The sequence below is a fragment of a genome, unplaced genomic scaffold, assembly GCF_019419815.1.
Source record: "Pyrus x bretschneideri cultivar Hongxiangsu unplaced genomic scaffold, Pyrus_bretschneideri_v1 Contig6, whole genome shotgun sequence".
NCBI lineage: Eukaryota > Viridiplantae > Streptophyta > Magnoliopsida > Rosales > Rosaceae > Pyrus > Pyrus x bretschneideri.
Genome location: NW_025999798.1, coordinates 9,584,701 through 9,643,239, shown reverse-complemented (window position 1 = coordinate 9,643,239; position 58,539 = coordinate 9,584,701). Strand labels below are relative to the sequence as shown.

The window sequence follows — 58,539 nt, the reverse complement described above, 5'->3', positions numbered from 1 at the left end:
TAAATCTATGTCTACAAGTTTTTTAATCTGTTGATGAGTTTGAACAAAAAATGTATTATTCTTAGTATATTTTGTATGCTATAGTTGTATCACCTGTTAATAGAAGTGAGATTTATTGTATTAGTAGGTTGTATTGTAAGTAGAAGTAATACAAATGCGATATACAAATGACAATAATTGTACTATTTACTCCACCAAAATACAAGACAAGCTAGCGACTATATGACCTGGTTTGGTACTGAGGTGATTCTGAAAAAAATTGGTATAAAAAAAAATTGGGAGCTGTTTTTGTGTTTGGTAAACATTCAGCTTCAGTTTTTTTTTTTCACAGTTTTAGGTGAAAAAAAAAGCCAAAAACAAGAAGCTGCAATACCCAGCTTTGAAAAATCGGTTTTTTTTCACATTTGTTTTACATAAAAGTTTACCAAACACTATAATATTGGTTTTTTTTTTTTTTTTTTTTCAAAAGCACTTTTACAAAAAAGTTTACCAAACACTCTGTTACTTTATTTCACATCTGCTTATTCTCACAGCACAGCAGAAATAACTTTTTTTTAAAGCATAGCATAGCAATACCAAACCAGTCCTATAACAAGTTTGTAGAGGTGTGGGCAGGTCATTTTAAATGAATATATGGGTGGCATGGTGGTGGCTAAAACTAGAAGACTTTGACTGGGCACGCACGTGGTAAATTGGGAGATGCAATGAACCCACGTTAGCTCTTCTAAGTCAACGTGGCAAAATGGGAGATGATATGAACCCACGTTAATCCGGATGAGGATTCCAAAAATCTGTAAATCGTCGTACATTATGCAGTAAAAAAATTATTTTAAATATTTTTATTTAAAATTAAATACAAATAGTACCTAAGAAAAACTAAACGCACGATATACAATAAACAAACATAATTCATAAATTCCTGAAATCCTCACTAAATGAATCCGAAAAAGATCATGTTGGAACCTGTTACGTCTTTTAAGTCAAATTAATTATATTTTTAATAAATGATAGTATTTATATTAAGGGCCTAAGAGATTAGACTATGTCTTACAAATTTTTTTTTAAGGTAATACGCTATCTTTATTGAAAAAAACCGTCAAGGGGCTAAATCATGGATGAGTACAACCCAAAAAAATTATAGGGTTCCTGGAACTATACTTTTGAGTCATCACTATTTAAACTGGACTTAGTTAAACAATAAGCTACTCTATTACAATTACGAAGGATATACGAAATCGTACACCCTTGAAACTGAGAAATCAAATCCTGAATATCCTTAGCTATAAATTCAAGACTCGAGAGATCCCCAATACTATCCTTGCAACCTGCCACCGCTTCCATAGTCCTACTCCATCGCTATATGCGTGACCCCAATGGATTTCTCCAACTGCAACCCAACCAAGATGGCAAGAAGCTCCACATGTTTGACCGAAGCAGTCCCTTGAAACCTCCTCACCACCGCCGCCCTGAACAAACCACCAACCCCCTGAACCACTCCTCCAGCACCTCCCTCCCCCACCCCGTCCATAATAATGTGATTCAACTTTGTTTTGGCGAGAATCAAATCTAAGATATTTTACTTACAATTAAAAATGAATATCACTGGACCATAGTATTAAATGGCCAAATTAATTATAAGCTCATTTGGATATGCTTTTAAAATGACCAAAAGTGTTTTTGGTGAAAATGTTTTTAAAACCAATTTTTAGTAAACATGAAAGTAAATTCTGGAAAAGTACTTAAATTGCTTTCTACAGGAAGCACCATGCTTTCAGTCATTTTAAAAGTACATTCAAATAAGCTCTATATTAAAAGGCTTGGAGTGTGCTCCGAAACGTAAATGGTTGATGAACATTCAAAGTTCTAAAATAGCAATGAAGAGAAGATTAATTATGTTAGTGCATATTTATTGGAATGAGTAAACTATTAATTTATCCCCTGAACTTTCACTTAACTTTTGATTTCCCCTCTGAACTTTGCTATTGGAAAATTAAGGACTCAAACTAATTTTTTTAGCCGATTTGCCCCCTACCATTAGTTTTTCATATATTCCATATATATTTTTGTTAAGTGAGAGCATGTGCACAACATGTGAGGGTGGTTAAGTTATTTCATTCTTAAAAATGATTAAAAACTGAAAATAAATAAATAAACAAAATTTTTCCTCTATTTTTTCCCGCTAATTCTTATCCTCAATTTTATTTTTCCCTCTTATTTCTATGCATGAGAAATGACATATGGTGTTATTGTCTTCATAAGTAGCCAAGTTAGTCTTTTTCTTGAAGCATGTACTACCATTTTTATTTTCTCTAACAAATTAATAATTTGACAAATGTTTATGGTTTTATTGTCTCCAAAGCAATGCATTAATATAAGAAACATGTTCATCATACTCATAAAAAAAATGCTCAAGATAATTACATACTTTTCATAATATCATAATAATCCCAATACAATTCCACAAAATGATCCTTAAGAAGTTGGAAAACATAACACCTTCAACCTTACTCAACCATCATAAATGAAAATAGGTTTAGGTACAAGATTCCAACCAAACGTGGAATGCCATGGAAAGTGTAGTTGATCTCCACGTGTCATGTGCGTTTCAAGCAGAATGTTTGTGCTCTTGTTTTGATAACTTAAACCTTATTTTGCTTGTGTTTGGTTAAGTGGAATGCCCATATTTTGTAATCGAGATTCTATGGGTTATATACCTTATGCATGGTAAAATCTCTTATGTTTTACAACTTCTTAAGGATCATTTTGTGGAATTGTATTGAGATTTTTATGACATTATGAAAGGTATGTAATTATCTTGAGCATTTTTTATGAGTATTATGAACATGTTTCTTATATTAATGCACTGCTTTGGAGACAATAACACCATGAGCATTTGTCAAATTATTAATTTGTTAGAGAAAATAAAAATGCTAGTACATGCTTCACGAAAAAGATTAACTTAGCTACTTATGAAGACAATAACATCCTATGTCATTTCTCATGCATAGGAATGAGAGGGAAAAATAAAATTGAGGATAGGAATTAGCGAGAAAAAATAGAGGGAAAGTTTTGTTTTTTTATTTATATTCAGTTTTTTAATCATTTTTAAGAATGAAATGACTTAACTACCCTCACATGTTGTGCACATGCTCTCACTTAACAGAAATATGGATGAAATATATGAAAAACTAATGGTAGGAGGCAAATTGGCTAAAAAAATTAGTTTGAATCCTTAATTTTCCAATAGAAAAGTTCAGGGGGGAAATCGAAAATTAGGTGAAAATTCAGGGGGTAAATCGACAGTTTACTCGTATTGTAATTGGCATTTTTCTAGCTTAAATTTAGTGTGTAAGTTGAGTTTTATATGTTAGGATTGGTTTTACTGAAGGTATTTGTAGACACCGAAATTTCAGTGAATAAATGTTAATCAACACATTAAAATTACTACATTTATTCATTTCACCTACATCACACACTCATTTCACCTACAACTTCCATTTACTTCATCGACCTCACACACTTATTTCACCTACATCACACACTCATTTCACCAACAACTTCCACTTACTTCACCAACCTCACACACTTACTTCACCTACCAACTCCATTTATTTCACCTACAACATCCACTCACTTCACCAAAAAAATGGATGGTGGTGATTCACTCTCAAAGCCTATAAATAGGCTTCTCCATCAAGAGAAAAAGGGAGAGGAATTTATATCACACCAAAAGCTTGAAGCCTTGAAACTCTAAAGCTCTCAAGAAAATCCCGAATGATCAAGAAAGCACTCTTCGTTCTTCATCAAATCCTCCTTCAAGATCAAGCCCCAACGGTCCTTGAAAAACTTTCACCAACTCAAGATCAAGCCCCGACGACCCTTGAAGAAAGTGTTCATCATTCATCATCCGTTCATCCTAAGATTAAGCTCCAACGGCCATTTGGATCAACAACCTCAACAAATCCACACGTCCAATCGTTCTTCAAGATTAAGCCCAAAAGCCCTTGAAGAAATCCACACAACCATTACTCAAGATCAAGCTCAAAAGCCCCCTTGAAGAACTTCCACCAACTCAAGATCAAGCCTCGACGACCCTTGAAGAAAGTGTTCATCGTTCATCATCCGTTCATCCTAAGATCAAGCCCCAACGGCCCTTTGGATCAACAACCTCAACAAATCCACACATCCAATCGTTCTTCAAGATTAAGCCCAAAAACCCTTGAAGATCCGCTCATCCATCAACCTTCAAGATCAAGCCCAAAATCCCTTTGAAGAAATCCGCACAACCATTATTCAAGATCAAACCCATAAGCCCCCTTGAAGACCCGTTCATCAACCTTCAAAGATCAAGCCCTGAAGGCCCCTTGAAGAAACTTCCCTCAACCTTCAAGATCAAGCCCCAACGGCCATTGAAGAAACTTCAAACTGTTCATCCAAGATCAAGCCTCGACGGCCCTTGGATCAATCACACATCCACAAATCAACACCTTACAGAGATCGAATCAGAGGATCAAATTACAAAGAGATTGTAACCCCAAAATCATTAATCAATACAAAAAATATATTTTGTATTTCATGTTTACAGTATCAAACATCAAGCCTAACTGATGTTCGTTGTTTTACAGTAACTAAGTCACAATCTTAAGTTTAAGACAATAAATGAGACTTAAAAACCTACGTGCATTCTTAGGTGGAACATAAAAATATTTTTGAGGAAAAGGTATTATTTTGCGTGCAAGATGGAAGTGTCATTTCAATCCTATAGAAACTAATTGGGTTTGAGGGTCATTTTTCTAGGAATTCCGTGATCGTGACCGTTCATCGTACATTATGCGGTTAGAAATTATTTTAAAATTTAAAATTAAATATAAATAGTACCTAACGAAAACTGACCTCACGATGAATAGTCACAATCACACCGGATCCTTTTCCTTTAAAGCTAATCAATATAATTAACTTTTCGTTTGTGGCTACAATTTAGGCGTGGGTATTAAGTAGGCATGGCAAACGGATCGTGTCTGTCGTTTTCGTGTAACACCTGTTATCTTAACGGGTCGTGTCGGGTCATGCCCATTATCTTAACGGGTCCTTAATAGGTAAAGTGACCTGACCCGTTATGATCCATTAAGAAAAATATATTTTTTTTCTTAAATTTGCACATACCACACATTACCGCATAAATATTACTTCAAAACATTAAAACACATTTGTCGTTTAAGTACTACATCTACACTCGAAAATAAGAGCTTAATAAAATAATATCCATACACTACTAATATATTACAAAATATTAAATGTGCAAGGATATGCAAAATGAAGGAGTTTTTGTTTTCAAGGTTGTGAAGCATTTCTCAAAAGTTTAAGTACTGGTTTGGTATTTGGTAAACACTTAAAAACAATTTATTTTCACAGTTTTGGGTGAAAAAAAGCTGAAAACGTGAAGCAACAAAAATGACTTATTCTCACAGCACAGCAGAAGCAGTTTTTTTTTTTTCAAAGCACAGCAATACCAAATCAGCCCTAAACCTTGCCAATGGAACTCAAAGCTTGCATGTTATTCCTTTTACAAAATCCTCAATTTTCATCGAATCATCATGAGCAAATTGTATTGAAATTTTGGCTTGATCTATTGCCTTCAAGAGTTATGTTGATGATGTTTTCAGTAAGGTTTTTCACGTCAGAACTCTCTTCGGTATAAACTAAGTATAGAAAAACCAAACATTAAAAACCATTCAAATTATGAGAAGTTTACCAAAATAATTATGAAAATAAATATATAAAACAATAGTAATAAGCCATATAAAAATATATTAGCCTTCAACCTAATGCACAATGGACAGCTGAGATTAAATCCAATGGTCACCAATTTTTTAAATTAAATTTAATATATATATATATATATAATTATTATAGTTTTTAGGGGTTTAAAATTGTTAAATTAATATATATAATTATTATAGTATTTTTTTAGGGTTATAAAATTATTAAATTAATATTTTGCTTATCATGTATCGTGTTACCCAAGTGTATACCCGAACCAACCCGTTATCTTAACAGGTGCTTATCGGGTTACCTGATAACGACCCGATTCGGTATCGTGTCGACCCGAATACCTGTTAATTTTGTGTCGTGTCATGTCGGGTTATCGGATCGTGTTAGGAATTGTCAAGCCTAGTATTATGAAGTGAATGGTCAAAGGCTTTGGAAATAAAGCCCATGAAATTTGAAGTGTTGGTGTTAGGGTTTACAATTAAAATATATATGAATGATGCTAGGGATATCAAATTGTTAAACAAATAATGTGCCATTAATAGGAAATAAATTAATCAACACTTATTCATAATCCAATCATCAACATCCACATCATTTGGTTTAAAATTTTAATCTCCATAGCATTGTGTTGCATTAGAACATACGCACAGATACACAAAGAGCAGAGATCTGAAATATTGAGAGAACTCACACATGTTTTAAAGAGAAAAAACTTTGTGTGTGTGTTAAACAATAATTTTTAATTGAGTTCATGTGCATATCATGTTCCTCGAAAATTTGTTCCGTGTTTGAGATTGTGTGTGAAAGATTATGGGGAGAAGAGTCCTGCAGTGAGATTTTCATCATGGTGAAAGACAACGTAGCGACTATGTAAATCCTGAGAGTTTTGGAAGGTGTCTTTGTGTGCTAGGCTAGGTTGCATAAGTCCATTGGGTGAGTCTCATAAAGGTACACTTTTCATATTGGATTGGTTTCACTAGTTGTGTGCCCGAGGATGCTTTCCCATGTGTTGGAGTTTTACCTTGCTAAGTCCTTGTGTTATGTAATTTAGTTTTGTACACGTTATTATCTACGTAATAAAATCCATATCCGCTTTCAATCTAGCTTGTTGTTTGATTGTTATTTGCATTTGCTCATTGCACTTGTTAGTCCAACTTGTTTTCTATTTCCGCTAAATGCCTGATCAACTTGATTAATAATTAAAGTTTGGCTTGCATTGGAGAGTACACATCAATAAATAAGTTTGTTGTATGCATTGTCTTGAGGACAATACTTCCCTCGTCAAGAGGGAGGAACTTTCCTCTGTTTGTATTGACGTAATATCATTTTACTACGCAATAATGATAATTAGAATAGTTAATTTTTTTATTTATATAGATGATTAAATGATCTTCAAGTATATAGTATAAATAGATAATAAGAATTCCTTCTCTAATAAATAAAGGTTGAGTGAGTAAAGATGGTAGATGAGTTCGGAAATGGATCCTTTCCAGATCCCTTTCTCCTAATCCACCAAATTCGGGATCCACACCGTTGAAATTTGATCCAACAGTTAAAGTTATTATAACTTTTAAAGTGAGCCCCTGTTTGTAGCCGTTTGATCAAATTTCAACGATCCAAATCCCCGAACTTAAAGAATTAGAAGGTAGAAATCCGAAGAGGATCCTTTCCGATGAGTTCCTTCCCAGAAGCTGATCCAATATACATTTATCCACTACATAAAAAAGTTGGTCGCATCGAATCACACCCAAGAAGATAAACACTGACCAACTCTCACTACATGTGGTCTACTCAGCACAAATTCAGAATATCCCAATCCCTTATCCACTTCCATTACTTTGTATCTTTTCTGGTCAATAGCCGCGGCAAACCGCAAAAGCACCAACTTTTTCCACCCTTTATTTATTTTATCATCACCTTCTTCCTTTGCCAGATTTCCCAAAATATCTATCTCTCTCTGATTTTCTTTCATGGCTTCTTCTCTGCATTTTCTTCTTCTTTTCTCGTCACTTCTGTACAATTTCAGCATATATCAAGCCAAACCCTTCAACCCAACAGATGGTCTCATTTTTCATGTGAAAAAAGATGTGTCCACCCTCCAGTACGTGACCGAAATTCACGTTGGCACTCCACTTTTACTATCCAAGCTTGCAGTTGATCTGGGCGGTCCATTTCCCTGGTTCAACTGTGCACCTTCGTCTTCCAGCCGTCTGGTTAACAAGCGCTCAATCCAGTGCCTTGCAGCAAAGCCAAAAACCCATCAATATCAGGGAAGCAACAAGAAGTGTCATATTTTCACGGAGAATAGGATCACCCAAATGGCAATCCAAGGGGATCTAGTGGAAGACATCATGGCCATTAATCAAGTCACAGATGGTTCAAAGACAGGATCAAAATCAATCACCACCGTTGACTACAACTTCCAATTTTCTTGTGCACCCTTGCTGTTGTTAAACGGCCTAGCAAGTGGTGCCAAGGGAATGTTAGGCCTCGGAAGGACTCAAATGTCAATGACCTCACAAATTTCTGCCCAACTCAGCTCCAAACTCCAGTTCATCATCTGCCTTTCTTCATCCAACGGCGTTGTATTACGTGAAAACGGCCACCGCAGTTCGAATTTTCGCACGAAAATTCCGGACTCAATGATATACACACCCCTTGTTAACCAAGTTGAGACACCACATGAGTACGTCATCAATTTGAAGTCCATTAAAATTAGTGGGAAGAAATTGTCTCTGGGCATTGAAGAAGGGAAGATTAAGCTAAGCACAATTGTTCCCTACACTACCATGGAGAGCTCAATTTATGCTACATTTACTAAAGCTTATGAGCAGGCAGCAACGTCTATGAACATAACTAGGGTTTCCCCTGTGGCACCATTTGGGCAATGTTTTAGTTCACGAGAAAATGATGGCACGTTTGTAGGTCCAAAAGTGCCCGCTATCGATCTGGTGCTGCAGAGTGAGATGGTAAAGTGGAGAATTCACGGCAGAAACTCGATGGTTCAAGTGAGCGATGAAGTTATGTGTCTGGGGTTTTTGGATGGAGGCTTGTGAAAGAATTTAAGCTAGGATTGTAAACATAGATTGTATAAACTCAACTCAATTAATTATGAGTGAGGTATGGACTTCATTATATAGAGATTACAAGATGAGGTTGGTTACATATCATCTGATTACATTTGAAATTCAAAACTAAGTTACACATGAGTTTTAGATAAGGAAGAAGTGTGATTCCTTGCTATCTGTTGAAGAGGTTGAAGAGTATCCAACTTGTGTGGCTGACTTGGAGAGACGTTTACCATGCATTTCGGACGTGGAGAGATATCTTGAATAGTTGGTTTATCACGCCCCCGCAAGCTGAGTGGACGTTGACAAACAGGAAGCTTGGAGATGAGATAACTAAAACGAGCTGTGGACAAACCCTTGGTTAAGAGATCCGCGAGTTGGTCAACGGAAGAAACATATCCCACAACTAGTTCTTTGCGAATTACTTTTTCTCTAACATAATGATAATCAACTTCCACATGACGCATACGAGCCTGATAGACTGGATTGGAAGCTACTGCCAAGGCACTGATATTGTCACACCACAATTGTGGTGGATTTAGAGGGAGATGAAGATCGCGGAATATGTGGCGGAACCAAGACAAGGTGGCAGAGGTATAGGCCATTTGGCGATACTCAGCCTCTGTACTTGAGCGAGACACACCTCTTTGTTTTTTAGAACTCCAAGAGATCAAGTTATCCCCTAGAAAAATGCAATGGCCACCAGTGGAGCGACGATCATCGGGGTCACCAGCATAGTCGGCATCGGCAAAGGCTGTGAGGGACAACGAACTGGGTTTGTAAACGATACCGTGATTATGAGTGGCTTTCAAATAGCGAAGAATGCGCTTGACTGCAGCCCAATGTGTAGTTGTGGGTGAATGCATATATTGACAGACTTGATTTACAGCGAAAGCAATGTCAGGCCGTGTGAATAAGAGATATTGGAGAGCCCCAACAACACTGCGAAAATTTGTACCATCATCCAAGGGCTCACCCTCATACAAACTAAGCTTGCGGCCAGGGAGGGCTGGAGTAGACAATGGTTTGGCGTCAGCCATGTTAGTTCGTTTGAGGAGGTCCAGGATATATTTTGACTGGGTTAAATACATGGCCGTCGGTGTTCTCGTAATTTCCATTCCCAAAAAATAATGCAAGGCCCCAAGGTCCTTCATTGAAAATTTGTTTCCCAATTGATGAATCAAGGTGGAGATGTGAGATGGATTATTACCTGTAACAAGGATGTCATCAACGTATATGAGTAAATAAATAACAGTAGTTCCATTGAAGTAAATGAACAGTGAAGAATCTGCCATTGATGCATGAAACCCGAGCTCTTCCAAATGTTGAGAGAAACACTGAAACCAAGCACGTGGAGCCTGTTTTAAGCCGTATAAGGACCGTCGAAGACGACATACATGTGCTGGAAACTGTGGATCGACAAAGCCAGAAGGTTGGCGCATGTAGACTTCCTCAGTTAAGGAACCATGGAGGAATGCATTTTTGACATCAAGCTGGCGTATTTGCCAGTTAAAATGAAGAGCCACGGAGAGAATAAGTCTGATGGTTGCATGAGTGACGACAGGACTAAACGTCTCGCTGTAATCGAGTCCTTCCTGTTGACGAAAACCATTGGCAACAAGACGTGCTTTAAACCTTTCAATGGAGCCGTCAGATTTACGTTTAATACGGTACACCCATTTATTTGGGAGAACATTCATTGTGGAATGAAAAGGAACCAGGGACCACGTTCCTGTTTGTTGCAGAGCATTGAACTCTTCTGCCATTGCCATACGCCATTCAGGGAACTTATTTGCCTGTGTAAAACAAGTAGGCTCAACAAGGTCATTAGTCACATCAGAAATAAGCGCATATTTGGGATTGGGTTTTTGAATGCCATCCTTTGAACGGGTGACCATGGAGTGAACAGGTTGACTGTGGCGTGGAGAGGAAGATGAGACAGGAGCAACACCTACTGCATTCGTAGAGGATAGAGGTGGGGAAAGGGCAGGTATAGAGTGTACAGGTGAGAGGGGTGATGGGGATGGAATAGGATTATTTAATATAGGTGAAGAGGTAATATGTGGTGGTGTTGATGATGGAGTGGAAGGAATGGTGGGGTTCGGATGTAGTGGGAAATTAGGTGGAATAGGGGTAGGTTGAGTGGAAAGTAAGGTGGGATGGTGCGGGTTTTTGGGAAAAGTAGGAGAAAAAGGGTTAGGTTGAGTGGAAAGTAAGGTGGGATGCGGATTTGGTGGGAAAGTAGTGGAGCTAGGAGTCCTAGGGGGATTTATTAAAGGATGGGAATCAATGGTCAGTATTGTAGATGACGGGGAGGAGGAAGGCTTTGTAGAAATGGATTCTTTGTAGGGGAAAACTGTTTCATCAAATAAGACATGACGTGACAAAAATATGCGACCGGTGGACATATCTAAACACCTATAACCATGTTGATTTAATGAATATCCTAAGAAAATGCAACGTTTGGAACGAAATTGTAACTTATTAGTATTATAGGGACGAATATAGGGAAAACATGCACACCCAAAAACTTTAAGAAAATCATAGTTAGGAGGTTTGTGAAACAACTTTTGAAAAGGAGACTCATCATGGAGAACTCTAGTTGGTAAACGATTGATCAAATAAGTTGCTGTATGAAAAGCATCATCCCAAAATGAAGTAGGTAAGGATGAATGAGCAAGTAGGGTGAGGCCAGTTTCAACTATATGACGATGTTTTCGTTCAGAAATGCCATTTTGTTCGGGATGATGTGGACATGTAAAGCGATGGAAAACTCCATGTTGAGTTAAAAAAGTTTTAAAAGTATTGTTGACGTACTCTCCTCCTCCATCGGTTTGGAGTGATTTTAGTTTAGTATTAAACAAGTTTTCAACCAGTTTCTTGAATGACACAAAAGTAGAAAAAACATCGGATTTTAATTTTAATGGATATAGCCAAGAGTAGCGGGAATAATCATCAATGAATACTACATAATATTTAAAACCATTTATAGAAAATGAAGGTGAAGTCCATACATCGGAATGAACCAATTCTAATGGAGACAAAGACCTAGAAGTTGACAATTGAAAAGGTAACTTGTGACTCTTACCCATGGGACATGAGTGACAGAACTCACTAGTGACAACGCCTTTAATGGGCAATTTATTCCTAGAAACCAAACTTTGTAAAATATGAGAAGATGGATGACCTAACCTAGAGTGCCAAATTGAATTGGACACTCTAGTACCTAAAAATGCAGACACGCCTTTATTTGTTGATGAAACACCAGAGAAGGGGTAGAATCCATTTCTACTCGGGCCTTGTAAAAGCATCCTCCCCGTGTGAAGATCCTGAACAGAATACGAATTAGGATATAGGGTTAGAGAGCAATTATTTTCTTTGGTAAAGCGATGAATTGAAATAATATTGGTGGATGCATGTGGACAAAGTAGTGTATTAGGTAAGCTAAAGGTGGAGTGAGGTGTACGAATGCAAGTGGTCCCTATGTGTGAAATTGGCAAACCTGTTCCACCAACTCCATTGACTTGGTCCATGCCATTATAAGGATGAGTATTCGAAAGACTGGCAGAATTATTTGTGATGTGAGCATTAGCCCCTGAGTCAAACAACCACTCCTGTATGGCAGGTGTTGTGGCAGAGGCAGAAGGTGCCGTAGCAGCAAACGCTTGCAAGCGAGGTGCAGGAACGCGTCCCTCATAAGACATGTTTAGGCGGTTGAAGCAGTCGATCGCAGAATGGCCATGACGACTGCATATTTGACATTGAATGCGTCCAGTAGTGAAAGGACTGTGGGAAGGAGCTGGGCCGAGAATCCCATCATTTTGGCGAGAGTGGGAGCCTGGGTGAGGGTTGGACCCGTGGTGAGAGTGGGATCCTTGATTAGAGGGAGATCCTTGGTGAAAGTGAGGAGAGTTGCAGTGGCGATTTGAAGAGCCACGACCACTAGGAAAATGACTACGACCGCGAAACCCAGTAGAGGAGCCTCGTCCCCGAAAAGATGCAGGTGCACGGTTGCCATTGCGGCCTGCTACAAGGGCAGTGAGGCCGTGGTCAGTACCAAATGCAGTATGCATTTTCTGTCGTCTTTCAGCGCCAAGGAGAAGTGCTTCCAAAGCACTGTAGGTAATGGCCTCATCACGAGCTTGGGCGGAGGCAACGGTGCTTTCATAGGCAGGGCCTACGTTGTTGAGAATGATGGCAACAACATCGGAGTCTGAAACAGGAGCACCAGAGAGAGAGAGAGTATCTGCGAGACAATTAACTTTATCCAAGAATTCAGAGATGGAAGAATCACCTCTGTGAGTATTCATCAACTCACTGCGGAGTTGGAGAAGGCGACCGGTTGACTGAGAAGCATATCGATCACGTAGGGTTGTCCATGCAGAATGGGAGCTAGTTTTCCCAATTAAAGCAGCAAGTACGGTAGGGTGAACAGAAGAGTTGATCCAGGACATAACAGTGGCATCCTGTTGGATCCAAGTATCGAAGTCGGGATTGACTTTGTCAGTGATGTTGCCATTATCATCTTTCAAGTATGCTGGAGGACACGGACTGGTTCCGTCGACAAAGGAAACAAGATTACGACTGCGGAGGAGAGGTAGCATTTGGGCGTGCCAGAGGGGGTAGTTGGTACGATCAAGTTTGATCGTGAGAAAGTTGGAGACATTTGGGAGGGGAATGGGAGAAGCCATGTGAGAAGAGAAAAAAAATAATATGTCGTTAGACTTTTAGCTCAGAGATACCATGAAAGAATTTAAGCTAGGATTGTAAACATAGATTGTATAAACTCAACTCAATTAATTATGAGTGAGGTATGGACTTCATTATATAGAGATTACAAGATGAGGTTGGTTACATATCATCTGATTACATTTGAAATTCAAAACTAAGTTACACATGAGTTTTAGATAAGGAAGAAGTGTGATTCCTTGCTATCTGTTGAAGAGGTTGAAGAGTATCCAACTTGTGTGGCTGACTTGGAGAGACGTTTACCATGCATTTCGGACGTGGAGAGATATCTTGAATAGTTGGTTTATCAGCTTGAACTTGAAGACTTCGATGGTAATAGGGGGTTATCAGTTGGAGGATACCCTTTTGCATTTTGATGTAGGAGCTTCTAGGCTAGGATTTACTCAACAAAGTTGTTCTGTGCTGAGATTGGATTCTGCGTTTAAAGACACATTGTAACATGTAAATAAATGCTCAATTTTCGTAACATCTACACGCAGTGGTCTTGTACAGTTATACTACTTTGTGTACCTACAAGCCGTGCTTTTTTTAAAATCTCTTATTATTAATGAAATGGGAAGGATTCAAAACTATTACAATAATTTATGACAAGAGGAGTTTCAAACTCGGAACGCATGGTTGGAAATCTAACACTCTATTTACTAAGATATTAGACCATATGCACCTTATACTAGATTTTGACAAACCAAATGAACTTTTTTGTGCAAGCCTGACACACAATGCAAAAGCGAAAGCAAGTGTTTACATCATCTTCTTTTTTAGTGCATTCGATATTATTTATACTAAAAGGGTGAAGGAGTGAGACCTCATAATTTGAAGATAATCGAATCTAAGATTGATCACTTACTTGTAAGAGTAATTCCACTAGACCATAGTACTAAGTGACAACGTTACATCTTATTACATATGAGAAATTTTTATATGTGCTCAGTATTCAAGCGGGTACTCCACGTGTCATAAAATAGGGACACAGAAAATATATTATTTCCTCCACTTGTATTATGGCATGTAGAGTACCACTTGAAATACTCAATATTTGAAAAAATCTCTCATTTAATAGAATAAACTTTTGATTTAGTCCCTAAATTATTTTTGGTACAATAAGTCCTTAAACTCAATACTGTTGATTTCATTCCTACTAAAAGATTCGGAGCTATTTGATTCATTTTTTGTCAATTTAAATCCCATGACTTGCACATGTCACATCTTTAAAGGATAATACCATCATTTTCTCTCCCATAAGCCCTTATCATTGCATAAAGGTTGCGAATTTAAGTTACTCTTCAAAACTGACTCCATACACTATCATTTTAAAAAAAAAAAAAAAAGGTATTGAACTCATTAACTAGATAATATATCTAACTCCAAAGTGAATCACATGCACATATGGTTTTACCCCAATGGCAAAAAACAACCATACATATACACCCTGGTGCAGATCCTCCCCTCTTAATAATATAACAATTTAACTGACACACCTCGACCCGGGATATCCACTTGGACTCCTAATCAGTTGTGCTGATCGACATCAGGAATGTGATGAAGCCATACAGTGTAGTGATGTGAAAATTTTGAATAAATTTAAACCTAAAAGTGCCTAAATAGAAGAGTGCGCTAGTGAGCAGAAATATGCAAAGTATAGTAAAAATAAGATAAGAATTATACCATTGGAAGTAGTCTCCGATATCAGCGTTTGTCAGAAATCCTCGTCGACACAAACACTGCCACTAAAACCTAAAGGGACAAAAAATAAGGGCGAGTGGGCCTAAAAATAAAGCTTTGTAAAAATCTTTTTAAAAACATAATAACCCCTCGCCGTAAAACAAGTATAGTTTCCAAATATAACATACTATGTATAGTATGAAAATACTTACCATAGCCAACAATATCTCAATGATGCAATACATCACAAACTTTCGTAAATAAACACATGACATCCGTAATCACATAATCTTGCATAAGCAAACATATTATATTGAGTGCTCATCGACACATGCTGACACACGAGTTCATGTAGAGGTATTCTGACATGAACAAGACTAGGTGCAATAATGATTTACGCTATAATATTATAATCACGTGTAGACTAGCGCTACACGCATCACATACGAGTCTTAATTGCCTATAGCAATCTCGGACAAGATTGGCACCTACAATGGATCCAAAGTGAGCGTACAGTGCAGTGTGAACATACACGTGAAAAACTACCCCTGGCCCCGGACGAGTACTAACATCGACGCAGCACACGATGAGCAGATCACGTAACTATGGACATGCCATAGTGATTCGATAAATTGATAATTCTAATCAATGCAATGATATTCATGACCATAAATCTAATTAAGGCATCAATAATAATACGCATACATGTGCATCACGTAAGACGTAGCATAATTTCATAAATTCCGTTAATACTCTAATTTTTATAAACATTAATCTAATATAAGCGTAATCTGGAAAGTTCTTTATCAAATACATAAATAAAAACTAGGCAAATATGTAATATTTAAAAATAAAGACCCACTCACAGATACTTGCAAGGTTGCAGCCGTTCGAACTAGGAAAGTCGGAGTCTCCGATAGTAATTGCACCTAAGCATAATATTGGGACCCATTACTAAAACTCAACTAAAGCGATTAAAGTTGGAAAAACAGAGTGCAGATTTGGAATCAGGGCGTTGAAATACCTTAAGAAGGGTCCCGAACAATTTTCGTAAAAAGTCAACGAAAAGTCAACGATCAATGGTCAACCGTAAAAAGTCAACTGGACGTCGAGCTGGTCAACTATGTTAAAACTTCAGAATTTCACTAAATGGATGTCAAAAATGGACTTGGGGCATCAAAATTAGCCTAGGAGGTTTTCTGAGAAAATTTCATAAAAGTCAACACAAAGAATATATTTTAAATAATATTCAAAGAATATTCCAGATCCATTTTTGGAAATGGGCTGGACCAGGTCAACAACCCAAAGGTTTGGGCTGGATTTTGGCTTGGGCCCTTTTTTTTTCCTCTGGTCGGGTTGACCTGTTTGGGCTTGCAGGTCGGCTGGACCCAACGAAGCAGGCTGGATTTGGGAAATTTGGTCATGAAAATTCCCCTGCTCTGTTTTGGGTTCAAAACTCAATCATTTTCAGCATATATTATATGGATTTGAAGCTAAGAACATGATGGATAGGAATATACCAACAAAAGGTTAAGCCGTGATCATAGACGGACGGAAAAGGTCTGCAAAGCTCCCCAAGTTCTGCCAAAAAACTGGAAAATCTATCATTGTCATTTTTGCAACCCAAGCTCACCAAAACAAGCATGCCGACTTAGAAATCAAACTAAACATCAAAAAGGAAAAGAAAAGATGAACCCCAAAGCTTACCTAGGTCGTGAATGACGAAGATCTCACTAGGAAAACCTTTGAGTTCGTACAAAGGTCGAGAGTCCTCAAGTTTGGTTCCATATGTGTTTCTATCCTCATTTCAGGGCCTAAAAATAATGTAGTGGTGGTGATTTGATGAGGTGAAGACTTGTCGGGGAAATATGGTGAGTGGTGTTAGCAGGTATTTTTGCACTTGCAGAGAGAGATATATACAAGCGAGAGAGCTGAGGGAGAAACGGGGAGAGTTAGAGAGAGAAAGAGAGAGAGAAACTCAGGTGGTGGTTTGGCAAAGCTCGTCGGAGAAGATAGTGTGTGGTGGCAGTGGTGTTGTCGCTGATGTTGCAGATGAAAGACTCAGGAGAGGTGAGGGAGAAGTGAGGGAGAAGAAAGAGAGCATCCAAGATAGTTGGGAGAGAAGGCCATGCATAAAAGAGGGAGAGGTGAGTTTGGTGTGATTATGGGTCCCAAGGCTTGAAAAATAATAAAATATTAAAATATCCAACCAGAAAACATTAAAATAATCAAATATCCAAAATTCAAATTTCATAAAACACCCCCAAGTTCCATAGTAACGTAAATTTTCGTTGTAACTCCAATTTCGATTCCGCTTGTGCCTACGTGCTTATACCGTCAAGAACTTTGAGAACGATAACATAATAGTTCTTACCCGTAGCGAAATGACGGTCAACAAAAGTCAACAATCTCGCCTCTAGGGGCATTTTCACCAATTCACTCCTTTAAAATGAATAAAATCGTAACATTAGAGACGGACTGTTACATTAACCCACTAACTCTATGTAGACTAAAATTGTAAATTAAACGATGTGTCACAAATAAGGAACAAAGACGTTAATCAACACTTATGTAATAATCCAATCATCAACTTTCATGTCATTTAGTTTACAAAACTCTGTCTACAAATTTAGTCTCCCTAGCATTACCCTTTTAATTTTATATCGATTATTTTTATCACTTAGCATGCTTTTTTATTTCAGTTTTATTTTTTGGGTGAAGTGTCGATTTAGTCTTTGAACTGTCACTTTAGTAAAAATTGTCCCAGAATTACTTTTTCAGTAAAGTAAGTCCCTAAATTCATTAAAATTACTAATTTCATCCCTACTATTATATTCAAAGCTATTTTATCCAATGTTTCATCAACTTAAGTAACTTGACACACTTTAGAGTGTAATACCGTCTTTTTATCGCCTATAAGCCATTAACGTTTCATACGGGTTGCGAATCTAAAGTCTAATTTACCCTTCAAAGTTAACTCCATACACTATTTGTTTTTTGTGAAAAATTACCAATCTACCCTCCAATGTGTATTACATGCAAGCAACGTGATTTAAATTGATGAAAAATTGAATATAGTAGCTTTGAATCTAATATTAGGGATGTAATTGGCATATTTTTATAATTCAATGACTAATTTTTCTGAAAATATAGTTTAGCAACCTAATTTTCACTCAAATGATAATTCAGATAGTAAATTGACAGTTCACCCTTTATTTTTTATTGCATGATACTCACAAATGTTATAAAAATGCTATTAAGGCAGTTTTGAAGAAGAAATCACTATTTGACAGCATTTTCAATAAGGGGTTTATAGCCAATAAATCAATGCTATTAAAGAGGGTGGTTGTGAAGTATAACTTTTAAGAAGAACAATAACATAATTTCAAAGAAACCAATAACATAAATGAATGCTATTAAAGAGGGTTGTTGTGTAGTTTAACTATTGATAGATTACCGTGGGTTTAGCTAGCATATCCTAAGTCGCCATTTTTGACAAATGCTGGTTATAGGTTTTTAGTTTGGGAGCATTTTTGTTCACCACCATAACTATTGTGTATGCTAATCATACATCTAATTATCTGACATGTGTCATTTCACCTAACTCTAATTAACTTTCACATTAAATGTTATTTTTTTCAATTTTGCAAAAATTAACCAAAGTTAAGTGAAAAGATAAGTGACAAATGACTGTGTATGGTAAACACGCACCCATAGTTTATGTTGGTGAGCAAAACTGCTACCTTCTAGTTTTTGTTTAATATAAAATACTATTTCCACTTAGTATTACGTTCTAGTGGTATTTTTCTTCACTTGTAAGTGAGAGGTCTTAAGTTTAATTCTCACCAAAGACAAAGTTAAACCACATTATTATGGTAAGCTTATTATAAAGCTTAGCCTACTCCCCACCTTAGTGTTGACTATCGTTTGTTCGAAAAAAATAATAAAAAAGACTTGTTTTTTGGTCAATGATATTCATATACTTCCAAATCCTATAAATTGCTGGCAATGTTTTCCTACTTCTTCTACCATCTCTATCAATTGTCAGCAATCCAACAATGGCTTCCTCCCTATTTCATTGCTTTCTCTTTTGTTCACTACTCTTCCTCACCATTAGTACCCCCTCACTTGCCTAAACCTTATCTTTTATTCCAAAAACCCCTTGTTCTTCCAGTAGCAAAAGATTCCTCTACTCTCCAATACCTCACCACCTTCAGCCAAGGAACCCCTCTTGTCCCCATAAAACTCATTATCGATCTTAGTGGTCAGTACATTTGGGTAGACTGTAAAAAAGACTACATCTTTTCCACCTACAAGTCTGCTTGTTGCAACTCTGCCCAATGCTCACTCTCCAACTCCAAGGCTTATGTTATATGTTATTCCCCTAAGCCTACAAGCTACAACAACATATGCCATCTCTCCCCCTAACAACACCGTCACCCGCACCTCCACCAGCAGTGAACTTGGTGAAGACATTGTCCCTCCAATCCACTAATGGTTCAAATCCAGGTAAGCTGGTCTCTGTCGCCAACCTACTTTTCACTTGTGGTGCCACATTTCTGTTGAAATACCTAGCAAGTGACGTTAAGGGCATGGCTAGCCTCGGTAGGGATAAAATAGGGCTGGTAGCTGGATTCCAGGTGCATTGCAGCTAAACAAAGGAAAAAGAAGTTGAAGGTCAAAATGCCTAAGTGTTAGACTAGTTGGCATTCAAATATTGTAATGAACAGACAAGATTAAAACATCTCAATGGTGTGTATCTTGCTACCTATCTAGTTTGTTAGAAGTTAAGTGAAAACATGTGAGGTGCATGTGATCATAGTCACAGTGCAAGTGTGTGTGTAAGGGTAGCAATAGTTATAAACCCCTAATTATATGTCAACTTTTGTGGATCGAATCCAACATAGATTCAAGGAGCAACGAACTTCGTTTCTCCTGAAAGTTCATCTTTGTTATTTTTTCTTCAAATCCATTTTCAATTACTAGTTGAATTGATTACAAATTGATAAAGAAATTTAGCTCAAAAGTAGCTCAAACACTAACATGACCTCAAAGCCAGGTTCAATTTGAATCTAGGAGTGATTTGTGAGTGCTCATTTGGGTTTTCAACGAAGAACTCAGAAGCATAAAAATGGCTGGATCTAACACCACTCTTCATGCACCAATATTCACTAGAGTCAGTTATGAATTCTGGTGTATCAGAATGAAAACAATTTTCAAGTCTCATAATCTGTGGAGCTTTGTTGAAAATGGCTTCACATTATCGAATGAAGGGAATGAGACGGATGAGAAGCAAGTTCTCACTGATCAGGATCTCATCTACAGAGATGCAAAGGCATTGGGACTAATCCAAGGAGCTGTGAGTGATGAGATCTTTCCCAGAATTGCAAACCAAGAAACTGCAAATGATGCTTAGGATGTTCTTAAGCAAGAATTCAAGGGTGATACCAAGTCATGATTGTGAAATTACAAGGTATTCACCATGATTTTGAATATGCTAAGATGAGAAATAATGAATCTCTCTTTAATTATCTAGCTAGATTATCTGGTCTTATGAATAAGATGAAGATGTTTGGTGAAACCTTGCCAAACAATAGACTAATTGAGAAAATGCTAATTAGTTTAACTCCTACATATGATAACATTGTTTCTGTCATTGAGGGGACTAAGAAATTAGATGAGATTGATCCAAATGAAGTTGTTACAACTCTGAAATGATTTAAGTAGAGATTGAAAAGACATACTGAAGATGAGGAAGTGAGTGATAAGGCATTTAGCATTTTTAGTATCCAAAACAAAAGTGAATCACAAACCACTGGATACAAAAGGAAGAAACCTTTCAAATTTAAAGATAAGAACATTGATTTAAGGCTAATGATAGGCCTCAATATGTTGCCAAATTGTGGTTTAACAATGAGAACACAAAGGAGGCATGTAAAATCTGTGGGAATATAAACTATGGTGAATGCAGATTTAAGGAAAAACCTAAGTGTCACAACTGTGGCAGATTTAATCATTTTTCCAGAGATTGCAAAAGCAAACCAGTTCAACAAGTTCAAGTGGCATAACAAATGGAGAAGGAAACCTCTATGTTCTTTGCTTGTAATGCTCTGTAATAGTCAAAAGTGAGCATGTTTGGTATATTGACAGTGGATGCAGCAATCACATGAGTTTATGTTGATTAATCTGGACAGAAGTATCTCAACAAGAATCAAAATGGGGAATGGACAAATTGTTCGTGCTAGTGGAAAAGGAACTTTGGTGATTGAAACCAATAAGGGTACCAGACACATCAAAGAAGTAACGTTTGTGCCAGGACTGGATGAAAATCTCCTAAGTGTGGGACAAATGATGCAGCGTGGCTATTTCTTATCATTTAGAGATGATCAGGTTGCAATCTTTGAAGATAGGAGCTTGGAGAGTCATGTTGTTACAGTACAAATGGCTGGTAATAGGTGATTCCCACTACTCATCAAGGATATAAATGGTTCTGCACTAAAAGCTAGCATTGAGGGTGATGTTTGGGAATGGCACAAAAAGGCTGGGGCATTTGAATTTTAACAGCTTGCAACTATTGTCTGATAAGCAAACAGATACTTCTTAACTTTCGTTGATGATACAACCAGAATGTGTTGGTCATATCTTCTGAATCACAAATCAGAAGTGTTCAAAGTGTTCAAGAAATTCAAAGCCATGGTTAAATTGCAAAGTGGCTACAAAATTTTAAAGTTAAGAAGTGACAAAGGTGAAAAGTACAAATCTCATGAATTTAATCAATTCTATGAAGATTTGGAACTTGAGAAAGTTGACAATGGCTTATTCCCCACAGCAAAATGGTGTTGCTGAGAGGAATAACAAAACCATTGTTGAAATGGCTAAGAGTATGCTTCATGACAAGCATTTGCCCTTTGAGTTCTGGGGACAAGCTGTTAACACAGTTGTGTACTTCCTCAATAAGTGTCCAACCAAGGTTGTGGAACACAAAGCTCCATTTGAAATAGCAGGAAGTTAGGCATCCAACATTTAAAAGTGTTTGGGTATATCTATTATGGTCACATGCCCAGACAATTAAGACAGAAACTTGATGAATCCTCTATGAAATGAATATTTGTTGGATATAGGAAAATGGAGAAAGGATACACGATCTACAATTTGAGTACTAAGAAGATCATTATGTCAAGGAGTGTTGTATTTGATGAAAAAGGTACTTGGAATTGGAATGCGAAATATTGTGATAAGCTATCATTTCTTGTAAATCTTAATCTACCTGAGATTGAACATGGCATTCAACTAGAAGGGAGTAAGTGTGTAACACATGAATTCTCTGATTCTTAAATTGAGAGTGGTGAGTTAAGGACAGCTAAAGCCACACCAGTCAAAGAGAGATCACTGAGTGAAACTTATGCTAGATGTAATGTAAACATGATTGAACCAGAGAATTTCACTGATGCTGACACTGATGTAGCTTAGAAGAAAGCAATGGATGCTGAAATTAAGATGATAGAGAAAAACAAGACTTGGGAATTAGTTGATAGACCATTAGGCAAACCTATTGTTGGAGTGAAGTAGATATACAATACCAAATTGAATCTGTATGGGACAATTCAGAAGGAGAAGTCAAGACTTGTTGCCTAGGGTTATACATAGAAACCTGGTATTGATTTCAATGAAACATTTGCTCTGTTGTAAGATTGGATACCATAAGGACTTTCATAGCCTAAGCAGCTAAAAAAAAGTGGAAGCTATTTAAACTTGATTTGAAATCAGCTTTTCTTAATGAAGTGTTGTAAGAGGAGGTTTACATTGATCAACCTGAGGGATTTGTCATGCAAGATGCAAAGGACAAAGTCTATAAATTGAAGAATGCCTTATATGGGTTAAAACATGCCCCCAGGGCATGGTATAAAGATATTGATACTCATTTGCACAACTGTGGATTCACCAGAAGTCCAAGTGAAGCAACCTTGTATATGAAGTCAAGGGGAGAAAGTGAATGCATCATTGTCTCTATCTATGTAGATGACATTACCCTACACAAGTAGCAGCAATGAGTTACTAGAAGAGTTCAAGGTTGACATGATGAACATATATGAAATGACATATTTGGGATTGTTATATCACTTCCTTGGCATGGGAATTCTTCAATCTGAATCTGGGATCTTCATTAATCAAAGAAAATATACAGTCAGCTTGCTGCAGAAATTTGGATTGAAAGATTGCAAACCTATTAGCACTCCACTGGTGATAAGTGACAAACTTAAGAAATATGATGAATATGAGATAACATATGAGAATGTATATAGGCAATTGGTTGGGAGTCTATTGTACTTAACTACAACATGACCAGACATTGTGTTTGCAGCTAGCCTACCTAAATTCATGCATGGACCTTCAAACAAGCATTTGGGAGCAGCAAATAGGGTTCTCAGATATATACAAGGCATATTGGAATATGGGATTGAGTATAAGAAGGGCAAAGAATCAATTCTCATAGGCTATTATGACAGTGATTAGAGTGATGATGAAACTAATATGAAAAGCACATCTGGATATGTTTTCTCATTTAGAAGTAGGGTTTTCTTTTGGGCCTTGGTTAAACAACATAGTGTAGCTCTGTCAATAGCTGAAGCCGAGTACATGAGTGCAACTGAAGCAACCACTCAAGCTGTGTGGTTAAGGTTTGTGCTTTAAGATTTTAAAGGATAGCAAATTGAAGCTACTCCTTGTTACTATAACAATATATCTGCCATTACTATGACAACAAATCCAATGTTTCATCAGAGAACAAAGCACATTGGAAGAAGGTATCATGACATTTGAGAAGCATTGCAATCAAACATCATCAAGCTAATCTATTACAAATTAGAATATCAACTTGCTGATATTTTCACTAAGGCATTTCCCAAAGATCAATTCTGCATACTTAGAGAGAAGCTTGGAGTTAAACCAGCTGCCAGCTTAAAATGGAGTGTTGGTGAATAAGCATGGCAACTAGATTCTAGGTGCATTGCAGCTGAAGAAAGGAAGAAGAAGTTGAAGGTCGAAATACCTAAGTGTTAGAGTAGTTAGTATTCAAATAATGTAATGAACGGACAAGATTAAAACACCTCAATAGTGTGTATTTTGCCACGTGTTTAGTTTGTTAGAAGTTAAGTGAAAAAAATGTGAGGTGCATGTGATCATAATCACGATGTAAGTGTGTGTGTAAGGGTAGCAACGGCTATAAACCCCTCATTGTATGTCGACTTTTGTGGATCGAATCAAACGTAGGTTCAAAGAGCAACAAACTCCATTTCTCTCTAAAGTTCATCTCTGATATTTCTTCTTCAAATCCATTTTCAATTACTTGTTGAATTGATTACAAATTGATAGAGAAATTTAGCTCAAAAGTAGCTCAAACACTAACATCCCTCACAATTCACTTCCGCCTTTAGCTTCAGCCAAAAATTTGCAATTTGTTTGAGCTCTTCATCGAGTTCTTACGGCGTTGTAATCTTAGGGGATGGGCCTTATTCTCTCATTCCCAATATTGAGGTGTCTAAGTCACTTTCACTCCATTGATGATCAACCCTATCATCACAGCCCCTTCTTATTTCGTAGGCGAGCCTTCGGTGGAGTACTTCATCAATGTGAAGTCGACTAAGATCAACCAAAAAGTTGTTGCTTTGAATACTTCAATGATGGCCATTGACAATGAAGGGTATGGCGGCACAAAGATTAGCATGGTGAATCCTTACAAAGTTTTGGAGATCTCAATCTACAACGCCGTGGTGAATACATTTGTGAAAGAAGTTGCTAACATCCCAAGAGTGAAACCAGTAACGCCTTTCAAAGCATGCTTCAGTTCGAAGAACATTGGTGTTACAAGGGTTGGGCCTGCAGTGCCTCAAATTGATCTCGTGTTGCAGAGCGAGAATGTGTATTGGACAATGTTCAGAGCAAATTCAATGGTGTATGTGAGCAATGATGTCTTATGTTTAGGGTTTGTGGATGGTGGTGAGAGGATGACTTTTATTGTGATTGGAGGGAACTAGTTGGAGGACAATCTTCTGCAGTTTGATCTGGCTACTTCTAGGCTTGGGTTCAGCTCCTCACTTTTGTTCAGACGTACAACTTGTGCGAACTTCAACTTCACTTCTAATGCTTAAAAGTTAGAGGACATTATTTGGTTGATGATTCAATAATTATTATTTGGAATTGACTTTTGTTTTTACATGGTGAATAAAAATGGTTGTTTTGATTATTAATGGTTTTGATGTAACCTTTCATTGATGACATTTTATGAGGAAACTTCATGTGAAATCTCGTCCCCGGAATTTCACTATTGACTACATATTTTCGTTATTAAATTTCGTATTTTGGGTTACATTTTTTTTTTGTTAATTTTTAATTCTGTAAATTTTAGGAATTTAATCGAATAGTTATTGGGTTTGAATTTTTGTAATTAATCTTTAAAATTCGTTGACCTTTCAAGATCACAATTAATGTTTTCAAATAGATCTCGAAACCACAAACGGATAGACGAAAGCTGTTTGTGAATCCGGGTTTTAACGGTAGAGTTACGGACATTTGAAGTCGTTTTACTAAACTATAGATTTTAAATTAATTAAAACTCCCACCATGTGAGAATGGTAACCAATCAAAGGTGAGGACCGGCCCAATCAGGTACAAGTTTAAGGGGCCAATCAAAAGTGAGGGAGGGGAAGAAGGACCAATCAGGAAGAAAGAGAAATGACCATCCCTTCCCGTCGACCCATGTACCCGCAGCCAGCCCAACTTGAAATTCACATATCCACTACCTGCAACCTCTTCCACGACCTCCCCTCTACCATTCCTACCCAAGATTGAAGGGTTTTAGGTCCAAATTCGCGAGGAACTTCACCAGAGCACTTGAGGTACTCGACAACGATTCTGCTGTTTCGGTGAGTTGCACCACCCGCCACCACCCTTATTCAACTCCCCTTGGACCCAGGAATAAGACCCAACCAATTGTAGGGGCATCGAAATACTGAGGAAGGAGAATCGAAGCTCACTCATTCTAAGGTTTCTGATGAGTGCGAGCCAATTTAGGTCTTTTTCAGCCAAATTGGACTTGGCCACATGTGTAAAATTTGCTTTACTCATTAAGATCTTCATTTTGCTAAAATTTGGTAATTTTTGAAAATAGTTGAATTTTCCGCTGAGTCGGGGCGGTCAGCCGCCACATGCGGGGACACGTGGGCTGAAACCCCACCTAACCTTCCTAGACTAATTTGGATGCCATGATTCCATATGTAACGTCCGATTGACAAAATTTCATCGTATGACTATAGTTTTGATAGAGACTACCACTTGGTCATTATATGAATTAACGATCTGACAGTTGGATTCGCACCAAACATAGATACGTAATAATACATAATATTTAAGTACATTAGGAACTTACGGATCGGGAATCCGAGATACGGATCTTCCCGAATTTGATTTCTAAGTTGTAAAATCAAATGTTGCCGCTACTTGAATTTGCGATTGGCGGAGATGCAACCGTTGGATCGTAATAAAATTTTTGTATGTCGTTCTATGAGTAAAGAGGACTGTAGGAAGTTACAGATCCAAAATTCGATGTGTGGATCTTCCAGATTGAATTGCTAGGGTTGTAGACCCAACAGTTGACCTTTGACCTATAGTTGACTTTTGATCAATGGTTCCCGAATTCATCTAGCATGTCCTAGATGACGTGTACAAGCTACGATTACGTGTTCTATTGATAAAATCATGAGATGTGATTTGATATTGTTCTAGGAGACGATTGTTTGTGACACCTCGATATTTGTGCTAGGGAGTTGTAGTGCGGACTCCAGGTGAGTGACTTTAATATATATGATATGGTTATTACCCTGTTTTTGTATTTAGCATCTTTATGGATATGACTTGGTTTTCTAAATGTGATTTTTAATAATTAGCCATCGATCTATTATTACAAAATGTGTTCTGACTTGTGTGTTGGAAATGTTTGTGAAATGTTATTTGAAATGCATGTTGGATTGTCTGTTAAGTGTGAGGGCTAGAAGTAGACCGTTAACCCATTGTCATGGGGGATTCGTTACTTCAATATTGTTTCATTTCTCACTTCGTTGATATGTTCCAAATTTATATTTGTGTTTGTTTCACATCCCGTTTCATTGATTCATTTCTCGTTTCGTTAATTGTTCTAAATTGTGTAATTTGTGCTTTGTTTCATTTCTTGTTTCGTTGAGCCTTGTTAATTGAGTAACTTGGTTCATGTTTGTTTCTTCGAGTCGTTGATATGTCCCTTGTCCTTCCTCTCAGTTCTATTAAGTGATCCAAAACTGGGTTTCTGCTGGGGTACCATTAAGAGGTCCGAAATCCCTCATGATCCGCGATTCCGTTAAGTGATCCGGAATCGTATCTTATCGTGGATTCATTGAGTGGTCCAATATCCATTGTACTCCTCGATTTCGTTGAGTGGTCCGGAATCGTATCTTGGTTTGGATTCCATTGAGTGGTCCAGAATCCCGCTTGGTATTTTGTTTCCGTTGAGTGGTCCGGAACCCGATGTTGGATTTCATTGAGTGGTTTGAAATCCCATTTTCAGAGATGTAGGCTTCAGCCAAACTGTGTTGCTCTAGCCCTGCATTTGGCATATTGCATGAGTTATTGATTGATAACCTTGTGTTTGATTTTAGACAGGCTGATGGATGTCTGCGTGACTCCTTTGAGATTTTCAATGGTTTATTTACGATATTATTAAGTATGATTTTATATATTCGATGTTTATAAACTGTGATTGATGGATGATTTTTAATATTATCACATACGTTGCATTATTGTCACTCACACAAGCTTCGCGGCTTATCTGGGTTGTTGTTTGCCCGGTGCACCATTCCCATGGTGTAGGGGCGATTGTGCAGGTTTTAGTAGATACGAGGAGCTTTGGGGTAGCAGAGAGAGTCCATGAAGTGTTAGGTTACCCCTATACTTTCCTTAAAAAGATGTGATTATTGTTATTTTCAGTTCAGTTTGTATTTCCTGGCATCCCCTTACAATCTACCGTCACGTGTCGATTTCAAGCATATCTCGGGATCGGGGCATGACACTTCAAGAGTTCTTCAATGTAACCTCAAATTTTATATGAGATTTTTCAGATATTTGCATGCTTCTGCAATTGCAATTATCTTGAAGAAAAGTTTGTCTCATAGCCAAACAATGCAACACTAATTAACTTTTTATCCGAACTTATTTGCCAAACTAATGTGGCACATCATATTCAGTCCTCCTCAATCCATACAATTAGTCACCCCAACCCAAAAAAATAGAAAAAGAAAAAGAAATTATTAAAAATGATCTGAAGTTAAATTTTAATCATTGAACGAAATAAAATTAAACAATGGCAACATACTAATCAAATTTTGAAAAAACGACAATTAAAATTTGATGACATTAAAAAGCTAAACCATTTCAATAACTAAGATTTGAAAAATAATCGTCTCAATCAATTTTTAGAAGAGTAAACTTAATACAAATCTAATTTTCTAATCTTTAGTTCACTTTATTGGATTAGGTCAAATCAACTTATTTTAATTAGTTTTTTTTTTATTAAATTATGATCTATGTCATCACTTATTTTTGCTAAGATTCTAAAAGACGATAGGTGATAGTTGGGCGGCGAGTTAGGACCTAGCGCCTAGGCGGACTAGATAGATTTAAGTAAATTTATTATATTTTGTGTAAATAAGTGTCAGTTTATATTTGAAATATATATAACTTCATTATAAACTACAAAATAGAATGATATATATATTATGAAGTATTGGAACATAATGAAAACATGAAAAACATGCATATAAAGTGTTATTCATTTAAGTATTCAACAAGTCTCTTATAATTTATTAAAAAAATAAAATGCAAAATGAAAGTTATAGATTTTCTATTTAAGTGAGTCGCACCATAGGACTAGGCGGTCTAGGCATCCTTTCTTAATTTTCAAATGCCTAGGCATTAATCGGGACGGTCATCAACCGTCTAGCACCTAGGCAGAACCTAAGCGGCGCTAAACAGAAATGTTTAGAACAGTAATTTTTAGCATTATTTTTACTTTTTATAATCCATTATTATTTCTATCCCTTCGATTCGTATTTCAATTTTTTAATTGTGCTAATTAATTGATGTTGCAAATATTATATTTGTATACAAATACAGTAGTATGGATTTGTAAGAGGGAGAGTGTGAAGATGGGAATGACTTTCCAGAAACAGGCGACTTGGAATACAAACAGATCATCCGGGAAAAAATGAATATTAAATGAAAGATGAAAAACTAACTTTTATATGGGAGGGCGAAGAGAAACAGAGTGATCAAATGCGCGCGACAAGCAGACGCACTCCTTCTCGGATCCCAATTTTCCTACACTCGCAGCTTCTTCAGTGAGCCTTTTCTTCGATTTTCCTTTTTAATTCTCTCGTTTCTTTCCAATTCTTCAATCTTTGTCAATTATTTCTTTTTATTTTTTTAATTCCCACACACCACACCTGATCTAGATGTTTGTTCGTCCAATTTAATCTGAATTTTGTTCTTCTAGGGTTGTTGAACAAGTCAATGATCGGGGAAAGTTGCTCCCTTGAAAGCTAAATTCATAGTATTATTTATTTATTTTAATAGTAGAAGCAGCAATTCATATGGGTCAAATTGTTTATGGTGATTTGATTTGCTCCTATGGTTTGTTTAATTGATCATCGGTTCTTCACATCCGGGTTTACAGTCCAATGTTGAATCATCTCAAGAAAATGTGAGCTTTTTATTTTACTTCTTTTGGTACTTGATTTGCTTTGTCAAGATGGTATTTCAGAAATTAGTCAAAGTTCGTGTTTTGAGCCAGATTTAGCTTCTGTGTTATGTCATTGGGATCGGTTCTGGTCCGAATCTCGTATATTCTTTACCAACTTTTATTTTATCTGTTCTGTCAGTTAGTTAGTTAGTTAGTTATTGCTCCCCGGGTTTCTTTTCATTTGACCATGATGCAATATAAAGTTTAAACTGGGGAATCTATAGTTTGTTTGAAATTACATTTGCTCGGCTTATCATTCCGTTGTGTTCCTTGCAGGGGAGTAAGTGTCCAAGAGTGAGAAGTTTTCTTGTGATTAGCAATGGATCCGATAGACGAATCCTTCAAGAAACAAATTGCAACATTGTTGAGAGTTATACATGTGACAAGATGCTCTAAAGAGGACAATGTTCCATGCCAAATTGAAGAGGTAACTAGATTTTAATTTTACGATCAGTTTTTGGTCATTCACTCTGCATTTTTTCTACCGCCCTGCTTTCCGCAGCTAGGGTCACTTGTTTCTTGTTGTTTTAATTTTGCAGGGTCTCTTCTTGGGTTCTATTGGAGCTGCAAATAACAAGGACGAACTGAAAAACTTAAACATCACACACATTTTGACTGTGGCTAATTCTTTGGCACCTGCATATCCAAATGATTTTGTGTATAAGGTTATAAATGGTATGAATGTTGTTCCTCTGATATGGTGCAATTCGGTTGCTCATGTCATTTTGGTTTTTAAACTACCCTCCACATTTTGGGGATAATTTTACTTTAATTTATTGTCTCAGAGTTGATTGTTTCTTACACAGAGTCTTCTACTTGCATCTAACCATTTTTTTTTTTTTTTTATCTGAGATGATTGTTTAGTCGATCATAAGTGGTTTTCAAATGATTTTAGCATATATTATGTGAAATGCATAAGTAAATCTGTACATCGTTGGTGGTCTTCTTTCTTCTAGAATAGCATTGCACTGCAGTATGCAATCATGATTCTATACCCCAAGACCCCACCTTATCAAGTATTTAATGCCTTGGTTCTACAAGTGTTTAATTCATAATCATGATCATATTTGCTGTTTCAAGCCAAGGTGTGAGATAGTAGAACTGAATTCGTATTTATCTTTTGGTGCTGTTTCAAAATTGTGGTAGTTGCGGACAGAGTCTGCACAGATCTAAAACAGCACTTTGATGAGTGCATCGATTATATTGACGAAGCTACAAGATCTGGTGGTGGTGTGTTGGTTCATTGCTTTGTGGGAAGATCCAGAAGGTGATTTTATCTTCCAGTATAGGTTATTGCTTTCAGGTTGTCTTCTTCGCTGTCTTAATTTAAGTCATCGGTTAAGTGAATCCTTCAAATAAGGTTCTGTTGATCTCTTGGATGTAACATGGATAAGGAAATAATGTTTTAGCATAAATTTTCTACGATTTTGCATCTCTGTTATTAATATTAGAACAGAAATAAAATTTGGGCTTTCAATTGCTGTTTTTAACTAGTTAAAGGTCAAGAGTTAGGTAGTTTTGCCTAGGTTTTTTGTCATTCTAGGTCAGATCCAAGCTCTGTCCAATGTGCATCAATTCTAATAAGCCAAATCCAAACCATCTAATTTAGGAGATTTGTACAGCATAGAAGAAAATATACTTCCGAAGGAAACACTTTGCTTACTAATATTATTTGAATTTGGACTTTATTAATTGTTTTCCTTGCAGTGTGACTATTATTGTTGCATATCTGATGAAAAAGCATGGTATGAGCATATCTCAAGCTCTTGAACATGTGAAGAGCAGACGACCTCAAGCATCTCCTAATGCTGGTTTCATTTCACAACTGGAGAGCTTTGAAAGGTCTCTTTGTGGTGAGTCATTATTTTATTACTCATTTAATCCAACTAACGTTCATGAATTACCGGCTTAAGTAGCTGAAACAGTGTAGCATAGGCTTCATTTTACTGAAAGATCTCCTCCTTGGCCAAACCATAACATAACTTTTTCCTGCTGGCCTGAACTCCTGAATTTGAGCATATGGTTTATTCTAATTATATTGGTGTTGGCATTACATTAAAATCGCTGATGATTTTTAGGGGGCTAATTCTCACTACACTTAAAGAACGTTTTGAAGGAAATGCATCACAAAAGGGTAAGACAATGCACATATTGAGTGTAGCATGCAGATGTTGCGGCAAGATTTAAGCTAAAACTGATCTCATGTTAGTATATCTCTCACTGTGCCCCATTTCCATACAAATCCGGAAAAAATGTGTTAAACCTTCTGATCTGCCACAAATGGGACCCACTTGAGGATCCTCTGCATGACTTTTCCCATAAAAGACTATACAAGGCTTTTAATCTTAGTCCCTCAAAGAAATATAAAGGCCGATATAGTGCCACAGCTTTAATAATTTTTTTCCCTTAATTTTCCTTAGTCTTTGGCAGTGGAAGTCTCTTCCATTTTCCAGTCCCCTCCTTTCCACTCTTCCATGGCAGTCCATTGGGATCCTATACCCTCCCTCGTCAACACAGGTTCTTTCCCTTTGCCTTCCATCGTCCCACCCTGCGGATTTTGTGAAGAGACAAAGCCACCACCCACACCAAGCAAATATTTAAAAACTACAGCATACAAATTTGATTTGAACTCCGAAGGCATTTGTATTTAGGTTCTGCATTTCTTTTCCTAGAAGTATGGAGTATGATTAACGGGGATTTATGTTGAAATATTGATAGAGAAGAATATAATTAATTAAGTAATTTATGGTTTTTTAAAACTGCATACCTTTTGCTCTTGATAATCAAATGGTGGAAGGCCCATTTGGTTGATTAGGGAGAAAAACAAGGGCAATTAGAGGGTTCATGTCGAATTTGTCATTCTCCCCCTTTTCTAGTCGTCTGTGTTTCTGCGATTCTGGGATTTGAACACCACCAGTTGCAACCCCAAAAAATAATCCATGCTTGGGTTGTAAGAAGTGAGAAAAAATGAATTTTACGGGGCAAAGTGAGAACAAGTAAGAGTTTCAGGGGGACAGCCGTAAATAAGCCTAGAACTATTGTGCAAAAGTTTTGCCTTCAAAATCCATAGTTGTCACCTGAACTATGTGGTGTCAAGATCTAGGTTTTCTGCTTTTTAAGTAATGTTTGTGCATATTCTATGTGCCATGTTTATATATTTAGCACTGATGTTGGTTTGTTTGTGATTTGCTTTGGATATTCCTTTATATAACTGAAGCAGATGAAGAGAACAAGACAACGTAATGTACATGGTTGGCCTCCTGCGTTGAAGAACCTCGCTTGAATATATACGTTACCCAAATTAGATGAAATTTCGGTGGTATAGATAGAACTTTCACAGTTGTTAACTTGTTACAATAGAAAAGGATGTGTTATGGATTTAAAGTTGACTATGAATGATTAGGTTGTAAGAAATGTAATAAAATTCTTATTGCACCTCTGTATAAATCGTCGCGATATATATAGAATAGCAGACTGGTACTATCTCGTTGTGATGTTAGCAGGGATGCTAATTTGTACATAAATACCAATTAACAAATATAAACACCAAACAATGCTGTTTTGGCAAAACGTATGTATGATTCAAAGGAAAGGATGAGAGTGAATCGAAGGGAATTGAAAGGAAGAAAAATATAAGAACGCGATATCTTTTGTGCCAACACCTATTACCGTCGGAAGTTTTTCAAAACAAAGATATTAAAGAGGTGACGGGGTCAGAATTATTACAGTGATCAGTTGGATGGAAGCAGGATTTGAAAATTGAGAGAAGCAACAGGGGCGACTAGGTGGACCGATATCGAACGACCGGTCGGACCGATAAAACCTTGCAAGGTGAACAGTCGGAGCATGTTGAAGGACCGATTGAAGTTGTTTTGATATTCAAAATCTTCATATCTTTCCGAAGGTAGCTAGCATAAAAAAAACACTTCAGAAACATGTTCTACAAGCTAGAGATTGAATTCAAATGAAAAGACATTTTTCACATGAAATTGTGCCTCTTTATTGAAATGGTGCAAACCAAGTGCTATATGGTTATGAATGGTGGTGGTTGTTGAACCATTGCAGAAATGAGCACATATTAAACCTCTATTAATTGACGAGTCACGGACAAGTGCTATAAGAAAAAGTTTGTATTCTCAAGCCTTTTTTCATTGACAACCAAAGCACTAAGAACAAAATTATGCAGTTTATGTTTTTGGTTTAAAACATGAGTGTTCTTGTTATCTTTAGTGTGTTTCAGGTTTATTTTAGGAGTGTACAAACTTTTTACAAATAAAAGACGTACGGTCACATGATGCATTATATCCATAAGATTATTTCATAATTCTACTTTACACACAAGTTATGAGACCAATTAATTAAGCAAAATAGGCGTACGTATCTTGAAACAATCTTTCATCTTTCTTTAGCCATAACCCACCAGTCTCTTTACTATCCAATAAATACTATCAATTCTCAAACACTGCAGAAGGTTTGTGTCTAAATTTTAACCACTTAACTGGTATCAATGATATTGGCGGGAGATGGAAAGCTAGCTAGTAGCTGTGGAGCTAAAAATAATCAAGAGACGACATGTGGATTTTTTGGTAGAAAGGACAAAATTACCTTTGAGGAGCACCGGAATTCCCACGCGCGAGCAGCGGACAATCATCCTACAATCAAGTCAAAGTGGCCAAAATAGGCATTTATTCAAAACCTATTTCATCAATTTTCTCGACAAGGTAACCCCCAAAACATTCCTTTTAAATTATGTTAATTAGCTAATTAATAGATTTATTACCTAATTAATCTACCAATTAACTACAAAATACACTCAAAAACACCACGAAGGGCCGGCCACCTTCTCCCCCCATGCCCTATATATACAACCCCATTTTCTCTAAAAACCTAGGTCTACACTCTTGCTAAATACTCAAAATTCTCCAAACACTTTCTCTCTAAATTCTAACTTTGGCATCGGAGGTTCTTCGGCCAAAGCGCCCCCCCCCCCCCCCCCCCCCAAAAAAAAAATTCATCGTGAGCGCGTGAGGCTTTTGGCCTTGACCCAAGGTGTTATTTGTTTTGTAGGTGCAATTTTGTCCAAGAACAAGGAGGAAGAAATTTGCATCCACAAATTGGTACTTTCATTGAGAGTTAAGTCCCACACTCGTGGAAGACTCTCGCATCCAAGGTTTTTCTATTTTTCTTGTCCATTTGTAGATTTTTCGTACGTTTTTATTATTAGAATTTTTTATCTGCAAAAATTCTTTGATAAAACATAAAAGAGAAGTACAATGGCTAGAAATTTAGAAAATCTAAAAAGTGAAAATTCCAATATTCAAAAGATGGGACAGCGACGATCCATGAGGTTAAATGTGACAATAAGTGGAGCGAGACCACCACCACGAGTTTCCACCAAGGGAACCACCGCAGTGGCTACCACGGTAGCCACCCGCGACGAGGTCCATGGTGTCACCACCACAGCCCAAGCCGTGCCATCTAAGGCCCACGACACCAAAGTCACGGGCCAAGCCAAGTCACTCCACGCCCAACGTGAGCCCAACGCATTGCCAAGCCGAGCCCAAGCCTCGCACCCGTGTGCGCCATAAGCCGACCAGCTTGCTCCCGTGGCCCAGCCTGCTCCCACTGAGCAGCCCACTTTCGCGGCCCAACCTGCTCCCGTGGCATTCCAAGTAGCCCAAATCGGTCCAAGATTAGTTCAACTTACCCGGTGTCAAATTTCTGGGCCTACGATTAAACGGGAGCATTTTCACCATGTTTCTCTACAGATTTGACATTTCCCAATTCAAATCTCGCACCCGAAGCCTACTACACTTCTACTGCTTAAGGAGACACATTCCTTCCAAGCTCTTCCAATCCAAATAATTAACCACACTTGTCTCGACAAGTCATAGAGTTGACGAGTGCCCTTGCACAACAGACAACCTTGGTGAATCAACTCTTGCAACGCACCGAGATCCAACGTGCCCCAAACGAGGTGTTTCAAAGTAGGATAAGGGCAAACGAACCTCTCTACCAGCATCCTGGTAAGTAGCCCATCAACCAACCATGATTCGAGCGTTCTGGCAATTTACGCTCCCGCCTGGGTCCTTAGGATAGCGTATACTCTCGTCTTAATGCGCGGAGGAACGGGACATTCCCAATCAAGCCCACAGACGAGCATATGTTCACGGTTGAGGTCATACTCCGATTATCAACATGGATAACCTTCCAAGCGAAGTGTTGATTCATAACTAGGCTCGCAAGAAGTATTCTCCACCTCACATCAGAGTAGACAGCATGGCAAACAAAAAGAAGCAATCACTCAATCCGACTCAAGTTTAACTGGCAGCCCGTTTGCCTACCAGGAACATGCCACATGCACTGCAGCCGCGACATAGACAAGTCGAGCATAAGAAAAAGCGGCCCAAATCCATAGGTCACAACCGGAGGCAACCTAAAGTTCCACTACCCCAGCAAAGGCAAATTCAAGAAGAAGTTAAAAGACTCCTAACTGAACGATTGCGCAATTTCAACGTAATGAGGCCGCTGACGATGTGCTTCGACGGAACATAACTAGCATAAACATGTCACCATTCACGAATGAGATCGAGCAGACAAATCCACCTCACAGGTTCACTATGCCTTACTTCACTCTGTACAAGGAAGAAGAAGATCAGGATCGACATCTCAAGCAGTACCGCAGTACCATGATCCTCTACAGGAGCAACGACGCGCTTATGTGCAAAATTTTTGCCACAACTCTACAAGGTGAGGTGCAAGATTGGTTTCACACTCTACCACTGCAGTCGATCCGAAGTTTCAACGAACTTTCCTTTGTTTTCACTAAGGAGTATTCGTCTAACCGCTCAATCAAAAGGACATCCAACCATCTCTTCAACATCGAAAAAGACCCTTGGGAGACAATTCGTGAATATGTCAAGAGGTTCAAAGCAGAGAAGGCCAAAATTGTTGGCTGCAACGAGGGCATAGCAATGGCAGCATTCAGAAATGGGCTTCCCACCGAACATCTTTTATTCGGAAAACTAATCATGGGAGAATAACTGACTCTAGCAGCTTCGTATGCTTTGCAGAAAAACATGCATTATGGGATGAGGTCAAGCAGTCTAATAAAAACGAGTCAAAAAAGAAGCACATGGAACGTTCCCTGACCAAAGAAGACTTAGCGCCTGAAACATTCACCAACTTCACAGTTCCAATCGGCCAAATTCTCCGCAAGCTCAAGAACAAACCTTGGTTTAAACTGCCGCCACCCATGAAAAGTGATCCTACCAGGCTAGATCATACAATGTATTGCGTATTTAATCAAGGACTAGGCCATACTACCAACGGCTGCCTGAAATGGAAGCAATACCTTGAGAAACTAACAAATGGGGGCCGATGTGACGAATATCTTGATAGGTCAATAAAACGGCCTACATAAGCAAGGGAAGTTTCTATCACCTCTTGAACCCCGTTTGGGCTTTTCTAAATAAGTTCGAAGTCTCAAGCAGCTCGCCGAACAAGGCCTCGTAAGCCGAAGAATATCCAGTTTGTTATGCAGTTTCTACACAATTGGTTTATTTCTTTATTCTCAATGAAGATTCAAGAAGTTACTTATAAGCCTGGCTCAACTGCCGTCCACAACAACTGCTTAAAACCCTTTCTGGGTGTACTTTCCAGTGCGAAAGGATAAACTAATTACTCTCTAATGCGAGAGGGTAAACCAATTCCCTGACACCCATATGGGTCTGCTCTCTAGTACAAGAGGATAAACTAATTGCTCTCCAGTGTGAGAGGGTAAACTAATTCCCCGACACCCATATGGGTTTGCTCTCCAGTACAAGAGGATAAACTAATTGCTCTCCAGTGCGAGAGGGTAAACCAATTCCTCGACACCCATATGGGTCTGCTCTCCAGTACGAGAGGATAAACTAATTGCTCTCTAGTGTGATAGGGTAAACCAATTTCCTGACACCCATATGGGTCTGCTCTCCAGTGCGAAAGGATAAACTAATTGCTCTCTAGTGCGAGAAGGCCACATAGCCCAAAAGATCGAATGCTTGAAGATCAACTAGGCAGTAAATGGTTAGGGGGCAACAACCATTTTTGCACTTAACAGTTCGCTCATCAGACACTTCATTTTCAACAGCTCCGATCTTGGCAGCTCCATCCTTAACTGCTCCATCTATGGTAGTTGAGAAATCAAACTCAAGCAGTTTCCTCATTTTTGGCAAGCAGCCCAAACCGTTGCCCATGCCACACCACTTCCTCGGCCATGCCAAGCCAATCCTTGGCTTCAATCAAGCTGAGCAGCAAAAGCAATGGCCCCTGCCACACCACCTCCTTGGCCCATGCCAAGCCGACTCCTGGCCCCTGCTAACCGAAGTGCCGCACCACCCTGACAGTTGCCTCATGGCAGCACCTCCTAAGAAGAAGACAAGGAGAATTAAGTTTTTCTTACATCGGTGCGGCTGGAAGAAGACAAGGAAATCAACGGAAGAAGGTTCTTTGCACGAGCAAGAAAAGAAAAGTGCTAGGGGGAGAGGAACAAATATCCTCTAGCTTTCTTTTTTTCTTGTAGGGATAAATAATTGCCCTCCGAAGTTGATTTAATGCCCTACTTAAGGTAGGCTTAAATAGGCTTTGAAGGTGATTTATTTCCTTTTCCTAGAAGAATCTAATTCCAAGTCCAAGAGAGAATCTGCATCAAAGTTGGAGATCTCTACACCTGCTGTCCTTCCTGCGAGCAGCCCAGCAGGTGTAGTGGCATTTGTGCAGCCAAAAATAATCAAGAGATGACATGTGGATTTTTGAGCAGAAAGGACAAAATTGCCCTTGAAGAGCATCGGAATTCCCACGCGCGAGTAGTGAACAATCATCCCATAATCAAGTCAAAAATGCCTAACATAGGTATTTATTCAAAACCTATTTCATCCATCTTCTCCACAAGGTAACCCCAAAACATTCCTTTTAAATTATGTCAACGAGCTAATTAATAGATTTATTACCTAATTAATCTATTAATGGCTAATTAAACTACCAATTAACTACAAAATACACTCAAAAACACCACAAAGGGTCGGCCACCTTCTTCCCCCATGCCCTATATATACTACTCCATTTTCTCTAAAAACCTAGGTCTACACTCTTGCTAAATACTCAAAATTCTCCAAACAATTTTTCTCTCTAAATTTTAACTTTGGTATCGGAGGTTCTTCGGCCAAAGCCCCCCATTTATCGTGGGCGAGAGGCTCTTGGCCTTGACCTAAGGTATTATTTGTTTTGTAGGTGCAATTTTGTTCAAGAACAAGGATGAAGAAATTTACATCCACAATAGCTATGTGCATGCCAAAACCAAATAATTCGTTGTGGATTCTCGTACGCGTTTTTATATATAGCTGCCATAAAAGTTCTGTTTTTTTTTTTTTTTTGGTGCCAGTGATTTATCAACGCTTGCAAGATCGATCGGTTTTGAATTAATAAACTGAGACGTGGACTGAAATTATTATTAGGTGGCCTCAATCGATTACAGAGTCGTCGATTTTGCTGTAGGTGTAGTGCTTGAAGGTGAAGCCTTGGCGGGATCGAAATGCAAATATATATACATTGTCATAGGGTTTTTCCAATCAAGATATAAAAACATATGTTTTTCTTCCTTGTCTTGATGTAACGGAATGCCATTAACTACAAGCCTACACCACATCAATTACCCTAAACACCCAGTCACCTACTTAATTTCTGAGACTCTCTAAAATCTAGAAAGACAGAGATAATATAGTTCTGGAATCTAGAGGCTTCTCTCTCTCTCTCTCTCTCTCTCTCTCTCTCTCTCTCTCTTAAATTTTGAATGGTTTTGGGCATGAACCCATTCACGTAGTAGTAATTGATAAAATGGTATGAGAATGTACGTAGTAGTTTGACGACGATGGGACATTCATTCTCTGTGTCTCATAAAGTCTTCGGCGCAAGATTCAGGTATCATCCAGGAGTCTTATCTATTATATACAAAGAGGGAAGACAAGGTGAATAGTGTTATAAAATAATGCATCAAATTAGGTTAGGGCATTTTCATCATTTTAATAGTATTTTGTTAATAATTAATTTTTTTGTGTGTGTGTGTGTGTTTTTTTATTTTTTTTTATAATTAGTATCTCACAATAGGTTAGAAATAATGTGATTCAATTTCTCTATTTTTAAACACGTTCAAAAAGTCTTAAGAGGCGTGCAATGCCGGTTATAAAAAAGGTCATTCGCACGTGGATAATAATGTGATTAAATTAGTTGTCAAATGATTGTTTATTTTTCACACGTTCAAAACATCTTAAGAGGCGTGTAATGCCGTTATAAAAAAGGTCATTCGCACTCGGATAATAATGTGATTAAATTAGTTGTCAAATGATTTTTTTTTTTTTTAACAAACGATATTATCTACACTAAGGGGGAGATGGTGGGTGTCACATCCCGGCCTGGGGCGGATCACTTCCCGGGCCCGCTCCACCACCGTAGCACGATATTGTCCGCTTTGGGCTTACCATTCCCTCACGGTTTTGTTTTTGGGAACTCACGAGCAACTTCCCAGTGGGTCACCCATCATGAGATTGCTCTAGCCCTCTTCTCGCTTAACTTCGGAGTTCCTACGAAACCCGAAGCCAGTGAGCTCCCAAAAGGCCTCGTGCTAGGTAGGGATGGGAATATACATTTAAGGATCACTCCCCTGGGCGATGTGGGATGTCACAATCCACCGCCCTTAGGGGCCCGACGTCCTCGTCGGCACACACGCGACCAGAGTTAGGCTCTGATACCAATTGTCACATCCCGGCCTGGGGCGAATCACTTCCCGGGCCCGCTCCACCACCGTAGCACGATATTGTCCACTTTGGGCCCCAACCACGCCCTCACGGTTTTGTTTTTGGGAACTCACGAGCAACTTCCCAGTGGGTCACCCATCATGGGATTGCTCTAACCCTTTTCTCGCTTAACTTCGGAGTTCCTACGGAACCCGAAGCCAGTGAGCTCCCAAAAGGCCTCGTGCTAGGTAGGGATGGGAATATACATTTAAGGATCACTCCCCTGGGCGATGTGGGATGTCACAATCCACATTGCTCTAGCCCTCTTCTCACTTAACTTCGGAGTTCCTACGGAACCCGAAGCCAGTGAGCTCCCAAAAGGCCTCGTGCTAGGTAGGGATGGGAATATACATTTAAGGATCACTCCCCTGGGCGATGTGGGATGTCACAATCCACCCCCCTTAGGGGCCCGACGTCCTCGTTGGCACACACGCGACCAGAGTTAGGCTCTGATACCAAATTGTACATCCCGGCCTGGGGCGGATCACTTCCCAGGCCCGCTCCACCACCGTAGCACGATATTGTCCGCTTTTTGGCTTACCATTCCCTCACGGTTTTGTTTTTGGGAACTCACGAGCAACTTCCCAGTGGGTCACCCATCATGGGATTACTCTAGCCCTCTTCTCGCTTAACTTCGGAGTTCCTACGGAACCCGAAGCCAGTGAGCTCCCAAAAGGCCTCATGCTAGGTATGGATGAGAATATACATTTAAGGATCACTCCCTTGGGCGATGTGGGATGTCACAGTGGGCTTAACCTCACAATAGGTTAGCAATAATGTGATTCAATCAGTTATTTATTAAATATTATATTATCTATTTTAAACACGTTCAAAACATCTTAAGAGACGTGTAATGCCAGTTATAAAAAAAAAGTATTTCGCACACGAATAATAATGTGATTAAATTAGTTGTCAAATGATTTTTTTTTTTTAACAAACGATATTATCTACACTAAGGGGGAGGGGGTGGGCTTAGCGTCACAATGGGCTAGCAATAATGTGATTCAATCAGTTGTTTATTAAATATGATTTTCTCTATTTTTAAACACATTCAAAACATCTTAAGAGGCGTGTAATGCCGGTTATAAAAAAGGTCTTTCACACGCTGATAATAATGTGATTAAATTAGTTGTCAAATGATTGTTTTTTTTTAACAAACGATATTATCTACACTAAGGTGGAGGGGGTGGGCTTAGCCTCACAATGGGCTAGTAATAATGTGATTCAATTAGTTGTTTATTAAATGCCAGTTATAAAAAAGGTCTTTCGCACGTGGATAATAATGTGATTAAATTAGTTGTCAAATGATTTTTTTTCTTTTTTTTAACAAACGACAGGCTAGTAATAATGTGATTCAATCAATTGTTTATTAAATATTATTTACTCTATTCTTAATGTAAATTCTATAAAGACCGATTTTATTATGTGAATTCAGCTGCCTTAATTGATTTATGAGGGGTTTCTTCTAGCATTATCTAGGATTATTCATTTACTTCAAATATTTGACTTTCCTTTTGTCAATCTACGCATACAAATACATTTAAAACGTGTAAGTCGCGCTTAACACGCCATGATTCAAAAAATGTCTTCTGCACGTGCATGAAGGCTAGTATATAATATGTGTATAGCCTAGCTACGTATTTTCCCACCAAAACAAAGAATGGAATTCAGCAGATGTCCACCGGGAAGAATTTGATAAATACGTAAACCTATTGAATCCTTACATATATATGTTCATATAACCCTCATTATTGTAACACATATTTGACCAGTAAATTTAATTAACTCAATGCTTAAATTAATTGAGTGATCGATGACAATTGAATCAAATATAACGTCAAGTATATATGTGTCCACTTAGTGCATAGGTACTCAAGAAATATTGGCTTAACCATAACAGATTTCATGATGTACCACATAATTATACCACATTAGTGTACTACATGATGTGACAAGTGATCCATACAATTATCTAATCATATAAATTAACTAATTGACGTGATATGTATACATTTCTTGCTACATGACCCACATCAATGGTACACTGATGTGGTACAAAAATATAATCTTCCTAATATTTTTCAGTGAAATGATGAGTAAATACTATTAAAGTATTAAGTTTTTTGAGCCCTCTACCACTAAAAACATCTTAATATTAAGTATTTCATTTGTACAAGGGTATACGTTATGTACTATTAAGTATATGTATAAGGGCAACTCTATTTTAGTTTTGTTTTAAAGTGTTTTGAATTACTGTTATACCCTAATATGTTCCTTAAATTAACTGTGAATGGACAGATAATTGGAGCAAGAATAGTTATGTTGGGGTGAGGGATTTCCAAGTTAAAAAGGAAAAAACTACACAAATATTAGATAAAGAGATTAGAATGCACTTCATGATTATTACAAAAGCATATAAGAGGAATTTGCACGAAGATAAACTCAATAAAAGGCTTACGTAACGAACAAACCAACAATACTCAGTTAGGATACTTCTTCGAATATAGTACGCAATTTCCAACAAAGAACTTCTAAGGTGAATCTTCAAGTCCCAAGAAATTTTCTGAGGTGAGCATGTCATGCGCATGATAGAGAGTTAAAGAGTAGATAGTAGATAAATGTTTGCATGGGAAAGATAAAGCTCAACTCTAACTCTTCCTTCTTTAACTCGCACGGAGAGAGAGAGAGAGAGAGAGAGAGAGAGAGAGAGAGAGAGAGAGAGTAGAAATTACAACTTCACGAGAATGCGACCTATAGCATTTAATATCAACCCAACAGGTGTTTTGTATATGTGGGTTTCTTTCAATGTATATCATATAAATAGCATAGTTTTTAAGTTGATAGATATGTGGAAGAAAAAGAAAGTAGTTGAAAGAAAGGAAACACTGCACAGAAGATAAGCTTAAAGATCAAAACCATGTCTCACATAGCTGTGGAGAGAAACAGGAGAAAACAGATGAATGAGCATCTCAAAGTCTTACGCTCTTTGACCCCTTGTTTCTACATCAAAAGGGTATATCTTATATATAATCACTTGATACATATCTCTCTCTATGTTTGTATACTATATATGATTTAACTTAAGTCGGTGTTAATTATTTTCTAATTAACTAATTGTTTAACATGTACTAGGGAGACCAAGCATCAATCATAGGAGGTGTGATAGAATTCATCAAGGAATTGCATCAAGTTTTACAGACTCTGGAATCTAACAAAAGAAGAAAAAGCCTAAGCCCTAGCCCTAATCCAAGCCCAAGGCCAGTAGCCCTACTGCCTCAGAAATATCCAACGGCTCCGCAACTTCATCAAAACCCTAATTTTAATTTTAATTTGGGGACTGAAAATCATCACCATGTGATCAATAAGGAACTAGCTATAGGAGCAAGTTGCAACTCTCCAGTGGCTGACGTCGAAGCAAAGATCTCGGGATCCAACGTAGTGATGAAGATAATATCTCAGCGAATACCTGGCCAAATTGCCAAGATCATTGGTGTTCTCGAGAGGCTTTCATTTGATGTCCTTCATCTCAACATCAGCAGCATGGAAGACACTGTTTTATACTCTTTTGTAATCAAGGTACGTACGTTTTATCATTAAACCTCTTTATGTAGAACACTTCTAATTGTGCTCAGTTGCAAACTACGACCAAAACCTTGTTGGGAAGTTAGGGTTTTAGTTACCCTCGAGCGCCCACTACATATCATGATAACGAGAGCTGCTTAGGGCAAATATGTTTCTAATTAATTATTAATCAAATCACCAAATTTATCTTATATTAGGTAGCTATAAATAATAGTACTGATGTTTAACTTGTTTATCTAGAAACAGAAAAATGAACTGAAGTACTATATGTGATCACCTGCGGATAGAATATGGACTAGCTTCCTGGAGTCGCATGTTATTAGCTAATTTTGTAAAATGGTCAGGCATGCTCTCTGATGAATGGAGATTTTGCTTAACAAATATTAATATTGGTAAGGAAAATGATAATTACACTCTTTTGTCTCCCTATATGCTTATGTTTAATCATTCTTTGTTTCTGTTTGATTTATTCAAATAAAGATTGATGTAAGAGGAGAAAAATTGAAACTGTGATCATTTTCTTATTGGTAATTACCATTCAACAACATTGAGGACTAAAATTTTGCTCCGAACGAGGATTTGATGATGAATTTCTTTGGGGATTGTTACAGATAGGGCTGGAGTGTCAGTTGAGCGTAGAAGAACTAGTACTTGAAGTTCAACAAAGTCTGCGCTCAGACGCAAATTAAGCAAGCGTCGACATACAAATACAATAACGTGCTTGGGTGCGGATCAAGTGGTGAAGTTACGTTAATGGTTTTGTTATAATAGGCATATGAGAAGGGATATAAACGTTTATTTCACTTGAAATGTATACCAGCTGAGATGTCAAATCATATGCGTAATAAGTAACGCTTTATACCTATAAATTCTTAGTTTGATATAATTATTTTACTCTATTACATGATATGCCACGTAGGCATGTCTATTCATGGATGAGTTACACTCAAAAATAGAGTAAACTAATTCTATTAAACAAAGCGTTAGGTGTAGCGTGTTTCAAGAAGTATAATTGTTAGTAAGAATAACCAGCTCTCTTGGGCAATTGGTCATTTACTACCATGGTGGAAAGGAGTTGTGTCTTTGTATTTTGGCGTAAATTCAAATCTCATCGGCTTAATCTAATATCTAACTACTAATGCTATCGTCTTATCAAAACAAAAACAAAAAATTGTGTAACTTGGAAGGATTTGATTGGAGCATCATTCTTAACTCATGATTTAACTAGCTAGTAAGGACCTATCTCATGATTAGGATGTGGAGTTGATGACATATTTACTTATTTGAAATAGAAGAAGTCATGAATCAAAAAAAATATGTGAAAAAAGTTTATGACACGTTTATTGTGAGAGTTGCGCTTTTTTTTTTTTTTTTTTTTTTTTTTTTTTGGTTGTTTAGTATGTATTAGTAATTGTCAAGAAGTTGGAATGATTCCAATAAACATGAATTAGTGGGAGAAAATTTTTTTTTCCTTTTATACTTCTTTTCTTTTTATATAATAATATATTAACATTAAAGGGTGAGGGGAGTATATTGGTTTCACACTAGTTATTCATGAGATTTAATATTAAGATTACTCACGTACATGTAAAAATAAATATTACAAAATCGTAGTACTAAATGGTAACACATGAAAACTTAGTAATCAAAAGAATTTAAATACTAATTTTAAATAAGTAAATATGTAAAACAAATATAAATTTAATTAATTAGTGTTTTCTCCTGGATAAACGGTAAGGATAAAGTGGCCAAATTATAAATTTACCAATCCAGATCAAAAGTCACGAGAGCTGGTGAAGAGAAGAAAATGTGGAGTGGATATCGGAGCAAGTCTAATGGGTAGGCAAAGGACTAAGGGCCGCGTTATCAAATATTTTTTTTAAGTACAAGGATATATTTTACATTAAAGGAATAGAGAAGTTCGGTTAGCCACACAATGGGCAATCTAATTTGGTATCGAATTCGCCATCTTTGAAATTCGAACTTAAGATCTCTCACTTACAAGTAAACAGAAATATCACCAGACCGTAGTACTGAGTGGCATCAAATCTTAGACTCAAACACTTTTTTTTTAGGGGGTGAGAGCTAAGACCAAAATTTATAATTCAGGCTTAATAATTGCAGTGGTTCTTGAATTACACCTCAATTTGCAGTTTGGTCCTTGAACTTAAGTCCGCTACTTTCTTTAACCACAAATTGTAGCATTCAGTTCTATTAGTTTTACTTCTGACAAGATTTCTTCTACTATGTTTCGGGGGTACCATTTCCTATCATGTGTAATTTTATCCACATTCATTCACAAATGCAATCAGCCCTCAATAAAAAGACTACGTTCTTCATCTTCTTCTAACACAAATTCATTTTGGCACATCAATATTTCTCTCCTCCAAAATTGAAAAATTAGGTGGGAAATTGATGAACATATATGGTTGAGTATTTATAGAGTTGTGAAGGAAAAAAAATGAGTGTGTGGTTCTTAGAAAGAAAAAAACAAATTGTTTTTTTCGTCAAAACCATTGCAAAACCTAATTTATTAGGCAAAATTGTGATTTTTTTAAGCGAATAACTGTTGTTAAAAAGATATACATCGCTGGTTAACAGAGAATGTGGTTGCGAGATATACTGATCAGGCGCTCAATATCGAGCTGTCTAATGGTGTGAGGTAGTTACTCTGGTTGAAAAGTTAGTGAAAAACATTAGTTTTATATCAAAGAAAGCCGTGAGTTTGCAAGGAATGCGGGAGAAGACCTCTAATCCTCTCCAATTTGAGCTACTGCCGAAAGTGATCACCTGATTTGAGCCTTCATCTGAAGACCCCAATACCTGTAGAAAAGGGAAGTCGAAGCGAACGAAACTCCGGTATTTAATATCTTAAGTTGTCAGTAAGAGTAATATACTTACTAATGCAATCTTGAATGATGTGTTTTGATAACTCGTTTCATGTTGGACATTCGTGATATCTTTATAGAAGAGAGTATTGGCCAAGGATTATAAATGTATGATATCTTTCCTATTGTAATTATCTTTCTTTATGAACACTCTTTAGACAAAAACTCTCAAAAACAACTGATTAGCATGGGCTACATATGGCCCATTAGACATCCTTCAGTGAGTCATCCCAATCCTCATAGAAAAATCAGCCTTAAACCAAACATGACTTTTGATGAAGGATAAGTTAAAGTGAGTAAGCTGTAGCCTTATGGGGTCCTTTAATTAGTGTCTGATCCACTTTGTGATAGTGAGAATAAACCTACTTTGGCGCACACTATGATTGCTATTGATGTTACAACTTATATTGTTACTTGTGTGAATAAAATTACAATTAATTAAGTTAAACCGCAATCAAGTCTTCAATTTGCAGCAGAAAGCAACACAAAAGCCACAAATCCGTGATTAATTAGCTGCGTGTGTCTTTCTTAATTTCTTCAAAGCACCTGGACCCTCATCCCGATTATTAATTTTTTATCGTAAGACTCCGGTTTGCTGCTTAATAAATGGGTTAATGGGTCCATTGCTTTTGAAGGAAAGTGATAATGCATGCATCAAGATCGTGAGCGTTCAACTTGATGATTGCTAATTCACAAGTAGTACTGTTTATTGGTTTACTGTGTGACACATGACCTGCATGCCTTGTGGATTGTCTGATATTTTGTTGCACAATGATTGAAACAACTAGCTCTCAAGAACCCACTCTCTGAGTATCTGAGTAATTGATTATGATTCCATGTGAACAACAAATTGAATCACAAGCAAAAGTTTCAAATCAAGGTTTAGAGAATAACTATTCGTTGGTTTATTGGTTGTTGTTTCTCTTGGTTACTGTTTGAAAAGGGTTTGATATTTGGCTTATATAAATTCAATGACATACATTTTAAGACAAGTTTGATACTTAATTCTAATCAATCTTATTGTAGTCGTATAACTTTGTCATAAGATGATTAAGGTGTCAAATTATCATCGTAAATATCGTATTATTTTTCAAGTAAATATTTGATGGTCAAACGATGCGAATTTACTTCAATACATTAACGTACTCACCAAAATATGATTTCGACAAGTGGTTTATAAAAGTATGTACTTTCTGCATTAATTTACTCAAGAAAAATCCTAAACAAGTTCATCATTGATTACAAATCGACCAGAGACATCCCCATTAATTAAGGAATGTTGATGATTCCCACATGGTAAATCTTAAACTGCAATATTACATGATTTGATGCATTGCAGGAGGCAGCATTTTGTCTAATATCATATCAAATATCAAGTGCTTTTGAAATTCAAGTGCACTTTGATTGAATTTACTTTTTATTTCAGTTTTCACTGTATCACCTGCGCGCCAAACGATTGTGACTGAGGTAAAGGCCAAAAATCTGTAGTTGCAAATAAACCCTAATTTTAGGCCTAACATTTAGGGGAAAAAACAAGCATATGAACCGTGAACGAACCCAGACCAGGTGGTCCAACTACTCTGAAATTTACACTCAAATTATTGCAATAGCAGCCAAAATTTGTTGAATCCATATGCCATATGCATACACCAGTTGTCTTTGGTACTCCATTCTGAATCTGGTCAAATTTACTGTTCTAACCAAATTAATTTAGCTTATTTTAAGCTTTTTTAACACTACGGGTTTATATTATATAGTCCTTAACCAATTAAGTTATAAACCCTAAAGTCCAACTATTTGTCTGAATATGAAGTAATAAGATTTAGGGTTTGGCGTTTACGACCTCGTAGAACATGAAAATATTTATTGGTGCAACTTAAATAATAAGTAAAAAATTTTGTAACTCAAATAATTAAAAATGTTTATTCGTTCACGCCGGTCTCTCTGCAGTAATTAAAAAAAAAAAACAATCAATCAAACGAACGCCAAGGTTTCGATTTGGATTAGTTAATCTCTAACCAAAGCTTTTAAAGGGAATTTAGCAAACAAAGGGGTTCGACTAAGGAGGAAGCACTTCATGCATTCATGCAAATGATGCAACCAACTACCAACCCTAACTCCAACCCTAACACTGATATTCCATTTTCTGACAGACGACAACACAGACACTGAGACACACACACAAAATCAATAAAGTCGTGACCAGCAAAGCTCCCGCGCGTGACGCCATCCATATCGTCATCATCATCATCTGCCATAATCGAAGTACACAAAGCCATGTGTACAGCCAGCACGAGAATCCCTACTCTTCTCTGATATCATCAGTCGCAATAACAGCCAACACCAGCCACCATCCATCCATATGCAGCTGCAGAAGTGAAAGTGGGAGTGAGTCCGACGCGGCGAGGAGAGAGAAAGGAAGAAAGAAACAATAACTTACGACTGAGTCTGACTCGAGAGTAGAGAGAGTAGGGGCCCGCGTGAGGGGTGGCTTTAAGCGGACCGTACACAAATATTCTGCGGCTTTTCGGAGGACGAGAGTAGGATTTTCTTCCGTTTTAACTTCTTTTTATTCTTTCTTCTTTTATTTAAACAACGTTAATATTTTATATTAATTTATAACGAAAAAAATAATATAAATTAAAAATGTAAGGAGGGATAAAAAGAAAGGAAGAAAATTCTACTCACAGAGTGAGAGTGCTAAACTGCTAATGACCCCACCCCCTACTTCTCTACCAAAGTCGAATTCTCTCTCCTTTGAATTCTTTTCTTCTTTTTTTTTTGTTTTATTTGAATAGTAATAATTAAACACGTTAATATTTTATATTAATTTTTTTAAATTAAAATGCTAGAGGAGAGAAATAAAAAAAATTAGCAAGGAAGAGAATCTTGCTCCTCCTCTAGCTATATGGTGAAGTAAGGGCAAGACGGACCACAGAAACAAGACTTCCTTGCCGTTTTGCAGCCTAACTGACATTTTTTGCGTTAATTGGCTTCCGTTATCTTCCTTTTTTAAGTTCCCTCCTTTTTTTTTTTCTTTAATTTATTTTCCAGTTTTCTTTTCCTCCTATTCGATCGGCTCCACTTATTGGATCGGCTTCCGACTCTAACCAAGCGTGCTATTAATACTTACTTCTTTTCTTTCCTTTTCACTTTTGACTCCTTTTGTTTTCCTTAATTTACCTTTTACCCCTTTTCTTTTCTTATTCAATATTAATTTCTTCGTAAGGACCTAGAAAAAATTTAATAAGAGAAGTAATTTTAACACAGCAGTTTACTTTTCCACATTCCTTTAGATTTGAAAAATCAAAAAATGGTGAAAAAAAAAAAAAACTAAAGAAAAGTTCAAAAAAAAACAAATAAAGGTATAGTGAATAGTACCAGAAAAAAGGTAAAAATGTGATTTTTCGTTAAAAATGAACAGTACTACAAGTATTTCGATAAAATTCCAAAAAAAACAAAAATCACCCAAAATTAGGATTCACCACTCTTTTATCTTACTTATCTAGCCACTATCCAGTATCCACCTATTATCGTCGGAGGCCTCGGGGCTTAACAAAAGCTAAATCACTCTTCAAACCTAAAAAGGCCTGATAACGGCATTAGCCTAGCATGGCTGTTTACGAGATGATCTTGAAGGATCCTAGTGTACTTTAATAAATCGTCTTAAAGCTCAACCCTACCAATATATGATGTCTTGGTCTTCAATCACGAGAGCAATTGTTCATTTACCAAGAAACTCTAGCGTTTGAATTCTCATTCATTTCCAACTTTAACGTAGGCATCAAAGAGCTCTAAGATACACAATATCAGTGTGACAATGTCTAACATGTAACTATTCTTTTCTTGATTGTAGAAATATTCAAGTAATTTTACACTTGCGTAAAATTTACCCACATTTTTTACCCTTAAAGAAGTAAGTTGTCGGCGGCTAGAAAGGTAAGATAAAAGGGTAAAAAATAATTTAAAAAAAAACATATTTATTTATTTGGTTAATGAAAATTATTTAAATCACTTTTCATCTATGATATGAAAATGATTGCACATAGTTGAAAGTCAATTAAACTTCTTGAATGAAAACGCGACTCGAAGGGCTTTCGTGTTACAAATTGATTGGACAAAGCAATTTTTTCCATCTATTTTTTAAGTTTTCTTGGAAACACAATTTTTACAATTTTTTTGTTTTTGTCAAACGATATATTTTATTAAATAGATATTAAATTAATTACAGATAAAATTTAAACTAACGTTGTCATATAAGAATTTAATATTTTTTTATTATTGTGGTAAAGAATCACTCGTACGATTCTTACTTACTACTTTTATTCTTTTAAATTAGTAATCTCGGTGTTTATACTATTCTCTCGTGTCCTATCACGAGGCAGCGGATGAAATGACAAGAAAATTGAAATTTGTGTGAGATTGCAGACGTTAGTGTGTGGTGTCGCAGATTCAGAACGTGAGTCAGTACACATTGTGTTACGCGGGAATATCTTTCATAAGATATTTTATCTGAAGACGTCTTTGTAAATTTCAATGCCGACGTTACAAAATGACCCTTCAACCCCTACTCTGCCCCCATCATCCTTGAAGTTAACATAGGCATTCTTGTCAAGAAGCAGTTGCTAATTGCTATGTGACCAGAAACAGACCAGATAGCCCGAACCAGTACAGTGCAAGCTTACCAAAAAATTTGTTTTGGCCGGTTTCAAGTTTCAAAAACCAGTCGGGCCCACATGGGAATGCTATGCTGCTGGGTGTAGGGCATCTGTACTGAATTTAGATTCGCATTGGTGTTGGTGGTGATGAGGAACTAGGGTTAGGGTTAGCTGGGTGTAGGGCATCAGTACTTGATGAGTGCAGTGCAGGGAGAGAGGCAGCAGCAAACAAATTCAAGCAAAGATGCTTAGATTCGGTTGTTTAATGAGATTTAGATGTTAGATATGTCCAGCTGCTTCTTCAGTCCTTTTCTTTGGATTTCAACCTTTCAGTTTTTAGGTCCTTTTGATGGGGAGAGAGAAGTTCTCCAGGTTTTTTCAGATTGGTTCCTGCGGGACGTTAACGTGTTGGGAAAATTAATGTTATTTGTTCAGGATAACGTTATAGTCAGTAATCTTAATTTTATGATTGAATTCTGTTGTAAACTTCAGGAGCCATGTCTGTACGTGTGTGATTATTTGTTAGGGAACTTTATCAAAAAAATTTCGGTATTAATTACTTTAATTAAAAATTACATTTTAATATTAAAAAATTAATTATAATACTTTTTATTTTACTTTTTATTTTATTTTTATCGTTAAAATTTAAAATTTTCAAACTATTTCCATTAATTTTCTTTATTTGTAATGATATTTTATAAAGTTGCATCTATGACGAAGGACGTTTTTGTTGACTACGTGTACTCAGTTTGATATATTAATTCAATTCGACAGACACAAATCCTCACTTTAAAGAATCATAGCATGCAATTAGCATTTAGGTTTTTCTTTTTCATGAACCATTTTATCTGTAGGGATTTTTCTTCCTTCCCTTTATAACCCTTTTATTTTTTTTAAGAGGTTTTGTTCGATTTGGAGTATGTAAAAACATTATTTTTCTTGATCATAATCTACGCTGTACAATGCGAGACAATTATAATTTGCACCAAAAAGTCAAAACCCTAGTAACTCATTCCAAATTCAAAACCAGTGTTGTTCATAAACTGCAGACTACGATGCGAGACAATTAGGGGACAAGCATGACATGAATTAAGGTGATCAAATATGTCGGCTCTACAAAATTTGAGGTAAGAATATGCCTATATCATTAGGACAAAAACAGATATAAAAGAATAATAAAATACCTTGAGAAATTAAAGAATTAAAAGTATCACTAAACGTGATGAAGTCTCATAGCACAAATCTGTTTAAATTATATCAAAATATATGGTTCCTTCCAGCTTAGGCTTAGTATTCAGTGATGGAACTGTTTGTTAATGAATAGACTACAAATTTAAGGACTATGTTTCTATAATTATTCATTAGGTAATCTCTTGATTTAATAAATAAGACTACAAACCTAGGGATTTTGGGAGTGTTCTTGGTCAAAAGCTGCTTTCGGTAGGGTTTGGAGTTGGAACCAATAAGATGCTACAATTATTAATTCCTAATGCTAATTATATATGAGAGTTAGTACTGGTGGTTGCATGGTGGTTTATAAATTTAATACTAGTGGACAAGCAGTCCTAACATTTCTTCAATCGATGAGGCTAAGTTCAAAAGGAGGTGATGGTACGTACCATATATTGCGTAAACCTTACTGCTAAAATGAAAGATGCAGTGTGTGCAATCTAGATTTGGCATGTTAGTGGTGGACTTCTCGTTCAATTTTGTCCTTCGAGTATCTAAAACAAAAGAAAGAATACAAACCTATCAAGAGAGCTTAATCTAAATTATATATCGTGACATGGAGTTACTGTTGATATTTTAAAATAGTTATTTAGATCATATATAAAAAAAATAGTGCATGATGACTAGTTTTGAAGGTAAAAAGATGAGAAGGAATGCATATAGGATAAACTATCTCAATTTAATTATAACTATACATTCATTTTACAAGTATGTCATACCTAAAATTCAATCAGACTCGCATACTTTTTCATTACTTGTTAGTAAACACATGAATCAAATTTATACTCATCATTCCTTACAAATTACTTTTTCCTTGTAAAGAAATATGTTTTAAATATTGAATAATGTAAAAGGAATTGTTATTGGCACTCAAAAAATTTCATTCTACACTCCAAACTTTCTATATTTTTCCAAACTTTCTATATTTGGAAAGAAAAATACACTTGTGAGGAATGTAGAATGAGATTTTTGAAATGACAATAACACTTCCCTAACGTAAAAAGTCGCAAATCAGTCATCTTACTAAATAAATAGCAACTTTTGTTGAATGGTAATGTTTTTAAATATGCTGAAATCTTTTGAGTTAAAATCTCTTGTGTCTTGACATGGAGACAAGGGGCAAGCAACCTTATGAAGTATGAATTGTTTTTCCACATGGAATTATGAATTGTTTTCCCACATGGAATTCTTCCCAATGGCCTAAAATTCTTATTAGCCTACGTAAGTTAGAAAGAGACAGTGGCACACATGCCGGAAGGAGCCTAGTTTACTATGTCTTGGGAAATCAAGCAAGAAAAATAGAGAAAGCATTGTCCTAAAGCCTAAAATAATACATAGGAACATGGGGCATGAGCCCTCCACGCCAAACCGGCTTCCGAAGCCCAAAAAGAGTGCCGTGAGCTGCCTGGCCAGAGCCATGTGATTTTACTGCTCCAATTCCTTGTTATTTGAACCTTGAATTCCTTGCTTTGACTTATGTAGTTATATATTTGTTAAAACTATAGTTAATTAACTTTGATACTTTGCTTGTGAGAGAATTGTTTTCAGCTTTCTGATTAGAATCTCAAATACTTAGATACAATAATAGCATGAGTCAGAAAATGCGGTTGCTGCAGCTAACTCCTCTGCACAAAATTTGCGCCAAGTCCAAGATCCCAGTTAGTCACGCTGGTAACTTCATACATTCGGCCACGTTTACACTGTATTAGGAATAGGCTTCTCGCTTTGTGGTAAAATATAAATAAATCTGTATTATACTTCATATGCAACAAAAACCACAGGTAACTCATAAATAAAGGAGGTATTTTTCTAAATTTTTGCTCAATATATACTCTAGTTAAAGACGTAAACATTTATATTTGAATTTATAAAACATCTATCTTTTGACAAAAATAAAAATTGTATTCAGGTAAACTTTAACTAATAATTTAATTTACAGTCTCATAAAGAACGTTTTCATATATTATCTATAACTACTATATAAAGCCAGCAGCCCATTTGGGGTCACATGCTTCATCAAAAAAGAATGGAACAAAAATGTCCTCCAAACAAAAAAGTTCAAAAGTAACTCGAAATAATGCAAGGGTATTTTCGTCATATAAATAGTAATTTTTTATAATAAATTTTTTGGGTGCAATTTTTTTTTTAATAATTAGTACCTCACAATGGGCTAGCAATAATGTGATTCAATCAATTGTTTGTTGAATATTATTTTCTCTATTTTTAAACACGTTCAAAACATCTTAAGAGGCGTAGTACCAGTTATAAAAAGTCATTCGCACGCGCATAATAATGTGATTCAATTAGTTGTCAAATTATTATTATTATTATTATTTTTTTTGAACTAACAATATTAGCTACACTAAGACCTACTCCAACTCTTAGAGTAAAACTCAAATTTTATGTTCTAAACTTACCCCAACTTGCTCCAACCCTTGAGGCAAATATGAGTTTTAACCCAAAACTCATTTATGAGGCAAATTTAGCTTAGGATTCTCCTGAGTTAGTGAAGCTGGCCCACTATCCCGTCCCGGGAATTTTAAAAACGTACGCGTGAAACGACGATTTTGCCCCTAGTGTTATTTTACGTTGTGTGTGTGTGTGTTTGGATTTTTGTTGGCATGTTTTGGGCCACACACACACTAACCTACACCCCACACCCTTTCTCCCTATCCCTGCACCTCCCCCGTGCATTTCCCTTTCCCATTTTTCATATCTATTGTACGGACTACACCCAAAACCCATCAAACCTCCACAGATCGAAGAAACCAAGCACATATTCATGCTCGTGACGCTCGTAGGAGTCCAACCATACCCATTTCAGGTAAGAATACCTTCGTTTTCACGTCGAACTCACGATGCCCGATTTTGGGTACTGTTCATGCACACGTGATTTCTCACTTTTTTTGGGAATTTCAAGCTTGTAGGAAGCTTGGTGAGGTTCCTAGGAGGCTCGGGGTGGTTCGTTTGAAGGTTTTGAACGTCGGGATCACGAGTTTCGAGGTTGGCCGGAGTTGGGGTGAGATTCTGTGGATTTTAGCACTTGAAAGTGGTATGATTGTGTTCCTCTCGTTGTAAGCTTCATTTTGGTACCAATTTTATGAAATTTGGTTGAAAAACGAAGAAGATAGGACGATTTAAAGTTTTCCCGATTTTCCGGCGCCGGAGGCTCGCCGGAGAAGACGACAGAATATTCCATCAAATCTGACGGAATATTCCTGACGCCGTTGACGAAATCTGTTAGGAATAACGAAATATTCCTAACGGCGTCAACTGACGCCGTCAGCGTGCTAGGCACGTGCCTTGGCCGGCGCGTGGGGGCGCATGCGGCGGTGAAAAATTATTTTTAAAATATGGGGATGTTCCTGAGGTTGAGTAGATCACGTTGGTGTATTCATACACCCTATTTGAGCTTTGTATGAGAAGTTATTTCTAAAGGTTGGTTATGTGCTTTAAAATTTACGTTTTTGTAGTTATTTCGCATATAGGTGATACCTATCCCGAGGACGAGCGTGGTCACTCGAGGCAAGGGGGCTACGACCCTTCCATATACCAGTGAGTGGGTTTTTGGTTTTCCGTATATACCTATATACTTATATTTTCCCAGAAATCGATTTAAACGTTTATTAGTTTATGCCATATATTATATTGCCGATTGTTATGCATGGTTAGTTGCATTTATATATGTGTATGTATTGGTGCTGCGGATGCACAGGTAAGTGCCAGGTAAGTATAATTTATGTTTACATTCAGTAGTGATTCGAGATGCTTAGAGAGCTCATAACCTGCACCCCCGGTGTTAGTGCTCCCGCCCAGAGTTGGGCACAGTCCTTCACGTGATGTTTACCTCCCGCACCACACGCTCAGCTTGGATCCAAGTTAGGTGCACAGTCCTGTCGTACATACCACTTTAGGTGGTTCCGACTCGTAGGTGACCCGCGATTATTAGCCCAGCCTTCACGTGATCGTAGCACTTGAGCGTATATATACATTACACCCAGGCCTGTCGTACAGACCACTTTAGGTGGTTCCGACTCGTGTGCAGGTCTAGTTAGTGGGATTGAGATTTGAGCTCTAGATTCAGCCATACAGGTCACGTTAGGTGACTCGAGCTGCCAGATTATATGATAGTGATATGATTTTACCTGAGCACTTGCATTTTATTTCGAGGCTTTGGCATGGCATATTCTTGAGCATGATTGATATATATATATATATATATATATATGTATATGTCTATTTTCTGGGAAGTATACAGGTTTTACGGCGAGGGGTTAAAACTTATTTATTAAATGGTTTTCGAAAAGCTTTGTTTTTGCCCACTCACGTTTTTGTTTTGCACCCCTCCAGGTTCTGGTTGTCAAGCAGGTTTGGTGGTTTCCCAGAGGACTTTCCCGGCATTTCTGACAGACGATCACCAGCGTAGGACCACCTTCGGGTGTACTGTTGTGGCGTCATTTTCTTTTGGACTGCTTTAGGCGTTATGCTCTGAACTTAGCGTCACACTTACGCTTGCACCTATTATCATTTCATGTAAACCAGTTTTTATTTATTCGTATTACTATTTCCATTATTATTCTATTAGCCTCCGCACTGTGCATATGGTTACGTCACTTCCACGTGACGGCCAGCATGCCCTGATCTCGATCGGGGTGTGTCATGTACTTTTTTTAGTTTTATATTTATAAATTCATTGAATCCAACGGCTAAAATCTAATATGATCAAATCCAAATGAATAAAAAATAAAAAATAAAAAAAAATCTAATTGTCAAAATTTAAATCCAACGGCTATAGTAATTAAAAAAAATATTTTATGTATTTCATATTCTTTCATAGTGTTCCACGTGTTTCATGGTGTCGATTTAGATATTTTTTAATATTTATTGGAATCTAAATATTTTTAGGTTAAAATGTTCATAAAATTAAATTAAGATAGTCTACATAATTTTTTTTTAAAGTTACATTAAGAAAAAAAATTATCCTAAATTCATTCTTTAATACTCTCAGGCTAAAAATTTAACCCATAAGAGTTGGAGAAGAAAAACTGTGATAGCCCGTCCCGAATGGGTATATTATTTTATCCTTGCTAGCGTGGAATGATGATTTTACCCTTGAATGTTAAATGGCGTTGTGTGACATGCACTTTGGTTGTGGACCAAATAAGTTTAGTCCAACTTGTTTGGACCCAATTAGAACTAAAAGACTTAAGGTTTTGTTTTGGTTGGTGACCCAACGAGGACCACACACACACACCCTCAACCCGTGTACTCTCTCTC

At 37.1% G+C, this 58,539-nt stretch overlaps 4 protein-coding genes across 8 annotated transcripts; all 4 read left to right on the top strand.

Moving 5' to 3' along the window:
- The first annotated feature begins 7,631 nt into the window (after positions 1-7,631).
- Positions 7,632-14,057, top strand: LOC125471580 (probable aspartic proteinase GIP2). 2 transcript variants are annotated; one of them, XM_048572176.1, is made up of 2 exons: positions 7,632-8,820; positions 13,879-14,057. In XM_048572176.1, the coding sequence occupies exons 1-2, from the start codon at positions 7,743-7,745 to the stop codon at positions 14,025-14,027; spliced, it is 1,227 nt and encodes a 408-aa protein (XP_048428133.1). In that variant the 5' UTR covers positions 7,632-7,742; the 3' UTR covers positions 14,028-14,057. The 2 variants fall into 2 exon arrangements, with proteins under 2 accessions (XP_048428133.1, XP_048428132.1); XM_048572175.1 differs by having other exon boundaries at positions 7,632-8,825; positions 13,884-14,057.
- A 5,252-nt stretch (positions 14,058-19,309) lies between these two features.
- LOC103934160 (probable aspartic proteinase GIP2) lies at positions 19,310-25,399 on the top strand. Its single transcript, XM_048571669.1, is given in 6 exon segments — positions 19,310-19,411; positions 19,413-19,673; positions 19,675-19,727; positions 19,729-19,876; positions 24,645-24,792; positions 24,795-25,399. Coding segments are annotated over 6 exon segments (1,317 nt in total).
- A 4,079-nt stretch (positions 25,400-29,478) lies between these two features.
- LOC103934161 (dual specificity protein phosphatase 1) lies at positions 29,479-33,558 on the top strand. 4 transcript variants are annotated; one of them, XM_048572241.1, is made up of 6 exons: positions 29,479-29,674; positions 30,352-30,502; positions 30,615-30,750; positions 31,222-31,342; positions 31,783-31,928; positions 33,271-33,558. In XM_048572241.1, the coding sequence occupies exons 2-6, from the start codon at positions 30,395-30,397 to the stop codon at positions 33,288-33,290; spliced, it is 531 nt and encodes a 176-aa protein (XP_048428198.1). In that variant the 5' UTR covers positions 29,479-29,674; positions 30,352-30,394; the 3' UTR covers positions 33,291-33,558. The 4 variants fall into 4 exon arrangements, with proteins under 4 accessions (XP_048428198.1, XP_009342161.1, XP_009342162.1 ...); XM_009343886.3 differs by having other exon boundaries at positions 29,480-29,674; positions 33,293-33,558; XM_009343887.3 differs by having other exon boundaries at positions 29,481-29,674; positions 33,296-33,558.
- A 10,180-nt stretch (positions 33,559-43,738) lies between these two features.
- LOC103955633 (transcription factor MUTE-like) lies at positions 43,739-45,385 on the top strand. The gene is made up of 3 exons (XM_018649526.2): positions 43,739-43,917; positions 44,037-44,480; positions 45,098-45,385. Exons 1-3 carry the CDS (start codon positions 43,822-43,824, stop codon positions 45,173-45,175), a joined length of 618 nt encoding a protein of 205 aa, XP_018505042.1. The 5' UTR covers positions 43,739-43,821; the 3' UTR covers positions 45,176-45,385.
- The last annotated feature ends 13,154 nt before the right edge of the window (positions 45,386-58,539 follow it).

Bases quoted from the DNA above. Each gene is read 5' to 3' on its own strand.
- LOC125471580 (XM_048572176.1), top strand. From the start codon at position 7,743: ATGGCTTCTTCTCTGCATTTTCTTCTTCTTTTCTCGTCACTTCTGTAC. The intron at 8,821-13,878 runs GCTTGTGAAAGA...GTTGGTTTATCA, and splicing joins TCTGGGGTTTTTGGATGGAG to GCTTGAACTTGAAGACTTCG.
- LOC103934161 (XM_009343886.3), top strand. From the start codon at position 30,395: ATGGATCCGATAGACGAATCCTTCAAGAAACAAATTGCAACATTGTTG. The intron at 31,343-31,782 runs GTGATTTTATCT...TTTTCCTTGCAG, and splicing joins TTTGTGGGAAGATCCAGAAG to TGTGACTATTATTGTTGCAT. The intron at 31,929-33,292 runs GTGAGTCATTAT...ATATAACTGAAG, and splicing joins CTTTGAAAGGTCTCTTTGTG to CAGATGAAGAGAACAAGACA.
- LOC103955633 (XM_018649526.2), top strand. From the start codon at position 43,822: ATGTCTCACATAGCTGTGGAGAGAAACAGGAGAAAACAGATGAATGAG. The intron at 43,918-44,036 runs GTATATCTTATA...AACATGTACTAG, and splicing joins CTTGTTTCTACATCAAAAGG to GGAGACCAAGCATCAATCAT. The intron at 44,481-45,097 runs GTACGTACGTTT...GGATTGTTACAG, and splicing joins TATACTCTTTTGTAATCAAG to ATAGGGCTGGAGTGTCAGTT.